At 43.2% G+C, this 72,089-nt stretch overlaps 2 pseudogenes; both read left to right on the top strand.

The window, feature by feature from the left end:
- The first annotated feature begins 32,655 nt into the window (after positions 1 to 32,655).
- LOC142776329 (CCR4-NOT transcription complex subunit 7 pseudogene) lies at positions 32,656 to 65,318 on the top strand (annotated as a pseudogene).
- On the top strand, positions 50,362 to 51,638 carry LOC119183422 (CCR4-NOT transcription complex subunit 7 pseudogene; annotated as a pseudogene).
- Positions 65,319 to 72,089: the final 6,771 nt, after the last annotated feature.

The raw sequence follows: 72,089 nt of genomic DNA, 5'->3' as shown, positions 1-72,089 counted from the left end.
TTGCTTCTTTAAATGAGATGGTTTTTTTCACCTTCAACGTCATGATATCTTTTCCTTTCTTCCAGGATAGACATGACCATGAGTATGAGGCATGATTTTCATCACAGTTGACGCAGTGTGCCGGTTCTGTGCAGGTAACAGAGGTGTGATCCGAAACTCAACATTGTGCACAAGTTTGTCGGCCACGACAACTTTACGAGCCGTGGCCATCTCTCTGACATTGGAAGCATCGTCGCGGGTTAGGTATGTATGGTCGAACACGAAGCTTTGTGTACCCAGTTGTGAGTGTTTCGGGAAGGATGCAGGAGCCAAAGGTAACGATTATATGTTTTGTTGGAGTCTCTTTGCCATTTTGCTTCATCTTGATTCTCTGTACTATAATTACATTCTCTTCTTTCCAGTCAAAAAGTTCGGCATCTGTCAAGTCAACTGGGTCATCCTCTGATACAACTCCTCGGACCGTGTTCATCGAACGATGTGCTGAAACAATGGGGACATCACCAAAGGTCTTCAAACTAGATAGTTTATCATATCGTTCCTTGTCTCGAACTTCAATGAGGAGGCCACCACTGGCCATTTTTGTAGCTTTGTACCCTGTTCCAAGTGTGTCTATTAGGCACCTTGAAACTAGGAACGGTGAAAGTTTTCTGACAGATTTTGCTGGTGTGTCACTGTGGATAACGTGGAAGCGTGAAAAGTTGTTTTTGTTTAGTTGAAATAGCTGAAAGCTTGCTTCGGTGTGCGCCCTCTTCAGGGAGCGATCAATAGAGGGTTGGAAGCTTTTGGCCATAAAATATGGAGTGTGTTCAGTGGCGGTGGCAGCCACCCACCACCGAGCCCAACGAGGGGACGCTGCAAGACATGAAGAAATTGCTTGCATACGCCAGTTGTACACCGCCACTATAACCTGATGTGAGGCATCCCAAGGTGGGGTGAACACACAAGGTTAACCCTTGCCACCAGGAATAAGCGGAAGAAAGCAGAAGAGAGAAGTCGACAGGACAGACTAAAAGTGACAGATAAAGACAAAGTCGTAGGGGAGAGAGATAGGAAAAGGCGACTGCTGATTTCCCCTGGGTGGGTCAGCCCAGGGGTGCCGTCTGCGTGAAGTCAGGGCCAAAGGGGTGTGTTGCCTCTGCCGGGGAGCCTTAAAGGTCCAATCACACGGCGTCGGTTCAACCCCCAGGATCCCCTTTTCCCCGGACACGGCAAAGCCACGCACGGCTAGGCGTGGGAGAGAGTCGAACCCCCCCCCCGTTAGCTCGGGTCCGTGGTGTCGCTACACACCAAACGCCTACTTACGTAGACGCCCCTGCGGGCCGTGGTCAGCGTGGTTGCATATAGTATACAAGGTGTTTTTCTGAAATAAATTTAGTTGCGAGTGTCGTGTTTTTCTTATCTTTGTTGTATATGTTAAAAAGTGCGCTACTGAACCTTTTGGTAAAATGAAGTGTACCAGGTTTCGTACTGCTGAGTCGCAAGAAAAAATGCTCCATGCTTTGTTTTGCCATTTCTTTTTACAATTTCGCACTCATGATTCCACCATGGCTTTGCATTGACTTTAGTAGCACAAGACTGAGGTATTCAGTTTTTAGCACAGGTGAGGATATATTCGGCGATATATCTAGCCATTCCTTCTACACCCACATGGTCCACCTCTTCCAGGCGTAAGGTACATACTAGTTCTCTAAATTTAATCCAGTTCACACAATGAAAGTTCCACTTTTTGGGGTAAGCTGGGCTGTCATACCATTGTCTTGCTTTTAAAAGATCATGAAAGTGGTCACTTCCATATAGATTATCAATAACGTTCCAATTAAGGTACAATAGAAGTGATGGCAAACCAATGGCTAAATCTATGCATGAATATGTAGTGTGTGTAGTACTGTAGTATGTTGGCTTTGCCTTGTTAAACAGACAGGCTCCACATGAGAGAAGAAAATTTTCTATTGCACATCCTCTTGCAATCACATCTGGTATCGCCCCATAATTCACTGTGTGCGTTAAAATCTTCAATTGTAACATAAGGTTCTCGAAGCTGATCAATAAACTGTTCAAACTCTATTTTGTCAAACCGTTCATCGGGGAATATATAGATAGAGCTAACAGTTAAGAAGTGATCTAACAAAGTGGCCTGAACAGCCATAACCTTGTCGGAGCTTTGTAGGTCAATAAGCTAGTATGCCACGGTCTTTTGCAAAACGTTTGTCATACCTCCTGTTTTGGAACTGCCAGTGTTTCACTCTTCACAAAAAAGCACGTACACCAGAATCACGTTAATTCAAGCTCTGATAATTCGTACTTCTGGTTAATTCAAACAAAATTCAAATTTTTTGTTGGCCTGCTATTTTTTCAATGTATTTAGAAGCCACTTGATTCAAACTCCATCATCATTCGGTTTATTCCTACTTTTTGTGTGTCCATAACCAAAAATCTCTGCTGCTTTCCCACAGCCATGTGAAGACTTGCATGATTATATAATCGTGATAGTTGAAAAATTTCTCACTACAACAGAAAACCATGAGAATTAACAAGCTGCTCATACTGGCATAGAGAGCTTTGTGTTGAAGGCACATACAGCAAAGATGCAATCGATCATTCACAGTTTCGTTGAAAGGTCTGGTCAGTAACAAATGGACAATAAAATTGTGGACCTGGACCTTACGTCTCTATTTTCTGTTTATTTTGAACCATTAAGGTAAAAAAAATGCAAAAATTTTAAAATGTGAATAAAATCAGTGCTTAATCATAACGTGTGGTGTCACCTTGTTTAGATTTGTAAATAAGCGAACTTCTGACAATTTAAACTTCTTGATGCTGCAAGCAAAATCCAAGGGTTCTTTCGAGTTTGCATTAACGAGAGTCGACTTATTGATTTAAGAAATTCCTGCGAGTTGACTTTAAATGTGTTTCTTAAAAGCAGAACAGTCTTGCCTGATAAACATTTATAAAGACTTTGACATCATCTAGTAGGTTGTGAAACAGGCCCCTGGCATTCCACTGTAATATTTGTGTGGACATAATGTATTGAGGTACGATGTATGTGTTCTGTGCTCGGGTGCTAGTGGTAACGATATATAAGTATGTGAAAAAGGGACGTAATATTTCAGGTTATCAATGCTTTTGCCAGAGTGGTAGTGAAATGTTTTTCTGATTGCACTCCAAAGAGCACTGATCTTAAGATGTCGATAATGCCAGTGTTCGCCCATCACTTCCATAGCCTACTCTGAGGCTCTGGAATATCGAGGACATGGCACCAAGACTTTTGTCTTTGGCCTTGGAATTCAGTTCAGCTTTGGGACCAGTGCACCAAAAGTCTGGCGACCTGTCTTTGAGACTGATGGCAAAGCAGCAGCAACTGCCACCTGAGGTGTGGGAGTGCGCATCAGCTCATTGTTTTGACACATTAGTATTCTTTCAATCTTTAGAGCATTTTTAGTCTGGAAACTGTCTTAGAGTTCTTCCTCACTAAGGACCAAGGAGTCATTTCCCGATATCACACTCCAACTCGTGTTCATTGTTCGATAAGCAGACACGGTGACTGCTACGTCACCAATGCATTTCGGGTCATTCATTTTCTCAAATAGGTCCTTCTCCATCTGTTCAAGAAGTAAGTCACCACTACTCATATTTGAGGCCTTGTAGACTAGTCCAATTGTGTTTCTGAAGCATTTCACTACCAAGAAAGGAGACAATTTAGAAGCACTTGTGCTGCCCTCATTATAAATTATGTCGTACTTCGAGAAGACTTCGTTGTTTTTCTGAAATAATTAAAAAGTTGCTTTGGTGCGCCCTTTTTTCTGAGGACGTTCAAAAAGAAAAGAAGCCTGTTCATTCATAAGAGGGATGTGTGTGTTTGGCGACAGCGCTAATCACACACCATGGAGCCCAGCAAGGGGACACAGAAAAACTTGAAACTAGTCTGTGCAATGCCACCAGTACGTTATCAGTATAGCTGGATATAGCCTACTAAATGAAGGATAGCAAACACCCCGCTGGAAATCAAGGAAGTAACTAGAAGAGAGGAGAAAACAGGAAATATTAAAAAAAATGAGAGTGAGAGATGCAGATGTAGGGAGAGAGAGAGATAGAAAAAGGCAACTGCCAATTTCCCCTGGATGGGTCAGCTCAGGTAGGTCTACGTGAAGCCGAGGCAAAAGAGATGTGTTACCTCCGCTGGGCGGCCTCAAAGGCCCAATCACCCAGCATCGGCTCAATCCTCAGAATTCCCTTTTTCCCGAACATGGCTCAGCCATGCACGGATAAGTGTGGGAGGGGGCCGAAATCCTCCATTAGCCAGAGTTCGTGCTGACACCACTCACCAAACGCCTGCTCACACAGACGCCCTTGCAAGGAGCATCATATGGTCTATCGATGGGTAAAAGCGCGAAGGTAGGGGCAACTAATTTGGCTGAAGCAGAGATCAAACGAAGTGACCCAACTTTGTCACTTGGAGGGCGCATGCGATAACATCACCGCAATCGGGAGACCTGCCATCAATGCAGAGAGGCAGCACCCTACCGTCTTGAATAAGCATGAAAAAATGCAAGAGTAGAAAAGGGGTAGGGGGCGGTGGTGTTGGTTGAGCAGCAACTGTAAACTTTACTTTTAAGTACAGGGTCGCGATAGCCAGCACACACACTAGGTCGGCAGCCATCAGTGGGTTGCTGGTACATGCTTCTACATGCTGCGCTCATTACGAAGAGACTGGGCCCAAAGTGTTCCTCTTCCTGAAGTGGCCGTAATCATTTACACAAGCCTTTTGTAGAGTGACGTTAGATCCAAAAGAGTTAGCTGACATCGTCACTTCGATAACATTACAATATCCTGCTATTGCATCATTGCTCTGCCCTTGCACGGAAACTATGTTCTGCAGCTATGAACAGTGGCCAATTGTTTTTAACCTGAAAGCACGAGTGTCAATCACCGACTCAATAAGTGTTGTACAGTGAAGAGCAGTTGTAAAATGAACTAGAATATGTGTGTGGCCTCCATATGCAGCCCCGTGCACCTGTTTTTGCTAGGTTGCTCCGGGAACCAGAGACACCAGCCTCCTTCTTTTGAGCACAGTTAATATCATTCTTCTTTTTTTTTTCTCAACACCACATGTAATTACAAAAAAAAAAGACACAGCACTGTGACAGTGATAATACAATGAATGTGATAGCAACAAATTGTAATGTTATACGACATAAGGCTGGCAGCTAACACTTTTGAATATGATATCACATAACTCTAAAAAACGTGCTATAAGAGAATGCAATTGCGCCAGGAAGAAATACCGTATTTAAGCGATTCTACCGCGCCCTTGATTGTAACGCGCACCCGATTTCCACGACGAAAAAAAAAGACAAAAAAGTAAGACATCGATTGCAACGCGCACCCATTTTTCTCGCTGGCCCACACGATCACACCACTCGAAAAAACTACTCCTTTCAGGAGCGTCTTCCAGTTAAATATGAGGTACGGGGGAAGCTTGTGCCCATCTGACGTGTAACAGAACATTGCCGTCACTGTAGTTTTACCGTGGACCGATGTCAGCACGCGAACTTGCTTTGCCCCCTTCTTCTCGACGGTTGTGGTGTCAGGCATGTCGAAGTAAAGAGGCGTCTGACCGGCATTCCCGATTTGCCTAAGCAGGTAGCCGTTGTTATGCCGCAAGTTTTTTTGGACGAACCTCTGAAAACTGTGAAGCTTTTCATTGCACTCCTCCGCATAACTTTTCGCATATGCCTGTTCGCCTTCGGAGGGAAAAGCCTTTCCTCTTCATAAAGTTAGTTAGCAAGCACCTGCTGCTCCCTTTAAACTGGCTCCGCATTAGACCTTTTTCTAAAGCTAATTGCATACCCCGCACTTGGAGCAGTTCTGTCGTCACGGGCCGCTGTGCCGCTCGCTGCTCAAGCACATACCGTAATTACTCGAATCTAACGCGCACCTTTTTTCCGGTTAAGCGAGTTCATAAATCGCATGCGCGTTAGAATCGAGTACGGACAAAAAAATTACGGTCAATCTATTGCCATCGGCAAATCCAAAATGGCCGCCCCCTACGTGCGTCGGCATGGCGCGTTGGCCATATTTGCCTATGTGTTTCCCATGTGCGGCACTTCGTACGTGTGCTGAGGAGTTCGTCATCTAGTAGTGCATTAGCATCGACGGCGTGGAAGGGATGACTCCAAAAACTTGAGTGCACCACGATGCCGCTTTTAAAAAAAAAGTCATCGCGTGTGCAGAAACGGACGGAAATCGGGCCGCATCGCGGTCGTTCGGAGTTCCCGAAACGTGCGTGCGGGACCGGCGGAAACAAAAGCAAAAGATTGTCGACAGCAAAGCTTCACGCAAAGGCTTCAGTGGACCACAGCAGGGTCGGTTTCCGCAAATTAAAGAGCTGCTCGGCGAGTATGTGCTTGAGCAGCGAGCGGCACAGCGGCTGGTGACGACAGAACTGCTCTAAGTGCGGGCTATGCAATTAATCTTAGAAAAAGGTCTAATGCGGAGCCAGTTTAAAGCGAGCAGGTGCTGGCTAACTAACTTTATGAAGAGGAAAGGCTTTTCCCTCCGAAGGGGAACATGCATATGCGAAAAGTTTTGCGGAGGAATACGAATGAAAAGCTTCACAGTTTTCAGAGGTTCGTCCTAAACTTGCGGCGCAACAACGGCTACCTGCTTGGGCAAATCGGGAATGCCGATCAGACACCTCTTTACTTCGACATGCCTGGCACTACAACCGTCGAGAAGAAGGGGGCGAAGCAAGTTCATGTACTGACATCCGTCCACGGTAAAACTACAGTGACGGCAATGCTCTGTTACACGTCAGATGAGCACAATCTTCGCCCGTACCTCATATTTAAATAGAAGACGCTCACGAAAGGAGTCATTTTTTCGAGTGGTGTGATCGTGCGGGCCAGCGAGAAAAATGGGTGCGCGTTGCAATCGATGTCTTACGTTTTTTTTTTTTTCGCGGTGGAAATAGGGTGCGCGTTACAATCGAGGGCGCGGTAGAATCGAGTAAATACGGTACTCGCCGAGCAGCTCTTCAATTTGCGGAAACCGACCCTGCTGTGGTCCACTGAAGCATTTGCGTGAAGCTTTGCTGTCGACAATCTTCTGCTTTTGTTTCCGCCAGTCCCGCGCACACGTTTCGGGAACTCCGAACGACCGCGATGCGGCCCGATTTCCGTCCGTTTCTGCACACGCGATGACTTTCCATTTAAAAGGGGCATCGTGGTGCACTCGAGTTTTTGGAGTCAACCCTTCCATGCCGTCGATGCTAATGCACTACAAGATGACGAACTCATCAGCACACGTACGAAGTGCCGCACATGGGAAACACATAGGCAGAAATGGCCGACGCGCCATGCCGACGCACGTAGAGGGCGGCCATTTTGGAAATGCCGATGGCGATGGAATGACTGTATTCATTTTTTTTTTTTTCGTACTCGATTCTAACGTGCATGCGATTTATGAACTCACTTAACCGGAAAAAAGGTGCGTGTTAGATTCGAGTAATTACGGTACTCTTTCTGCTCAGTCTGTTTGCATTGAGAGTGCAGTATGCATGTAGAAGGGTTCACTATGAGCCATTCGTGCTGATGCCTGCCAAAATAGACCACACATCAGTGATCGTGACCGCGCCCCAAGAATCACAGTTCACAGCTGCTAGTTGGGCCATCACAGACTTTATGAAACAAAAACTGCAACGGTTTCGATGAAACCGAGGACAAGATGCTTCAGCCACATTTTCGAACACAGGGCTTGATTCGGCTGTCGCACCTTGTGGCTGAATTCAGGTGCTGCAGCACAGTGTGACACTGATAAGAGAGTTTTGTGCAGCAGGGTTGGTTCGGTGCAGTATGGCAGAGATAAACAAGTTTGGCCCACAATTGTGAAATGGTGCAGCTATTCCACCTCTGTTACTAGAATGGCTGGTAGCATGAGAGTGTGACAGACGTATATGACACAGATAGATCAGGTTTCTTTTTTTCAAACACGGGAAGCCACCGGTAGCTCAGGTGCCATATTATCTTTATTTTTTTCCAAATAGTGGCCCATGACGTTCATTGCATAGCTCAGTGGTTCTCAAATCGGGGTCCGCAAAGCCATTTCTAAGATCCGTGAAACCCTCAACCGCTTTTTTTATATTTTAAACTTTTTACCTATGCAACTCTGTTTAATTGCGACTGTGCCACGTATTGATGAACTGTCCGAAATGAAGGAACGCATTTGCTTGATGCTTTTGGTAGCAACAAAAGCCACCTGTTTCACCCTCCAGTTTTATTAATTTACCTATGCATCCCCCCATCCCTCTGTTCCAAGGTGTCCGCCATCACTTCCACCAGTCCACAAGGGGTCCCCGACACATCTATGGCTGAGAACCACTGGCATAGCTTATAACTAGGGTTCTGTGTTTTCACACAAATGCGAAAAAATCTGCTGACTTCACCGGTAAAATTTTTAGCAATTTTAATTGATCCAATAAACTTCAATTTTAATGGCAGTACATGACTCTGTTTTGCCCTTCATCAAAAAGGAATCTTTTAAACCGGTGGTTCTCCAATGGGGGTCCGCGAAGCCATTTTTAAGGACCTGCGAAAGCCATCTCTACGCGACAGTGGCCCCATCCGATTTTTGGTATGCTTTACTGCATAACAGTTTTGCATTATGACAGAGCCAATTTATGCTCCCCTTTCTCTACGAGACAGCTGTAGAGCTTTTGTTGCAGTTTTATACAATAAATATATCCAAAAATTCTTAAGAAACAGGTTGAATGTGACTGCAGACTGCAAAACTTTTCAACAAGCTGTTGAGATTGAATTGGTGTGATCATTCTTTGCCAGGTACAAATAAAAGGCACTATTTTAAACTGCATGTTGTGTTAATTTAAGGCCCCCCTTCCCCTTTTTCTCTGACTGTAAGGGGTCCCTCATCCTTTGTACCAGTCCGAAAGAGGTCACTGTGGATGTTTATCCGTGGCTCGGAACCGCTGTTCTGAAGAGTCGTCGATATATCAGCCAGATTGACCAATATTACAAAACTTTGCCTCATGTCAACGACACCCTGTAGACTGCGCCCATTGCACATTTAACTAAAAGCTTGTCATGCATGCAGCAAGAGACATCATATGTAGGACACCCAAGAGTGCTACAAGCTACATAGAATATAGTGACTTCGTAAGGTATTTTGTTGCCTGTTACAAGCTTTAAGTTTATAGTATGCACAAACGTAGGCATTTCATTGTATTCAAGCATTTGTGCTTGTGTGTATGTGTGTTAGTGTCTTCAATCCTTCGAGACAACTAAAACATGCTTCCTGCTTTAATATATGTTTTTTTATTGAGACATCATTTCATCTCAGATATTGGAGTATTGAGAATAATTCAAAATTGCACTTCTAATTTCAAAGAATTGCAGTACTACGAGAGATAAACTCCTATAAATGCTCAATTCATAGAAAAAAAGACTGCAAAAAATACCCTGTGAATTTACAGATACTATAAATTCCGAAAGCACGAAGCTCTGCTTATAACCAGGCTACAGCCAGCCAATACCTTGAGTCACCCCTCTTTAGTTAGTGTTCTAACACTGCACAAGCTAGTTTTCAGTACAGACTGGCCAGGCTGATGTCAGTTTATTTCAACACACGCTTCTTGCTAGTGTAGTCGAGATGCTACTCCAGAAACTTAAAAAAGACATGCAGAATCAAATGACAGACCAAGCACAGAGAAGGGTAAGGCCTGAAGTGTTGCCTCATATGCACAATGTTTCCGACAGTTTCAAGAAAGTGGCGAATAGATGCATGGTGCCTTTATTCTTGATGACATGAAAGCTTTCTCAGCTGTAAAAGCACCCACTTGCACCTTATGACAAGAAGCGTGACAGCACCAAGAAGCATGCGAAGGCGTATCTAAGACCTGCAACTGGAATTGCATACAAGGTCCTTTTGTCTTGTGGCAAGATCTACAATGACCAGACCGGGCATCTATAAACGAGCGTGTACATGAACATGAGCTGCTTCTCAAAAATAAAGGGCTTCATTTCAATGACCATCAATGTCAACCAATCTTTGACAGGATAAGAATTTTTCCAAAATGTCAATATGCTCTGGCACGTGAGCTATTAGAGTAAGTAACATTCTGGGTCAGTGACACATCTTTTGCCTACTTTTTTACTGAAAACCATTTTGTTGATTGCATAATGGTGTCAGAGGACTGCACCGCTGAAGGATATGTGGGAAAATGGACAGCACTTTGTTATGCATAGGAGATGTAATGCATTCTTGAATGAAGTCCCCTTGTTCCTTGTGTACTTATTTTTTGTCTTGTGATAAGGAATCATGTTTTTATGGATGTTTGCCCAGAATAACTGCATTCCACCATAGGAGCTTAAGTACCTCTGTGTTTGCCTTATATCTCTTTATTGCCAGAGATGCTCATGTCAAACAATATATCATTCATGTGTTCCACAATTCATTGGTGCTTAAGCGTGGCCCACAGTCAATCTATAAGGCAGGTACACCAGATGTAAGACCACTCGTGAACTTCATTGCACACCATGGCATAAAAGCTACTGCGTTATGCAGAGATAATTTTGCTTAAACATTTATTGGAAGTACCTTTTCTGAAACGTGCAGCGGGAACGTTCCAGAAGAACTTCTTTCAGTTGCATAAGGAAGCACTGAGGGTGAGTGCTTGATTCACTGACCTGTGCCTGATGACTTCCTGTTTAAAAAAAAAAAAGAGGGGGCACTTTACATGAGTAGAACAAACTTCATTTTGATGTTTTTTCAGAAGTAAAAACAAGCATAAAATTTTTTCAGAACAATTTTTGTCAGAAAAAGCACATGGTTGCAAGCTGTACTTCATTAACTTATCGGTGACAATTTTTCTGCTGAAAATTGATTGCCTGTTTTCTTCTTTTTTTTTCTTTAAAGGCAGAACTTTGTCGAATGTGAAGTGATTTGACTGACTAAAGCCACTTCGGTGCAGCTCCTGAAAAAAAAAAGAACCTCGCTTTGCAATAGCAAATCAACATTTTGGAGCAGTTAGTACCAGTAGAACATTTTCGAATACAAATACATATGCATTTCTATTGCTAAGGAGGAGCACTAACTGTAAATTTAATAAAACCTATATATCATGTCCATTCATGTTTATACTATTCTCCAAAGTGATCAAATTACCTTATTGCATTTTTTCTCCTGTAGAAAGCTTTAAAGGGTCACTAAAGGCAAATGTTTAGCCGATGTTGAGTGCTGAAATAGTAGTCTAGAAACCTTGTAGTGCTACTTTCATGCCAAGAAAGTGCTTGTCTTGAAATAAAATTATGTTTTAGTGGTCCGCACGGCAATAACGCACTTCAAATTGCCCGCCTGAAAATGGACCTCCTGACGTAGCAGGAGCTACAACAGCAACAACGGCTATTGAAGAATTTTCTGCTTGCTTCGTTCAACTTAGCCCCACTAGATGACACCAGCTATCCAGCCTAACCAAGCGAAAACTGAACTTTTGAACCCCTCATGCCATTTCCCACAGTAATGCCAGGTGGTTCTTTTTCCGAATCAATAAGAAACAGACAAGCAGAATTTTATTACATCTTGTTATGCACGAAAGGTTTTTTCTTTATTGTAGCTGATGTGAATACCAGAGATTAATTTTAGTCAGTCGCTTTAACGTCACTGAGATAATTCCTAAAATGCTTCACTCATAGTGCATGTGGTTTCATACATTTACCTTAATTTCCTTATTAGTAGAGCACTGCTGTATATAAAATATTGCCGTTTTCGACATTCCCAAATAGCGATCTTTCACTCTGATGCAAATTGTTATTTGCCTTTAGTGTGCCTTTAACCTTCTTTAGTTCTGTAACCCGAGGCCAACAAACATTTCTTGAGAAATCTGCAATGCACATCATGCTTGTAATTCATCGACTTTCTTGGTTCAGCTAAAAGGTGAAGCTGCAAAATTTTCCACACATTGTTTACCATCACAAAGAACTATCCTTATGACAGTTGTGCTTTTACCACAAGGTAATCCAAAAGTCGATGTATGTGGTAGACTTTGTGCCCCCCCTCCCCTTTATGTGACTAGGGGGCACGTATATGACAGAGTATACAGAAACTCCAAGAAGAACTGTGGCAGCCACGGCACGATGAAAATACCAATGTCCGTAATATTCTAAATTATGTCGTTCATGTGAGTAACGTAATGTAAAGTGCTCCTATTTGAAGTAGGTTTAGAAGGTCCCCTAAATTTTAGGGGTGGTCTAAGGGAATATTAAGTGACCAGGGCGATGGCATAGGTCAACCGATTTCAGGGGTAGACCATTCAAATGATCAAATTGGGCAAAGTCAGTTTTTAACTTGGGTCAACGTAACATTTCTATTTGGTTCAGCAAATTCGGGGAATGGAACAGTTCTCTTACAAACATGGGACAACACAGCTTTCGAAGTGAACAGTCAATATTGTGGTTGGGCACCCAAACATTGATGGTGGGCTTTCTAAAGTTTGGCGATTGGCCAGGTCAGTTTTTAATGTGGGCCAAGATAATTTTGAGCAATGGGTAAAATGGTTGCACTGCCCAACGCTGGAGAAGAAATCGTAGTTATAGATATTGTGGTAAGCTAGATCCATCAAAAGATGACCACTGGTATTTACTTGTCACCCCTCAATAGTATAGTATTACATTAATATAATATACCATTTAATAAGCAGATATACTTTTTTAACTAATCAAGCATTTGTTTGTCTGCTTTTATGACCTCTCAAACATACAGTGATAACCTAATGTAAAGCACCTGCTTTTCATTTTTCCTCTGAAAGACAGCAAAAACAAAACATTGACATATGCTTGGCACAAATTATGTGATTGTTGCCAAACTCAAGCTGAATGTAGTAGCTAGTTCACATCTTGGCACAGTTGGGTGTAATTGGCAATTGCATCACTTAATTGCACATGCTGTTTTTACCCTAGAAGGAGAGGCATTGTGATATACATTGCAAATATCCTGTTCCAAAATGTGAACGAATGCATTTATCTGGGACACAAAGAACCTCAGTGCTACCATCGATGATTTTGAGAATTTAGCCATTTATTGGTACTCTCTAATTCTATCACCAAAGTACAAGATCGATTTTCAATTTATAAAGTCGGGATGGGAAAATATTGTGGCGCTTGAAATTTTCAAATGAGTAATACAATATTCTAACCTGACAAGACAAGAAATTGGATGATTTGAAATTTTTAAGCTACCGAGTAGTAGTAAACAACTTTATTATTTAAGCAACTGAAATTAATGAAAATATACGCATATTCGACAGCATATAACCTCCTGTGAAAGTGGTATGACTGCAACCTCCGTAAATAAAGGAAAAATCTGCAGTGCCACGAAGCAAAACGTCAAGGCTATATGTACAAGCTACCTGCACCTTGAATAATTATTTTTGAAGTTCAAAAGGTTATAAGGATGCACCATGTATAGTAATGTATTGTACTAGATATAACTTGCACTTAACTGCTATACAAATCTTGCTACTATTTAAAGCTGCTACCATTTCACTTTGAACCAAGAAAATTAACATTCACTCATGCCTAGTTCTAATTCTTAAAAGTATTGTGCCAGATAGTTGGGCCATGACAAAAAAATGCTAATTCTTTTAAATAATATTTGATATATACTATGTGAAGCGCATAATTCGAAATTGTCTGACCAAATTGCTATTCGCTTTAATCCTCAAAGTTACTACTCGTTCATCCCTATAATTATAAAGGAGCACAGTCACCTCTAATTAAGAGTGGCAAAAGCTCTTTGATTTTTAGCTGGTATAATATTTTATGTATATGTTGGATATGCACCTGTGCCAAGACAAACAAAAACCCTCATTACTAACAGTTTGAGTCAGTCTTACCTAGCCAAGGTGCCAGTGCTTTCTTTCCGCATCCCCTCAAAGACCAAATCAAGTCATCACTTCAGCTTTTCGAAAGCTACTGCCTCACAGCCTTTGTGGCAGGAGCTGCAAAAATAGCGAAGGAGTGAGTGAGTTCAAGAAGCACCACCGTGTATTTTCCTATGAATCGTTACAAATTCAGAAACATTCTGCTTTTCCATGAAATATACCAGTTGTTCCCGAACACCAAGACAAAGTGAAGTGAGAAATGCATAGTAAACACATTTAACAATAGTATTTACAAACAGCTGCTGAAGAACATGCAGTAGAAAAAACAGAGGCACATGACCTTTGTTGGTTACAACAGTATAAGCTACCTCATAACCATGCTGAAAAGAACAAACAAGAAATTTTTGGTCAGAATGAAGGAATGTCGACAGCAGATTGCACAACTGGCTGCCAGTGGCGGTTGAAACCACAGCCTCAACATTACCAAATTAGGATGTCGTCAACAGAAACTTAAACCATCCCAAGAAACACGAAACGTCGTCAAAACTTCTCGAAACGACTAGAAAGGTATGCAGACATCTAGGTATATTATGCAATGTTGAATAAACGTTTTTCACAAAAAGTTTTTTAGATGATGTTGAGAAAACGTTCTTTACAGGAAGTCTTCTTCAAAACTTTTACTTAACGTTATTTTCTACAACTTTTGATAGAATTCACGGATGAAATTTCGGTTGCACCATGCTGATGATGATATATGGTGTTTATTGGCGCAAGGGCCATTTGATGGCCAAAGAGCGCCAGTTCATGGGACAAAGAATGTGGACAATGATTGTGATTAGGGGCTGTATAAGGGCCATAAAATTCCTCGAGGTAAGGCGGGTAAGAACATACAAGTAATAAAATCATGACCATACCGTGAAAGGTGTGTGTGGTGTGAATAGATGACAAAAGTTGGTGATAATAAAAGACGATAGTGGATATTTATGGCATCAGCACAAGTGCCTCACTCGTTCATACCCTTGCGTCCAAGGGCCGTGAGACAAGTGCTTTCCTGTGTAGCCACCGCAGCAAAAACCTCCCTGGAGAGTTCGTGCTACGGGATGCCCGGGTATATGATATGAAAATTATTAATATCTTTTAAAAATGCTAACAATGATTTATGACTAAAAAGTGATTCCCTACCAACAAACATTGCAGGGTGTAAAGGTATATGTTGTCGGTAGGGTAATGGAAAATGTTGTTTTCTTAGAGTTTCTAAGTGTTTGCACTGGATTAGTATGTTAAGGACTGTTAATGCTTCACCACATTTGTCACACAATGGTGGATCGTCACCAGACAAAAGATAAGTGTGTGTCGCATATGTATGTCCTCTCCTGAGTCTCGTTAGTATTATATCTGTATGACGCAATTTCGATACGGGCAGCCAATGACCAAGGTGTGGCTTAATAACGTGTAGTTTGTTTTGTGTGTGTGTATCCCACTTGCTCTGCCAGTATACCCTGAGGTTTCGTTTTAGAGACGGCTTGAGATCAAGGGCTGGGATTGATATGGGTGTAGGGGCAGTGCTTTTGCGGACAGATGCAGCGAGCTGATCCGCCCTCACGTTGCCCTGGCACCCAGCACACTACAACATGTTGTTTGAGTGTGTAGAGTGTGCACAAAATGGAGTAAAGTGAGACAAGGACTGGGTTTTTGTGTTTTTTAAGAGTGTGCAGAGCCGTTACCACACTGAGGGAGTCCGTATAAATTACTGCGTTTTGTATTTGTAATTTCTTGATATGTTTAGCCGCCACAAGTATCGCATAAGCTTCCGCTGTGAAGATACTTGTGTCTGGATGTAGAGGGCCAGCATCCGAAAAGGATGGGCCGACAGCAGCGTAGGACACAGAGGAGTTAGACTTGGAGGCATCTGTAAAGAACTCAGGACGTGTGAATTTGTGTTGAAGTTCCAGGAAGTATGTTCGGATATGGGCAATAGGCGCATGTTTTGTAACTTCTAGAAAAGACACATCGCAGTCTATAGTCTGCCATTGCCACGGTGGCGGGTATGCTACAGGAGCCATTAAACTGTGTTCAAGTGAGACTCCAGTTTCCTCAGCTAGACTCTTCAGGCGAACTGAGAAGGGCTGCCTCATCGAAGGCCTGTTTTGAAACAGAATTGAGCTCGACAAATCATTAATAGTAGAGTATGAGGGGTGCATCTTGTCCGCTTTTACCTTAAGAAAATAAACGAAGGACATGTAAGTTCTCTGCAGATGAAGCGACCACTCATTTGACTCAACATAAAGGCTTTCCACGGGGCTGGTGCGAAAAGCACCCCTAGAAAGACGGATGCCCAAATGGTGCACGGGGTCCAGCATCTTCAAAGCACTTTGAGTCGCAGACTGATAAACAACGGCCCCATAATCTAAGCTGGTGCGTATGAGGCTTCTATATAGGTTCATGAGACATTGCCTGTCACTACCCCACCTAGTACGTGACAACACTTTTAAAATATTCATGGCTTTTAAACATTTTGTTTTTAGATACTTGATGTGCGGTACGAAGGTCAACTTGTTGTCCAAGATTAATCCTAAGAATTTATGCTCCGTATTAACAGAGAGACGTTGACCGTTCAGTTCAATGTCAGGTTCTGAGTGCATGCCTCTCCTTCGGGAGAACAAGACACACGTGCTTTTTTGTGGGCTCAGTCGGAATCCGTTTTCCTCTGCCCATTTGGAGACCTTGTTTAAACCTAACTGAACCTGCTGTTCACACATTGCCAGATTGCAAGATCTAAAGCCAAGCTGGACGTCATCGACATATGTACAATAAAACATATTGCGAGGAATGGACAAGCGCAAGGAATTCATTTTGATGAGAAAAAGTGTGCAGCTAAGTACACCACCTTGTGGCCCGCCTGTTTCCTGGACAAATAATTGGGAAAGAACCGTGCCCACTCGGACACGGAATGTCCGGTTTGACAGGTAATTTTCGATCATGTGAAACATTCTTCCGCGCACGCCAAGGTGGGACAGGTCTCTTAGAATTCCAAAACGCCATGTTGTATCATAAGCCTTTTCGATATCGAGGAATACAGAGAGAAAATATTGTTTATGGACGAAGGCGTCCCTGATCTGTGCCTCGATACGAACAAGGTGGTCTGTGGTGGATCTACTTTCACGAAACCCGCACTGAAATGGGTCGAGCAAATTGTTTGTTTCAAGGATATGTACAAGTCGGCAGTTCATTTTTTTGAAGACTTTGCACAAGCAGCTTGTAAGTGCAATAGGCCTATAACTTGAAGGTAAAGAAGGGACCTTGCCCTCTTTCAAAATGGGAATAATAATAGCCTTTTTCCAGGAGGTAGGGATAGTGCCAGAGAACCAGATAGCATTGTACAAAGAAAGTAAGGTTTTTCGTGTTTCGATTGGTAGGTTTTTTAACATTTGATACACCACACGGTCAGAACCTGGGGCAGAAGTACTGCAGGAGTTTAGAGACGTTCGCAGCTCAGCTAGACTGAAAGCTTGGTTATATGCCTCGTATCTAGTGGATTTGTGTTCGAGTTTCTGCTTTTCTATTCTTGTTCTGTATTTTTGGAAAGTGTCAGTATAGTGGGATGAGCTGGACACCTGTTCGAAGTGTGCACCGAGGAAGTTCGCCTGATCTTCCAAGGTATCACCCTGAGTGTTTACGAGTGGAAGTGTGTGTACTTTTCTTCCTGCTACCCTACGAACCATGTTCCAGACTTTGGCCTCTTGTGTGTATGAATTTATCTCTGACAAAAACTTGTGCCAACTTTCTCTTTTGGCCTGCCGACGCGTTCTCCTGCCTCGAGATTTTATTTTCTTAAAGCTCTCGAGGTTTTCCACTGTCAGCGAGTTCCGCAGCAACCTCCATGCCCTGTTCTGTTCCTTTCGCGCATTCTGACACTCAGTGTTCCACCACGGGACGTGTCGTTTGCCAGGCAGTCCAGACGTTTGTGGAATGCACTTGGCTGCTGCGTCAATAAGAAAGGCCGTGAAGTACTGCACAGCTTCATCTATGCCTAATCCGCATATGTCAGTTCAAGTGAGTAAGCTTTTGAAATTGTTCCCAGTCGGCTTTGTTTACCAGCCATTTGGGAACATGTGGAGGACATTTATGTATTATTGGTGTACTCAAAACTAAAGGAAAATGGTCACTTCCATATGGATTATTTATGACTTTCCACTGAAGTAATGGTACAAGTGAAGGAGATGCGATACTGAGGTCTATGGAAGAGTAAGTTTTGTTGGCAAGGTTATAGTATGTTGCCTCTTTCCTATTCAACAGACAAGCACCTGATGAAATGAGGAATTGTTCAACGAGACGACCTCGTGCATCACAGCGGGAGTCACCCCACAGACCATTATGGGCGTTCAGGTCCCCAAGGACCAGGTAAGGTTCAGGTAGTTCGTCTATTAAAGACTGGAATTGAAGTTTTTCAAGAGGATGGTGCGGAGGTATGTACAAAGAGCAGACAGTGACAAGTTTGTTTAGAATAACTGCTCGGACAGCCACCGCTTCGAGGGAAGTTTTAAGAGGTAATTGTGTGCACGCTATACCTTGACTGACTATAACCGCTACACCACCGAATGGTGGCATGGCATCATCTCTATCCTTTCGGAAGATTATGTAGTTACGTAAAAAGTTTGTGTTTGTTCGTTTTAAGTGTGTCTCTTGTACACACAGCACTCTTAGATTGTGTTCATGGAGGAGTTCTTGTAAGTCATCGAGGTTTCGGAGAAGGCCTCGGATGTTCCACTGTAATATTTCTGTCTGCATATTTAAACAAGAGAGATGCTGCTGTGTGTACAAAGAGTATCCTGTGTAGGAGTTAGCTCGTTAATTCAGGTGGCAGGACGGTCGTCCGGCCCCGTTATTCGTTTTTTATTTTTCTTGGCGCGCTCCAAGGAGCCGCGCCGCAGTTTTGGTACCAAGGGTATCGTTGTGTCCATTGCCTCCTCAGAGGCACTGGGTGCCCGCACATGCGAGCCAGTGGTTCGGATTTTGGGCCTCGCGTGGGGAGGGGAGGCCTTGAGACCAGAGGACCCTGGAGTCTCCGGCCTCAATTCGCTAGGAGGCGGAGTAAACTGAACTACTGCCGCCTTGAGGGTAGGCGCCACAGCCGACGGCTCGCTCTGCGCTGGCCGAAGGAGTGGCGAGGGCTGGTGCGGCGTTGCCCCCTGACGCGCCGCATCAGCATATGTAGCGCCATAAAATGGCGACACTCTACGTCTTGCTTCTTTGAATGTGATATTTTCTTTAATTTTCAATGTGATGATTTCTTTTTCTTTTTTCCAAAATGAGCAAGACCGTGAGTATGCGGCATGATTTCCACCACAGTTCACACAGTGTAATGGTTCTTCGCAATTGTCAAAATTGTGGCCTGACACTCCACATTGTGCACAAGTTTGGTGACCACGACAGCTTTGTGAGCCGTGTCCGTACTTCTGGCATTTAAAACAACGACGTGGGTTAGGTATGTATGGTCTGATCGACATCTTAGTGTACCCTGTTTGAATACTTTCTGGCAGATTACTGGAAGCGAACGTGAGTATTAGGTGTTTCGTTGGTGTTACCTTGTTGTCTCTTCTAATGATGATTCTTTGTACATTGGTCACATTCTGACTCTTCCACCCCTCCAGAAGTTCCTCTTCGGTCAAGCCGAGCAAATCAGCATCAGATACTACACCACGGGTTGTGTTCATAGATCTGTGTGGCGTTACAGTGATGGGAGTATCACCAAAAGTTGAAAGATTCTGTAGCTTTTCAAACTGTTCTTTTTCTCGAACTTCAAGGAGCAGGTCTCCGCTGGCCATTTTGGTAACTTTGTACCCGGCTCCAAGAGTTTTTGTGAGACATCTGGCTACTACAAAGGGGGATACAGTTCTGGCTTGCTTGCAACTTATCTCACTATGTATAACATGAATATAGGGAAAGTTTTCATTTCATCGATTGAAAAAGCCAAAGTCTTCGGTGCGTATGCGCTTTAAGGCGGTACGATCACTTAACAAGGGAAACGCTCTATGCATTCCAGTTTAATTTTCTTCAGAAGCGTTGGCAGCCACCCACCACGGAGCCCAACGAGGGGACGCTACAAGTTTGCGGATGCTAAAACCTGCAGACGCCAGCCGTACAACGCTACTATAACCCAATGCGCCTAGACCAAGGTAGGCTATTTGCACAGGGTTAACCCTAGCCGCCAGGAAATTTGGAAGTAGGCAGAAGAGAGTAGAAGACAGGACAGATAAATAGTGAGAGATAAAGACGAAGATGTAGGGAGAGAGAGATAGGAAAAGGCGACTGCCGATTTCCCCTGGGTGGGTCAGCCCAGGGGTGCCGTCTACGTGAAGCCGGGGCCAAAGGGGTGTGTTGCCTCTGCCGGGGGGCCTTAAAGGTCCAATCACCCAGCGTCGGCTCAACCCCCAGGATCCCCTTTTCCCCGGACACGGCAAAGCCACGCACGGCTAGGCGTGGGAGGGAGTCAAAACTCCCCCGTTAGCTCGGGTCCGTGGTGTCGCTACACACCAAACGCCTACTTGCGCAGGCGCCTCCGGTTGCACCATGCCATATATGAGGGTGTTTTTTAAGCAATAGATAATTTTTCTTAAAAAACTATAAGAGCTATAAGGTAGGCACCCTTCGTCTTTACTGCAAATTTATAGGCTTAGGCAGAAATATATTGCCACTACTTTTATCATTGAAGAATGATTAATTAACAAAAATATTTGAATTAACTTTTTTATTTTCAAATTTAGGGTAGTTATATGGAGAAGCTGTTCTATTTCACAAATTATGGCAAGTGTACTTTTTAAAAATTGAAAATATTACACGTGGTTTCTGACATCCATCGTCGAATTTGCAGAATATATATATACAGTCAATTCTGGTTAATTCAAAATCAAAGGGACCTCTGAATTTCGATTGAATTATCAAGAAGTTTGAAGTATCAGAATTTTTCACATAGATGATCCTGGGTGGGGTGACACCACACATAATGAATAGGCATTTGCGTTATCACATTTACAAATTTTTTAAGTATTTTTAAACCCTAATTGTACATAATGAACAGAAAGCAGAAGTGTAAGGTCCACAAGTTTATTGACCATTTACTGTTGATCAGACCTTTTACCTTTTAAAAAAATTGTGAATTGCCAACTGCTTACTTGCTAGGTATGTGCCTTCAGCACAAAGCTCTATACCAGTTGAGAAGCATCACCGTTTAACATGAGTGCACTTTGTCTCGAACATTTGTTTACTAGCAAAGCTTTTTTCCTTGAAGGCCTGAAGTGCTTTTTTTTATTTTTAGACTGTTAGTATTATATAAGCACGCAAATTTTTAAATAGTAGTGGGAAAGCAGATCTTTTCTGGTGTGGAACTGTAAAAAGTATGAATTAACCAAATGATGGAGTTTGAATCACCAGGCTTTTAAATACAGTGAAAGAATAGAGTGCTAAGCAAAAACTTTAATTTTGTTTGAATTAACCAAAAATATGAATTATCAGAATTTGAATTATCGCAAGTCTACTGTATATACTATACTATATAGATATTTGGTAACCGATAAGGCCTTTTATTTTTCAGCCCACCCTATGCGTGGGCACAAAGTCAGCGTAATTAAATGAAGAATGCTACTTCACTTATGATGATCCCTCGCCTAAAGTGTTAACCGTTGCTTAACTGATGAAATAAATTGAAATATAGACAATAATTGATGGGGGTTAATGCTCCCAAACTGCGCTATGATTGTGAGAGACGCCGTAGTGAAGGGCTCCAGAAATTTCAACCCCACGGGAGTTCTTAAACGTACACAGACGACAAGCATTTTTGCCTCCATAGGAAATGCAGCCGTCACGACTGGAATTCGATCCCGCAATCAGCGTAGGCCAGATGTCAAGCAACATGTTCACTAGACCACCGTGGCAGGCAGTCTTCACGTGCCACGCTCATAGTTGCGCTAGACCCACTAAAGCAGCTTGAATGTCAGGAACCGCAATGAAGCTGCATTATAGCAGCCGCGCACAAAGCCATGCCCTATTTCCTGCGCCATGCCAGACCATGCTTCATGCCTGTCCGTGTATGCTTCATGCCTGCCCGTGTATGTATCTTTTCACTTTTCATCGAGTTCTCCTGCTGACATGGGCTGAGCTGTGCTTCTAGCGAGGGTGACAAAAAAGGGCCCTTTCTTTCCTCAACTTTGCCTCCTCCTCCTGGCGCCAAAACACTGTCACAACCGGTGGTCACTGCTTCATTATTTTACGTCGTGTTGTGCGGTCTCATTGGCCGACCGTGACGCTGGTCTGACTCCTTCTCCACAGCGAAGCTGCCAAAGATTCTCCTAGCTAGCACACGGCATCCAGATTTCGCGCTCGCTGCGCAGTTTCATGTTAAATTTCTTTGTGTGTTTTGGGATTTCACTTGGGATCTGCTTTTTCCTGTGAGAACTGTGGTACCCAACAGATTAAGTGTCATCTTTTGCTCTCCACTTGAAAGAGTCTCTTATAAATAGAAAAAAGAAAACTATCGACTCTCTATCTTGTCGGCAAAAACATCACCGAGTCAATGCTGCGGTTGAGATGCTTTTTCAAAGCAAGACCGCGTTGGAAGGCAGCCTTACAGAACAAAACTGATCTGTTCAAAACATAGGTAATGTCGAGGGTAATCAAAATACGAAATTGTGGATTGCTTTGCCGACAGGTCTGAGCAAATTATAGGCACCAGCTCATGCATGTGTCCGAGTAACGTCACTGAAGGGCCTGTAGAAAGATGTGCCGTAGAAAAGTCGGCCGATATGGCATACACTTCTGCCTCTGAGTTTGAAACGGCGTCATTAAAGAACCACGACAGCAATCGTGATGCAGGCAATAGTGAAGGTGACACCGAGCTCTCTGAGCTAGTTGCTGAAAAAATGGATCAGCAGCTGAAAAAGGGGGTATATGAGGAAAATGTAACTCAAACAGCACTTTGATTGATTGATTGATTGATTGATTGATTGATTGATATGTGGGTTTAACATCCCGAAACTACCACTTTCATCAATACTAAAGATTTGAAAAACTCGCAAATGCTTCGCAGACTTGCCCTCATATATGCGCAAACGTTGCTTAAGACTCCGCGTGCGTTGTGTGTGAGAAGTTGTGCAGGCGGCATGATTAATTATTTGTGTGTCACACAAAGTGTAAAAGGCATGCTCAAAGAATATTCAAATTTACCGACATATCTGCAAGACATCGGGTTGTTCTTCTACATAAACGGCCTTCCGCTCACAAAATGTTCGGAAAGCCAATTCTGGCCAAGACCGATGATATTCCTGGCAATAATGTGTTTCTGGTAGGCTGCTACCATGGGAACCGAAAACCCACATCTCTGACCGACTTTTTGAAGCTCTTAGTCGATGAGCTTCTTGTACTATTGGAAGAAAAGATTAAGGTGGAGGACTTGACAATTGGTCTAGCTATTAAGAGGGTTTTTGTGCGATGCACCAGCAAATGCGTTCGCTTTAGGCACCACTCTGGATACCATGGAAAATGTAGAAGGAAAGGGGAGCACTTGGAAGGGATGTTTACTGACAGAAGTGCACCCCTGCGAAATGATGCTGATTTTTCCGCAAAAGCTCAGGAAGGACACCATGCATGTGGCAGACACTCCCCTTTCCACACTACCAATGAGCCTTGTTTCATGCTTCCCAGTGGACTAGATGCAGCTGGTTTCCCCTGGTGTTTCTAAATAATTAATTTTGCTATGGAAGTGTGATTCACTGGAGTATCAGTTGACCTCCACATCCATAAAACGAATCTCAGAGCCACTACTGCATCTGGCAAGCATTCACCGCAAGAATTCGCTCACAGGCCAAGGTCTCTGCGTAATATTGATACGCGTAAAGCAACTGAATTCGGTTATTTTCTCTTATATTTTGAACCAACTGTTCTCAGAGGCATTCTATTTTGCCTAAGTGTTTGTACAGTCATTTTATGCTTTTACAGTTAGCAGTTAGGAAACTTTTACTTTTAGCAGTTAGGATAATTTAGGACAACAGTATTTGCTATGAGTTTTGGAACTATGCAAAAGAACTTTTTGTTTCCTTCAAGTAGACTTTTGAATCTCTCTCTGACAAGCATAGTGTGTCGTACAATGTTCATTCATTGATGCTCTTGAGTAACGATGTCCTCAAGTATGGGCCACTTGACAATTTCAGTGCTTTTCCTGCTGAAAATTACATGCAGTACCACAAAAAGCTCGCCAGAGGCTCGAAGAACCCATTGGAACAATTGGTCAACCACATTGATGAATGCGCATGCATTCTCTGGGACATTATATGTTCTTAAAGAGTACTTCCAGCAACCGAAAGGCAACTCTAAGTCGCATGCCAACGACCCATAGATGGAAGGTTGTTGTGGTCCTCAGTTCCACGATGTATGCCTGCCTATGTTTACTTTGAGAACTTCAACGGGCAACAACACATGTGTAATGACCGTCTCGACCACTGTAATGGTCACAAATATTGCTCATGACATTTACAAAAAAAGGGTTTTAATATGCAGGCAACTTGAAATTGTCGCAGAATTATATGCCACATCGTGCTCATTGTCTGTGCTTGGTATTGATGTAGTAAGGACAGCTCGGAGTCCTCTAATAACCCGAAAGCTGGTAAAGCCAGACATGCCCTCTAATTTTTTTTTTCCTCAAGGGTCCCTAACAGAAGGAACATTACATGAAGGGTGGGCATACAAGACATGGGTAAAGTCAAAGTTGGATGTGCAACAAAACAAAAAACAGAAATTTTAGGACATAGCTGAAGCGGAAGAAATAAACAAAACAAAAAAGAGAAGAGGGGGGGGGCAACAGGTACATTTGTTTGTGGACTCTAAATAAAAACATTTTGCAGTGACAAAAGATACCACTTATAAGATACAAAACATTGCCAAGTACACAAAATATACATACACGCCATACTAGGAAGATGACGCTAGAAACCATTACACATGAATTAGCATGGCAAGTCACACGAAGAAAAAAATTTCTTATGGTTCAGTGATGGTCGACAGGGAATTTTTAAAGGCTTCTGCATCCTGAACCTGAATGCTAACAATGGTATTTAGTAGGGCGTTCCATTCCTTAGCTGTTCGAATGAAAAAAGATTCGGCAAATGTGGTAGTTTTGGGACGAGGGTAATGTACTTGCATAGTGTTGCAACAACGAGCAGAGAAATAGGGGCATTGGGTGACATAAATTCTGGATGAGGATGCGTGATAGAATTTGTTATATTTGTTATTTGAATTTGATAGAACTCACAGTTGGAACATGTGCTTGTTCCACTCACTCACCCACTGAATGCTCATAAGTAGAGATGGTATTTCAGGCAAACGCCCTTTTTGTTCCTTTCGCTCCTATCGATCTACGTTAAGCATGAATCATACAAGTTATAAAGGTATTTCCTAGTGTACGTGTAGAGGCTGTTGAATGAACATGTTTTGGTGGTTGTACTTAAATGCTTATGAGTGCCATAAATGCATACTTGAAAATGCAGTATAATGCACACTATACATTATGTTTAGTCGCACGTTTCGCTTTAGAGTGCAGTTTGCGACCACTATATTCATGTAACAGGGTAAAGTTGATTGTTCAAGACTTACAGAAGTTCAATGTAGCCCTCTAGTTTAGCCAACTTCCGTAAAACAACCGTTAGAAACAATAAAATGGAATGTGCCAGCCAGAATTCACCGTCATGCTGACATGGTGCGAGCGGTTGACGAATGTGAAACCGCAAAGAGACCAAAAGAAAAAAAATCCATGTAAGGTGTGCATGCGACGTTTTTGTAATTTACTTTAGAAGATATACATTCTCTAATAGGAGAGAAATCTTTGTACATGTGACTTGTACCCAGCCAATACCAGGCATATCCCCTCTCTGGTCATTTTGCAGACTGGCACATCTGCATTGTGCTTAAATTCCCAGCCATTCCGAGATGAAAGAGAACCGTTTTCATGGCTCCCTATTATATATTGAAATCGTAACATGCAGCTAAACTGTAATAGAAGAATTATCATTTTTAGACTTGATAATGGAGTCTCCTGCTCAAAATCTGTAAAATATATATTGTTGATTTATTAATGCAAATGCTTGTTGTATATGCATTAGAATTTTAATTCATCTCCAGGTTTTCCTCTCATTGTCCTAGTTATCTGAAAGTTTTTAGTATTATAAGATGTTACATAATACCAAAAAATTGTAATTGTTATAAGTAATTGCTGGTGACATTTGAATAATAGTAAAGTGGCAATTATTAGGCATTGCAGCCATTATTATTAAACTTAGTGAGACATGATAGTTTTTAATATAGTACCTTTGGCCAATGGATGCTGATAAAGCATCTAGTTCATCTGCCAAGATGAGAAACTTGTGCATGTTGCAGCTATCAAGTTAACACCTTCAGCTACGCCACAATGCTAATATGAGCAATGTACACCAGTGTAAGATGTGCAAAAAAAAACCTATTATATACTGGTCATAAACACAGCTGCATATAATTTATAATGCAGTGGGCTTGGTTGTGTTTTTTATTTCCTTGTTTGCATCACCTATCCTAAAACTTAGGGGTGCTTGTGAATAAAATGGCTAAACATATTGTTTCCTGTAGATTTATTAGGGATATCGACTGACCTGGCTCAAATCATTTTGGCAAGTTGGTGCATGTGAGATGATAACGTTTTTTTACTTCACTGTGTTTTTTGTGCAAGTATTTTGGGATGGAACTAGAATTCAAGGTGTTGCCAAAATCGCAATTTGATTGTTAAACACAATTAAACACGATTTGATTGTCGAAAATCATGGGTGAAGTTTTGACTACTCATGGTTCTAACAAACCCAAATTTAAGCACATTCAATGAGAAAAAAATCAATAGTTCGACTTCTGATTTTTGGCTCTTACAAAGTTTCTACATTCATATATTTTCTATTGTTCCAATAATGTGTTTGCTAAGCTAGCCTGTTAATTTTCATTGCACTGATAGATGCCTACTTGAAGAGAACAGCCTGTACTTAATTGGGCCTTTTGTATGTGCACACATTTCTGGACAAGCTATCTGGCCAACATTTCAGCGATTGCTTTGTATTATGAAAGTTTCAATAAAGCATGCAAGCTTCGGGCCGAAGTATGTCGTCATTTTCTCTTTTCTATGTGCCAAGTGTTCAGCATATCATCAGAACTATTGCTATGTATAATTAAGATTACAAGTATACAACCAAATATTTGTTGAAATTTTGCATTTACTTTGAATATGCAGTATGATACATTCCAGACAACACAAGAAATGAAAATGAGTTGACGTTTAAAACCCTGTCTTGTCTCCAAGCAAAAGAGATTATTGTAATGATAGAAGCAGCCACTAAGTCATTCTTTCAACAAATAGGGCACTAGTTTTGCTGGTTAGAAAAGTTTGAGCAATCAATTTGATACCATTATATTATGTTGTTGTATTCTTGTCATTCTCGATAGTGAACAGCTGAATATACTGATTGAAAAACACTTATATGATGCAACAAATTGACTGAGAAACATGCTCAGCAAGCTGGTTTGCATGAAAAAATAAATGTCTAAAAAAAGGTGTTACAAAGATCTGTCAAGAAGTTTTTTAGAATTCTGGCAAGAAGTTTACTAGGCCTCTAATAATAAAATTAAAATAAACATTTTCAAAATTTCTATCAAAGATATAGCAAAAAGTTTTTTAGTATTCTTGCTACCAATTTTCTAGACGTCTAAAAGCTCCTGTAGCACAGCTACAGGAGGTTTTCAAGCTGCTTAGGTCTAAATAACCTCTAAACAAATTCAAAAAATATCTTTGGACAATCCTTTTCGAATATATGAGAAGTTTTTTAGCTTTTCTTGTGTTTCGTGGAATCCTAGTTTAGGGAGATGCAGTGCAAAAAACAAATTGTTTATAAAATTAAATATTCTTTGTTTTTATTTGTAGAGTGAAAGTAGGGGAACAAGTATAGCTCTTCTACTTTCATGACAAAAAACCGAAGATTGCAATTAGACTTGAAGTAAGTAAAATCGCTTTTTAAGAGCACAAAGTGGCTATTAACAACTGAAAGGAGCTCGTTGTCTAGAGTCCCCTGGACATTATCACCTGGCTGCTTGCCATTTTGTTTCCCATGAGAAGTTCACTAAAGCCACATGCTCAAGATAACAATGATTACCAAGCTCTCATGATGGAGGAAATCATCTTAAAACACTTATGTATTCCACACAGATGAGCTCTCACTTATACCTCTAAAGTGTGTTCGTCGCAAGATCCATTTTGATTTTGGTACTTCCGATAGCTCGATCGGGAGTAAATTTCGCCCCCACATTCCTTAATATGTGAAAGGCGGAAGTATCACCTTCAAAACTTGATACCGCCTGTATAATTACTGTGAACCTAAAGTGAACAATTAGTATGGGCTGAGGATTCTATGTATTCTCACGTTACAATTTTTCTTGTCATTAAAAGTGTCTTATACACACTTTCTTGATAGTTATTTGCACTCTATAGTTAATTTAGAGCAACATTAGCCATTAATGGCTGAGAACCATAAACGTTTACTGGCACAAAAAGTATGTCGGAAACCAACTTTACGTTACACATTTGCATGGCCTAAAACTAGAACTGTGAAACTTACCATAAAACAATACATATTTGAAATCAGGATAAAAGCATATATATAGAGCAGAAATTCTTATTACCCTAGACTATAGATTAATGCAGCTTTTTTTTTTATATCACATCTCCCTAAAATCGTACCATTGATGCCTTGAAATTAACACGTAATTTACCCTGTGCATTTCTTTTCTTCATATTGTGATCAAACAGTACATGGTATCCTTAAAAAAAACAGGCTTTTTCTATATCACCTTAAAGCTCCTGTGTAAGTATAGGTACAAGCACTAACACTTTTATGCTGGAGTCTGGGTTCTTAAAAGCACAGTTATGTACATCTATTTTGATGTGGATGCACAATAGTTTGTCTTGATTAAACAGCAAATGTTGGAAAAGCAATTATTTTCTTTGCAGGTAAATTTTAGAACCACTGTGTACGTCAGTGTCTTATTTCATGTCTTTTTTTTCTTGTGGATTTTTTTTGCCTAGAAACTCAAAGGCACCCCACGGCAGAATAGAGGTAAACTTCAGTTGTTAACATGCACCGAACTTTCAACACACAGTTGTTTAAACTTGTTGCCCACATTGAATATATGGTCACTTTGGCTATGCGTTTGCTAAAGTGCATTTAGTAATAAAAATGTGAAAGCTTCTGTGCTCACCTGTGTAGTAATGTGGCTGGGATCATCCTTGCAGTGGATCACTGAATAATATGTCACAGGCAGAAGAGCGTCTTCTAATAAAAAAAAAAAGCATATTCTAATATGCCCGTAAACACATCCCTTGGAGTTGCACTAAACATTTGGTCTAAACACATCCACAATATGAAATAATGGGGTTTACACATTAGATGAGAAAGCAAGATCCACGTCTGGTCCTGGGAGTGCTAGCCAATGCCTTTCAAGGCCATGGGGGTGGGTGTGCACATTTCTTGAACTGCAGTCCCCAAGCTATTCACCATTCTATAGAACTTGTATGCTTGATGATCAGCCCTGTGAATGTGCCAAATCAGCTAGACGTGGCAATATCTTGAATTTGCAGTGACTTGGAGACCCAGTTCACATATGTTATTCAGCCCAGATATTTTTATTATTGATCTTTGATATGATTATTTGCCTAGCATAATATTTTACTGACTCTACTGCTATTCAGTAAAATCTACACAATGAAATGCTGCTTTCTGCCATCATGCATTGCTTCAACATGAACGAAGCATTCCAATTCTCCGTATCACAGAGCTTTGCTTATTTTAGCAATGCACTCTTGATCCCTTTGATTGATTGATATGTGGGGTTTAACATCCCAAAACCACCATATGATTATGAGAGACGCCGTAGTGGAGGACTCCGGAAATTTCGACCACCTGGGGTTCTTTAACGTGCACCCAAATCTGAGCACACGGGCCTACAACATTTCCACCTCCATCGGAAATGCAGCCGCCGCAGCCGGGATTCGAACCCGCGACCTGCGGGTCAGCAGCCTTAGCCACTAGACCTTAGCCACTAGACCACCGCGGCGGGGCACCCTTAATCCCTTGGTCGCTCTTTTTGGTTCAAAAGGGTGGCCAAGTTTTATAACAACGTGTATGCTCAATCAATCAAACAGAAATATGAGAGGATATAGTCAGGCTAGTTGGTCAGAACTTTGGCAGTTGTTGGGCATGTGTGCCGTGCGTGTAATTGAAGACTTGAATTTGAGGAATTATCCTGAAAGAAGAGCTTTAATAAAAAATAAGATTCTAGTCGACAAACATCTTATTCAGTTCAGCAGGGACCCATGGCATTCAAGAGCAATTCAAATAAACGACCACATGAAGCCTGCAGTTGTGACAAAGATTTTTCTTTTCTGACCAAAAGTAGTGCTTTCGAGTAAAATGAGAAAACTCAGAGTGAACTTTTAGTTTACCAAAAATCAGACTGAAATGCTTCTGCTGAATAATCCTCACAACGATTCCCTTCAACCAGACTATTGAAGCTGTTTGACTCACTCTCCTCGATTTTCCTTCTTGTTTTTGGCAGATGCTTGAAAATGTGCTTTTGTATCTTGTTGTGCTCCATCCTGCTTTGAATGCACAGGATTATAGAACATCCCTGCATCGACACCAAGAGCCTTGAGGTCTTTATCTTTGACATTGTTGTTGTCTGGTTTCATCATAAACAGCATAAGAGGGCATTCTAAAAGGGGAGAAATTGCAGCACATGAAAGCAAAGTACAAGTATGGCAACGGGGGAACGCATAGACATCTGTTCGCAAGTGAACTTTCACGACAATCATGACCCCTTTTGTTCCCATACCGAATCACTGAAGGAATTATTTCAGCTAAATACACTATTAATCATGTAAATACATTTACGCATTGTTCAAATACCAGTAAATGCCACAAGGTATAAAAAAGAAACTTGCACGCCAAGTAAGCAGAGACATGGGGCAAGCACGTTTGGTGTGATATTTAATTCCTTCTGTTGCATATCCAAAGATATGCATACCTGAAAGTGCCACTTGATCTAAACACCTGCCAAGAAAAGGTGTCAGAATTTATAGCTTTTTTTTCATCAATTTTGCCTTCCTTCCCCGTTTAAGCTGATATTTTATCCAAATGACTGGAGTGTATGAGATACATCAGTGGTGGGTCACAACAAGATTATCACATATATTACACATAATAAAACTCATGATCATGCCATCTATGCTAAACAATATGTACGAAAATTTCCGTGGCCTAGGTGATGTGAGTGTATAATAAAAATTAGTGGAGGGTCATGAATAGAATGTCTTGAAATGCATGTCATGTAAAGCACGATCAAGCCACCTACGTCTCCGGGTTCTCGTGCTCGTCCGATGACTATATATATGTACAAATTTCCATAAAATGACGTGAGTAGATTAGGAACAAACAGTAAAATGTTTTAAAAACACCATGGCAAGCATGCCATGCACTTCTTGGCACAAATGGTGAGATACTACTGCAGTTGTTTATTTACCACACTGCATGATATACATTAATGACAGCTCATGACATGACATGCATGTCGTCTAGTCTGTCATGACAAGAATGATACAAATGAGATATTCAGGTGTATATGTGATAATAATGTGGAAACAATAATCAGAAATATGAAAGGAGTGAAATCACAAGCATCTCATGTATTGAATGAAAAAATGTGATTTCAGTCATCTATTCAGGTAGAATATCTCAATATGCATCACATAAAACAATTTACCTGACATGACACACATCATGACATATACCATATTTGCTTGCATAAAACTAACACTCGTTGGCCAGATCTCGCCGAGATGTATAAGTATTCCACAATGAGCACGCATTATATGAAAAAACTGCTGCTATAAATGAAATATCAAGACATGAATGGTATGATGTTGCATGAATAACATTCAACACACATGCTGCGTGCGTGCGTGCGTGCGTGTGTGTGTGTGTGTGTGTGTGTGTGTGTGTGTGTGTGTGTGTGTGTGTGTGTGTGTGTGTGTGTGTGTGTGTGTGTGTGTGTGTGTGTGCGCGCGCGCTTAGCACCCCCTCCCCCCCCCCCGCGCAACGCATGCAAGTACTTGATTTGCAGACAGGCGTGGTTCGTCGTCTCAGCCGTAAGTCGTAGACAATCTGAACAACCGATTGAGCAGCGAACCTAGCAGTAGTTTATATATAACACACAGAGTTCAACTCAAAGAAATAACACTTACCACGGGTCTTCGGGTTGAGGAAGCTATGCTGACGACAGCGCGTAACATGAGCCGCCGCGAGTCCTCACGGTGGCCACAAATGATGGAATGGACGTAACAACGTGCGCTTCATGATACGTCAGATACGTCCGACACGTCTGCGCAGCATCCGCTGAGGCACTTCTCTCACAGCTCTGCTGTCCTCCGCCGTGCACGGGTGCGTGCACGGGCGGGAGACCCACGCCGAGGGAGGCGCTGCAGAGCCTGGCGCTGTCACTGGTTACTCGAATGTTGACCCTTCCGCAGTCCCCTTCAACCTGCCTTGAAAACGCGTTGTTTTGCTCGCACGCTGCACACGTTTTGCACGTGTTTTTGAGAGTTTCGCGTCGCGCGCGCCTCCGCGTTGCAATGAAGGATTTTTTTCGTGGCAGCAATTCGGTAAAAAGGCAGCGTCTGCTCAACCATGTAGCCCATGCGAAGGAAGTTGTAGCAGACGCGACGCCGTCCTCGTCAGAGCGAAGTGCGTTTCGCAAGTGAAAGACGACGCTGTTTACGACGTGGAGTTGGAGGTGAATACAACTTTTTGTACGTTCATTATTATATACCTATTTTATTTCGGTTGCTGTGTGTACTGTGCACTATGTTTGTTACTGAATGCATGGATCAGGCCGCTTTTCGTGCTTTAGGTTAAGTGGCTCTTGCGCTGTGACTGCTATTAGTTGGGATACCTTAATTTACTAGCACCCACCCAAGTTATCGTGGGGTATATACACAGCACTTCAAAAATAAATCGTCTATTTGGGGCTTCTTCCTGACCCACAACAAAAATTGACATCTATCTCGCGTGTCCTTCTTTGCATTATCACCGTTCCCATCGCGGGTACTTCGAGTTCACGAACAGCGTGCGTACCATCATGATGAGAGCCCAGCTTTCAGAGAAACTTTTTGTGTGTGTCTAATCTGCAAGGGAAGAGCATATTGTTATAAAGGCATTTTATCTTGGTCACTAAATGCACCGTGTTGTTCTGGCTGCCCCTGCACGCTCAGTGACAACTAGTTCACTGTGTCTGCCAATGGGCGTGTAACAACGGCGAATGCATTTTTTTTTTCTTTTTTTTTCGTAGTTGTTGTGGTCGTGTCCACTCAAACGGGAGCTTCGCATCTCCAGCGGCAAATGTAATTGCATCGCTGGCGTCTCTAGATATTCTAAGTCACTTGAAAGCGTGTCATAGACATCGAGGAAAACAGAGTTCTTTTCATCTTGAATTGCTGGGTCGTCTTGAGCAATACCTTGCGGCACAGCCTGCTCCACGGAATTTTGTGCTGATCTGGCTGCCCTCACAGAATGACGCTTCCACCTAAGCAAAATAAGGTTGTGGCAGAAATGAGATCGTGCCGTTCACAACAACGTTCATACGTTGTTGTTTTTTTTTTATTCAGATACTGTACGGTGATCAACACTGAGCATATCTGTAGTGCGCTAGATAATAATTTTTTTATAATCTTCTAATATAAAATGTACAAGAAGTCTGAAAACGAGGGTTTTCCGTGATCCTGTTAGTAACACCTTACATTCACAAAATAAAACAAGTACTGCATATGAAACCAAACTCTATGAAAACATGTACGATGGCAAAACGCCCCATTAAAAAAACTAGCAATTGTGTCCATCTGTGTGCACAGAAACATTTTATACGAGAACTTCACGGAGATAGCTACGAGTGAAAACTTATTGATTAAACATTTTGCGTTGTATGTTGCTTGAATCATTTTTACTTTGTATGAAAACTATCAAAAAAGCAATGTGCTTGTTGCTAACCGCGTTCCAATGATACCCCTAAAATGTGGTGGTGTGAAAGTGTCATGTTTGTTTAAAACCCTTTTATTTTAGCTTTACTTGATAATTGCACATACGCGAAACGAATTCTCGCTGAGCTTGAAATAAGAAATCAACATTCCTCAGAAAATGCTTTAAAATTCGCAAATAGTTGTGTGGTTCACTGCCTATCATACCTCTGCGCCGTTTCTGTGCGAGGTGCCCGTTTATTCTAAGCCACTGGAAACACTGTCGGCACATAAGACGGGTGCAGATGTGAGTCATTTTTGCAGTTTCCCACAAAATGTCTGCTACAAATCATTGTCCAAGCTTTTGGCAACCACACACTTCCATTGGCGCTGCGTAGATATAAAAAATATATAACCACACATCACCAATACCACATGTGAACACAGCTTCAACTACTACGTCCCCTACAATATTCAATAATAGTAGCAGCATAAACACATTTCATCGCAATTTTTTAACATTGCTCTAAAGAAGGAAGTGGAAAGTATTATGGTAATTTATACTTTTAAAATGGGGACGCGCATCTCCCAGTAACTCAATAGATAAGAGGAACGGTGACGCAGGAATTATCATCCGTTATAATAAATGCATTGTGTGCCTGCTAATTTTAATTTTTAAAATGTTTTCTTACTTTTTTTTGGCGCACTGCTTTAATCCATTCCTGTCGTCTGCTTGTTTCGTACCATCGGTTTGGGAATCGGTAGAATTTCACTGGTGGAGTCGACCCCTTCGTGTTTGCATGGTTATTGTGACAGTTGACAACGCAGCCCCTTTCTGTTAGGGTGACATCGCGGAACGAGGGACGTTTCACGTGCAGAGCGCGCTTCGCAAATGCGTGGAACACAAAGGGAGCGGAAGGGTCGCAACACGCTACTGGCAGGGGAAAGGCAAGCGCTGGCGTCGGCGGGCAAACTTGAGCGGGTCTCACTACTGCACGACCAGCGCAACCAGAGTTGAATATAGCGCAACCGCGCAACTGCTTTGCCGTGCGTTGGCAGTGACTACAGGAATGCGATTTTTGAAGTTGGTGCATACCACTTGCATATGCCAAGTAATATCATTCTACTCAACGTGTGCATGTATATATATATATATATATATATATATATATATATATATATATATATATATATATATAGGGAACAAAACAATAAAATATTTATTTAATCCTAACAGTTTCGGTTGGTGGACCAGCTTTCTTCGGTGGATATAAGCGAAATGATACAAGTTCCCGTAGCAGAGGGCCACCCTCACAGTTTTAAGGGCATCCAAAACGAAAAAAAAAAAGAAGGAAAAAAAGAAAAAAAAAACGAGACAAACGGGCGAACGAGGTAGCAACAGACAACAAGAAGCCGAAGAAGGAGAGGAACTAGAAAGGAGCGACGGAAAGCCACCGGAAGCGGGCGGGTAATCCTTGCGGTGTTTGGGGATAGATAAGATGCGCCGCCAGCGGAGGCGACCAAGGAAAAGGGAAAAACGTGAAACACATTGCTGCTTACTCTTATCCCACACATGGATCGAGTTGAAGTTCACGAGGTTCACACACACACACACACACACACACACACACACACACACACACACACACACACACACACACACCAGGGGCGGCGCCAGGATGTTTTTACTGGGGGGGGGGGGCAACCACGAAAAGTGAGTTCCTCCGGGGGGGCAAGCTAGCTATGCTCCTACTAGAGCCCCGTGTACATGGACGCGATGGGGGCGGGCTGAGTTGAGTGGCGGGTTCAGCTTACCTCGACGCGCCCGAGTTTATGAACTCGCACGGGCGAGTTGAGGTGAGCGGTGATCGCAGCGACGCTTTGCGTCGAGGCGAGCCGAAAGCCCGTCTTCCGGTGCCGGTTTCCTCTCCTCCAAGCCTGCGCTCTCGCCGCTGTGGGCTGCGGTTGTTTACGCAATTGTCACTCCGCCACCGCGATGGCTGTCTTGGTATTTTTTCTCAGTTTGTACAAGCTGTACTTAATGGTTGTGTTGGTGTCTTGGCTAACACTGCACAACGCGATGGCAGCAGTGGTTCTGTTGCGGCACAGCGCTCGCCGCAGGCGTATCCGCAGCCTGACGCACCGTCCCCTGTTCACCCCTGGCTGGTCTCTCCAGGAATTCGCCGTGATTCATAGTTTGTAACGCCTTTCATTTGTGTACCTGATGCTGTGGAAAATCCTTTGAAGCCCTACACGCGAGTCATTTTTTGCAATAGTTGTGGCTTGTCGCTAATACGAATTAAGCGGCGCCCTGAACCTCGTTGAAAATTTTAAATTGAAAACAATAAGCAGTTTTTAATGAAAATGACTAAAGACCCTCATCAATTGTTGGAACAAAGTGTACAGTTCCACCACAATTAAGTGCACCGTGTTCCTCTTGCCTCATACGCTCACCCTGTTTGGCTAATCTGATTTCTGTGGCTTTTAGACTGGACAGTGAGATCCTTACACGATGAATTTTTAATCTGAGAGCTTGTAATTTCAATTGGAATGCAATATACATTTTTGAGTAAAATTTCTATCGGCTTACGTAAAAATTAATACGGCCGCATACCATTTTGCCGTAATTTTACACCTCTATTTCTATTGTTCCTCGTTTATGCTTAAAAATGAAAGCAATTTGCTATTTTTTATATTTCCTTGAAGGATTGGAGCAAATCACTCGGTTTTTTCTCGTTGACTAAAGCTAGCAACGTCGTTATTTCATCATCTGTCCACATGGTGCGTGGAGCCCGCGAGGATGTCATCGTGCCTAGCGCGCGCGTACCGGCCGACAGAGAAAGAGCAACGTCGGAGTGATGGCGAAGTGGAGACCGTGAGGGGCGGGAGAGGTCACGAGCCGTCAACTCAGCGCGACCGGTTATACATGCCCTTTCTGAGCGCGGCGAGTTCGGTGAACCTACCCCCTGTCTCCGGGTCGACGGGACTCGCCGCGACGACTCTCCGCCCCGACGCGTCCGCTTATACATGGGGAGGGCGAGTCCAGAAAACCTGTTTATTTCGACTCAACGCGCCCTCGTCGGGTCAATCTAAACGGGCCTTAGGTTTTCAATATATGCTTCCGGGCACTTGGGTGGGCATAGGGGGGGCAGGCGAGAATTTTGGGGGGGCTCCAGCCCACCCTTGCCCCCCCCTGGCGCCGCCCCTGACACACACACACACACACACGCACAACAAGCATACGACCCACTCCAGCTTTAGGAAAATATTGGCCACGATGGAAAGCTAATGTGCGCTCTCCCCCTCCCCCATCTGCCCTCTCTTGCAGAAAAGTGTACAGCCAGTCATACTGAAAATGAATGAATGGGTATTCTTTAAAGGGTGAACAAACAAAGACGGAAACAAAAAAATAATAAAAAGTACTTAGAAATGAAAATAAGTCGGTTGGTGCCGTAGCATCGAATTCGTTTATCATCACGCGCTATATTGATCATCCTATGTGTGCGACTTCACGTATGTATAAATAAATTAACTGAGTAATTCACTTTCTGTGTTTCACGAAACTTCGCGGAGGCACGTCAGTCGCCCAGGGCTCTCGCTGATTCCGTGGGTAAGTGATCTGAATTTCTTTATGAAGTATGACTCCCGCTGTTCGCGCTCCCTCCTGTGTGTTCTGGAAGCCGGATTGTAGGAATATGGCACTTACGCGTTCGAAAGAGTGACCAGGAAGGTTGATATGTTTGGAGAACGGCAAATTGGGGAGGCCCTTTACGTGTGCCCTGCGGTTGTTGAAACGCAAACGGAACGCGGGTTCCGTGTGTCCAATATATTCCTGTTTGCACACCTCACAGCGAATTTTGTATATCACATTGGCTGAGTCACTGCTAAGGTCGTCTTTAATTTTGTACGCATAGTCTGAACTGGAGGCTTCGGCCGTATCTGTGGTCACCATGTGTGTGCACACCCTCAGCGAGGTTTCCCGCACGGTCTACAGCCCTGATGGTGGTCGGATTTGTGTGTTTTCGCCCTGACCAGTAAGTCTCTCAGGTTTTTATTTCTTCGGTAAACCACCTTGGGCGGAGTCTGAAAAACGGCAGAGGCGACTAAGCTGTTTAAGTATGTTGAAGTGGCGGGTTAGTATGGAATTCACCCAAGCAAGGGGCGGCGGCGCAGTATGTGAGGATTAAATTTGCCCCTGAAGTTATATCTTTATTTCCGCCTTTTTCTCCCATTGTTGATTCTCGGTCCAAAGAGCGAGCGCACTCAACTGCATTGTCAATAATTTTTTCGGGGTACTTTTGACGCTAGAAAACTGCTCTCAATTCCTTTGCGTGGGTGTCAAATTGCGTGATTTCTGAGCAAATTCGTCTCTATCTGTGGGCTTGAGAGTAAGGAACACCTGTTTTTCAGTGATGGGGGAGACTGCTGTGGAAATGCAGATACTGTTGACGGTCTGTTGGTTTTTTATACAGCGAAGTAGATATGGTGGTGCCACTGAGTGACATCCAGGAAGTGAACACTCTTCTGCGAATACGTGTGCGTGAATGTTATCGAAGGATGCAGGGAATCGCAGCCATAATCGCCGCCTATGGAAAAAGTAAATCGACGAGTGAGTTCGACGAAAGCACTTTAGAGGTGCTCATAAGTCTTCTACTTAAACATAATAACCTTGAATTCGACCAAAAACATTACCTACAAGTAAACGAAACTGCCATGGGAACCAAAATGGCCCCAAATTACGCAAATATTTTCATGGCCTCTTTGGAAATTCCTTTCCTCGAAAATTCTCCATTCAAACCGATATTCTACCGATGCTTCCTCGATGATATATTCTTCGTGTGGGCTGATGGTGAACATAATCTTTCCAAATTCATTTCCGATTTCAACTCCCTGCATGAGGGAGTTGAAATTGTTCTAATAAACGTAATATAGCGTCATAGAGGAGTAAAATTATAGGCGTGTGCACGGAGGGGGGAGCTCAGTGGGGGCGTAAAGTCGGCCTCATACATTATGTGGCGGGTCCAGAGGAGTGATGGTAGGGAAATCCCCCCCCCCCAAATCTTTGTGAGCACCCCCTTTATCTCTCTTTTCAGTGCTTGTCATTTACCTCTTATCATCATTTATAACTGAGTGGGACCACTGTGAGCCCACGTTAACAGTTTTTTTTATTATTGATATGCTATATAAGGAGATCTTGGCGCACCATTATGGCGCCGGCTACTCCTTAGCCGTTGAGTGAAACTTGAACACGTATCTTGAAGCAAAACATACAAAGCAGTGCATGGAAAATAAAAACTCGGGCACAGATATGCAAAGACACACTTATACGCACATATCACAACATAATGGTAAGGAAATGTTCGAAAGTCAATGAATGAAGTCTGTGATAATGTCCCTTGTTAATATTCGGTCCACCAGCACAAAACAGCAGAGCCCACGTCTGGTCCTTATAAAGATGCATTCGCTCGTGTGTACATAATAGTCGACACGTCATTCATTTCACAACACACACATGATGGGTGTCACATGATACTATACATAATAAGTACATGTGTTACAAATGAAAGTTCGTTATTTCTTAATACTTGTCAGGAATCCCGCTGTCTTGTAAAAAACGTGTTAATGCTTTTAAAGCGTGCGACTGTAAAACTCCAGTAGGCCACGGGCCCAGAAGTTTCTTCATGTTAAACGGTCTGCGGTCTAATACCAACAGTTTGGACTTAAGACGGCGTCTCGGCGTGTCATGATGTGGGCAGTCTATGAGAAGGTCTTCATCTATAAATCCACATTCGCATTCGGGAGTTTCAGCTCTTCCGATTCTGCGCAAAAAAATGTTTTGTGTATGCGGTGCCTAGCCTCAATCGGTGAATTGGAGTTTTCATACTTCTATCTAATGTCAGCGTAATTTTGAATTCAATAAATGGATCGATGTGATATAAATCGCAGCTCTTTGTACTTTGGTCAAACCAAGCAGTTTTGCTCATTCTGAAAGTTGTATTCTTTATAATACTACGCAATTCATTTTTCGAAATTGGTAAAGAAACAGTAACGTCTTTACGATATGCTTGTCGTGCTGCTTCATCGGCAGCTGTGTTTCCAGAAATGTTGCAATGACCAGGTATCCACTGGAATTTGATCTCAAGTTGCGCCTTCTTTGCTTTGATGAGCTCTTGCAGCGTTTCATATGTCATACTATCACTTATTACTGTCCTCTTTGTACTGGAGAGTGATCTTAATGCGGCCTGTCAGTCACTAAAAAGTACTCATTTTCTAGCGTCTGCTACCGAGTTTACAAACTTTAGAGCACACAGAATAGCGAAGATCTCAGATGTAGTAGATGACGTCATGCGAAATAATTTAAATGATTCCTGAATATTGAGCTGTGCTATGATAAATGCTGATGTTGAAGACGTTATAGTACTTGAGCCATCTGTGTAAATGTGTATGTACCCTGGATACCGCATGTGTATCTGATAAAGTGCTAGTTGTTGAGCAGCTTGGATGAACATGTCTTTCTTTCTGATAATGCCGTCCACTGAGAATCCAATGCTTGGTATTGCAAGCAGCCATGGAGGATAGTCCATTTCAGAGCTCAAAAATTCATTTCCGGGTAATATATGTACATTACTCTGTAGATCGTTATGAGCATTGCTTTTATCTTTTAGTAAAATCTCCAGTGCTAATGGGTGGTCCTTGTGTTGCGTCTGTAAGCGAAAAAAAAAATGGCGGCATGTTTCAATTGTTCTCATGACTGGAAAGGGTGGTTGTCGAGTCTCTGCTAGGACAAGGCTGCTGGAAGTCTCTCGTGGAACACCTATGCAGACGCGCAGTCCCCTAGCTAATAGTCTTTGAAGTCGCTCCTCTGAAGTGCGGGAAAGGCCGTGTAAGACTGCTGCAGAATATGCAACTTTTTGTCGTATTAAAGCATTGTGAACAGCGAGTATGGATGATACAGATCCGCCCCATGATTTTCCAGCAGTTCTACGGAGTATATTCACTATAGCGTATTGACCTCGTTTTTGAGTTTCTTTATGTGAGGTGCCCATGATAGCTGCCTATCAAGTATTACTCCGAGAAACCGATGCTGTGTTACAATCATTAGTGGTTCTCCTTCTAAATTGAGATTGAAGTTCGTTAACTTCACATTGTGATGCGGCGGGCCTACTGATAAGTTGACGAAATTCATCTGCTACCACAGCTTCCGGTTTGTCCAAGGCTACAGCAAGAGCACGAAATGGGAAGCTCTGAGATACAGGGCCACTAAATGTTAGAATTACAAGCCAAATTCTTGGAACAGATGTGTGGGGAGAGAGCGTGCCACAAAAATCACGCCAGCGTCGTTTACCTAAAATTGCTAGTCGTTTGCGCATTACACTGTGGATTTTCTGGGCATTTTTGTATGCTTCTAAACTTCCGCATCGTCGATATACCCTTTCTGAACGTCGTCTGATGGCTCTTAGACGTTCATAGACTCCATCAACTGCAGCATAGTCTTTTGGAATCGGGACTTTCTTTGTACATTTATTCGCATTATCTTGCAGAAGTACGGTAAAGCTTTCAACGGTCGTGAGTTCACTATTTTGGTTTGTTAGGCGGTACTGAAAAGCTTTCCAGTTCGTCAGTTTGCTGTAGTGTCTGATGTCGTCATTTCGCAAGTAGCGGTGATTTATTAGAATGGGAAAATGGTCACTCCCACGTGTTTCTACATCCGTTCTCCATACCACATCATTCACTAGATCTTGGGAACACATGGTTACATCGATGCAACTCGAGTAATTATGCCCGCAGAGAAAAGTTGGGGAGCCGTCATTTAAAATTGTCGAATTGCATTTGTCTGCGGCACACTCACACATAGTGTTTATGCTATGACGGGATTTTGGAGCTACCAAAAACAAGAAAGTGAGGACCTCGCCCCCCTCCCCCCAAATGAGTCGTCGGGTCCGCCCCTGCCATATTTAATTCATAAATAATAGGTATCCGGGGAGGGGTAGCTGCTATTAACCTTCGCCCCCCCTCCCTAGGGTAACCATGCACACGCCCATAAGTGGAATGACAGCCAGGTGTCACACAATGCGAATTATGCAACAAATAGATCGTCGAATATTATACTTTCAACCCATTTCAGAGGGCTCAGCCATAATTCTTCGTCGTCATCAGCCACCGCACCAAGTGCACATAATGGCTTACGGATGTGTAGCGGCCACTACGCCTTTCCGCGGAATGACGAAAAAATGCATATTGGGCGACTTCCCTACTTCACAAAAATTACAATTTGCATGTGTGCATGTGCATTAGTTACCTCAAGAGAGTCTGCAACGGTTTCTCGAAAGGCGGCTCTTGCAGCTTTCGACTGTGACAGGTGCTACGCGTTCCGCCTGGTGGTCTTTTCTTTTTTAATATATTTTTATATATCACTTTCTCTGTGTTTCTTGCTATCGTTTTCTTTCATCCTAATTCTCCTTTCTCTGTCGTTCTTTCTTTCTATGCCTTGCGTTCACTCTTTCTATATTTATTAGAATAATGACAATGGCTGGGGCATTACGTTCCAAAATTACGACATGGTTATGAGAGACGTTGGGTTGAAGGGCTCACGAAATTTCGAATCATCCATTCTTCTTTAACGCGCCCTGATGGCTGTCAGCGCACGGGCTTCTACCATTCCTTCTCTCTGAAGTCGTTCTTTTACCTTCTATTTTTTCCTCTCGTGCTACCCTTCTTTCCCTCTCGCTCATCCTCAAGTATGTCCTCCTCCATTCCCGCTCCTTACTATGCTTTGATAGCGTGCTCGGATCGTGGGTACAAGAATTCGGAAGTCGCCTCGTCAAGAAATCCCCCCTCTCCCTCAAAAAATTCTCCCTCAGTTTTTTTTTTCTTTTATCTTTCTCTCTCCCTCTCTCTAGCCGTTCTCTCCCCCGTCATTGATGTTGCATCCCTGCCTGGAAAATTGGCTTACGTGTTCTGGGAGCGAAGCCTATGAATATCATGATAATTTCTGTTGACGATGATGATTTCTGGTAACTTTCGTTATCGCACGTGGTTACGTATGATAATTTCTGTCCGCTCTGCAGCGCTTCACCATCGCAAGAACTAGCGCTGCCTAAGGAGAGAGAGAGATCGTATACACAGCACATTTATATACGAGCATGAGAGTTGGCAGAATTGTGTCTTGGGGTTACAAGCTGGTGTAACATAGCAGCCGGGTGGGATGAAAAGCGCTGTTGTAGCTTCGGTTGGGCCTAATGCTGGTGTGTCTTGACAGGGGCAGGTGCCCCTTTTGCATTCCCTGCCGACGCCCATGCATACGAGCACGAGCACGCTGCATTATATAGAGCTATAAGCTTCTTTTTCTTTTCGTATTGCTTTTTTTAGTAGTTGCGGCATTAAAAAACTAGCCTCTGGCATAAGTGGCGCAATCGGGCGGGGCGAAGACCTTTGAACTGTACTGCTAAATGGCAGTCGCCATTCGGCCAGTTGGTGATGTAGACAAAACCTGTCATCATCATGCAGGCGTTCGCTCGCTCTGTCACCTGCTTCTTTCCTCTAACACGTGCCCGACGCACTGTCTCCCGCAGCACCGATTTGTCCGGCGTGGAATGCAATAACTCGGATGAGCGAGAGAACGAGTGCAGAGAGAGAACACTAAAAAAAGAGACACAAAAAAGGTAAAAGGTCAAGACATAAAGAGAAACAAAAGGAGAAAGAGAAAGAAAGGGATAGAAAAATTGGAAGAGAGAAATACAGAGCGAGGACGAAGTAGAGAGAGACACCCAATCAATTAAGAATTCATTTTTTAAACTACCCGGTTCCTTGGCCATCCACCAGTGTGGGTGTGTGCCACTGTTCAACGTTCTGCTCTCCTCTACTCTGCTCAATACCAATACGTGGCCAATGCTCGTGATTCACAATTTGATCACGTGAACACTTCTCGCATCGGGGTGTGGACGCACGCGTGCCTATAATCTAGCCAGGTAGTACCAGTCCAATGCCGACCAGCTCTGCTGTGCTTTAGTTTTGTTGTTGTCGTTGTCCTCTGGGCCTGACATATCGAATGCAGTGGATTGGCCGAGTAGGGGGTCAACTTTTTCCATACTTTTGGTAGTGTTTATTTCTTAGAGGCTATAGCTACAGGTAATCATTCTTGATTTTGCAGTGCCAATAATTTGTTATAACGAGGTGGTGCTATAATTAGTGTTCAAGTCTACCAGGATCATATTATCTCCTATAACCTGCCGCACGAAAGTGCTTACGTCCGAGCCGTACCGGTCAACTAGCAATTTCGGAAAGTCTGCTTGCGCACATCTCTGCTTCTTTCACCTTTCACGTAGCCCTATAGTATATTATATCTGCTTTTCACCAGTTGATAAATGCGAAGCATTTCTTAGCGAACTATGAGCGTATCTATTTATCTAGATATCTATCTATCTATCTATCTATCTATCTACATAGTCGCTTACGTTTGGGGGCCCTCGTGGTCACCTCCTTAACTTCGCGTGAACCAAAATCAGCATGGGAGGGCATGATGGTTTGACGAATAGGACGCTCTGGTCAAGACATGAATAATGTCATAATCCCGTCGCGTACGTCGTCAAACACTTCCCGCCGCACAGTGGCACGCATACCCACGGGCGGGTATGTGCCGCTGGTGTGCGGGTATGGGCCACATGTGATTGACACTTAGTATCTACCCAGGAATGACGAGAACACACATAGGCAATTTTAACGCGCGAGTGTTAAGAAATACCGAAATCGCTTGCGCCGACAAATGTCAGGGTCCCAGCTGGAATCGAACCCAAGCATTCTGCGTGGCAGTGAAGTATTTTACCACAGAGCTACGCCAGGTCTCGGAACTACTTTTCAAATAGACGCCAATCTTCGTGAAACATCAATAATGGTTGCAGTGCTGCCTATTAAATTTTATAAACATTTCAAATTTACTCCTTCGATACAACCGTCACGTCGGGAAAACATCAATTGTGGTTAGGTGCCATGCGCTGGAGTTTATTTATGTAGCAGTGTGCAGGGCCAGCATCTTCGCGAGCATCAGCGCTTCTTATCAGCTCCTAATGTTGCTAATACGCATGTTCAAGTTGGCATCATTAAGCAAGTGCAAACAACTAGTTATACAAACATCTTCAACTATTCAATATATGTCTGTACATATATTTAGTGACAATTCGTGACGTGTTGCCCAATAAAAAAAAATGCAACACGGTCTTCTTCTCTCCGCATGCTTCGCATAATGTCGATTCCCAGGTACGTGGGATGTGCCTTTTTTTTTCATATAATAGAGCATCTGACGCAGGTATACTTTCCTGACGGAAAACCGTTACATTAGATGACTTCGGCTGTCAGGAAACCTACGGAGGCAGTAAAATGATACTGCCCTTTGTAAATCGTCCCGAAATACAGCGCAGGGTTCCGTGTTCTCCGATATATAGCGTGACATCGTGAACTTACAGCGCAACACCAGAAAAAATACAGGACAGGAGTAGTCCCTGTCCTGTATTTTTTGTGGTGTTGCGCTGTAAGTAAGTTCATGATGAATCCTAACCAACTGGCCCAACTTACCGTCTTACTACAATATAGTGTGACGTTAGAAACCGTATATCAGAACCATGAATGGCATGAGGCGTATTGGTATTACCGAAACACTTTCTGGCAAAATATATCCCAAGTCAGCACTCTAAGGCAAGCGTGTCTCGTTGCTTGAAGAGTGCCTCGATGCGCGCGCCCCCGCTTAGAGCGGCGCCATTCTTTTATAGGCTTGACGCCGCTACAGTATACTATTACACTCTGACGCCGCTTTGCCTCGCGTGTCCGCCATGTTTTAGCCGACGCCCCGCTTTATGTAAACGTGTAGGCGGCGCCTGTCGCCTCCAGGCCCGTCTGATTCGTGGTGAGTTCCGCAAGATGACTGGATGTTGTGTGCCACAGTGCACGTACCATTCTAGATAGATATATGTGGGGTTTAACGTCCCAAAACCACGATATATGATTATGAGGGGCACCGTTGGGGGTCCCAGAAATTTCGACCCCTCGGGGTTCTTTAACATGCACCCAAATCTGAGCACACGAGCCTACAGCATTTTCGCCTCCTTCGAAAATGCAGCCGCCGCAGCCGAGATTCAATCCCGTGAACTGGGGGTCAGCAGCCGAGTGCCTTAGCCACTACCGCGGCGGGGCGCACGAACTATTCTAGGACTATAGATGATGTTTTTCCCCCCAAGGGATACTAAAAAAAGTCTCATATGGACACTGCGAATAAAGCGTGTGAGGTGACATACGCAGGTTAAAGAGCCCCGTGTGGTTTAAATTTCCGGAGCCCTTCACTACAACGTCTCTCATATAATGGTGGTTCAGGGACGCTAAAACCCCACATATCAATAAAATCGAATATGGCATATGAATGCCTCTCGTGTATGCAGCGGGAGTATAGCAAGCTTTGTTGTTTCCTATCACCTTTTCTTTGCCACGTTGGGTATTCTTTTGGCATGGTTCTTAAAATGGCGTGTATATAACTAGCAATGCAAAAATGGATCAGACTATTACAAGTTATGTGGGTGGTTCTGATTTGATTGATATGTGGGGTTTAACGCCCCAAAACCACCATGTGATTATGAGAGACGCCGTAGTGGAGGGCTCCGGAAATTTCGACCACCTGGGTTTTTTTAACGTGCACCCAAATCTGAGCACACGAGCCTGCAACATTTCCGCCTCCATCTGAAATGCAGCCGCCGCAGCCGGGATTCAATCCCGCAACCTGCGGGTCAGCAGCCGAGTACCTTAGCCACTAGACCATCGCGGCGGGGCATGTGGGTGGTTCTGACTGCGTGTTCTGCCTCTATAGCGCGCACTAGTGGAATATTAACCTGATTGCTCATTTGTAAGTCCAAATAGTTTTATCGCGTTTCAACCATTATCATAACTTGATTGTGGTTTAAGGGTGTGCTTGGAAATCATACTTTCCCTGTTGCAGGCATTTCTTTTTTTTCTTTTGATGGATGAAGGTGTGAAGATTATTATAGTTGCGTCTGTAATGAACTGCAATTATGAACTCTGACTAGTGTTTTCTTGCGGGAAAAGAAGGGCAACTAGAAACTTTTGTTATTTTTATAGAGTGAAATAATTTCTCAGAATTACTCTTTTCTCAGAATTACTATTATTACTATTCTGAATTTCTCAGAATTACTTATTACGACCGAATGCTTTTTTTTGTGTGTGTATCATGCAGGCTATCAATTTCAGTGCGGAATTCGCAACGCTGCAAAAATTGGCAGCTGATCCACAAAAAGAATGCTGATGATAGAAGTGTGGCAGCTTGGGCTAGTTGGTATGGCATGACGATAGTGATAGCGCGAGTACAAAACGACGACACAGAGACAAGAGTCTTTCGTGTCCTTCTTGTCTCTGTGTCGTCGTTTTGTACTCGCGCTATAACTATCGTCATGCTGATGATAGAGCTGTATATTCCGCGCCAGTACATACAAGAAGAATCCAGTGAAGATAAGGCGACGATGACGCACCAAAAACGAGATGGTTTCACCTGTTCTAGTTCGCGTCTGCCGAAATGGCGTACGACAAAAATATACAGGCTTGAAGCATCACAGCAACGACGTTTGTCTGCCTGTTCCCACGAATTGTATAGTTTGTCAGAAACCCAGACGAGTGCCAGAAGACGTGCGACCATCTCGCGCTTGTTGCGTCGGCGTCGTCGGTAGTGCCCTAATGCCGTGTGCGTTGACGCTGAAAGTCAAGCTGCTCATCAACGTCCGTGAAGCTATGGTTTCCGTCGACCGTTTCAAATTAAAACTGAGTACTTGGGTATACCGACGCTTCGACAACGTCTCATAATAAATTCACTTCCGACTTCCATACTCGCCGCGTGCATTTCGCGTCTCAGTAGTGTGCTTCTGGCCACATTAACATGTCACAAATTCCTCGCTCGAAGGGGGGCCCTGCAGCGCGCCAGTACGTGCCAGAAGAATCCAGCGCTAAGAAGACGACGACGCACCAAGCATGCACGAAATGGTTGCGCCTGTTCTGGATCGCGTATGCCAAAATAGATTCCGACAAAATATATATAACGTGTGGCATAACATCGACAACGTCTGTCTGCCTGTTCCCACAGAGCGAAACTGGGTCCTAAATGGCACCGTTGAACTCGCCGAGATGATAAGGTGGACGTGCGTATAGATGCATGGACGGACACCCGGATGGATGGACGGACGGGAAGATACACAGTTGAGTACAAGGGTCGACGGACAGACAGACAGATATGCTCGGACGGACAGAGTATGACCTTGTTTTCAAAGCATATAAAGCATACGCGTGCTATGAATGCTGCAAATGCGGTATATGCCACAAATGTTTTCGGTCCGACTGTGAGCTAGCTACGACGACGGCGGCGACAGTGGACATCGCGGGAGCTTATGGAGATTCGCTTTCAAAAATTGAAGCATCACATGTGTATTAGTCGTGTCCGCTGCGGTTGCTCAACGACATTTTCATGCTTGCCGTATTTTCGACAGTACTTTCTCGAAATGTGAAATGCCGCCATATTTTAAATGGACATTCAATAAGAGCACAAGAAGATCAATATGTCAGTCACATAAAACAGGAGCCTCGGAACCTGCGTGCGAATCACAACGGGTTTAAGGTTTAGCTATAAACAGCGAACCACAGAGTTCTCACGTCAGCAAACACATCACTGCTGATGGTGGGAAATTTGTTTGTATGCTGTGTCAAAAAATAATAAATAAACACATAGGTATAACACTGGCTAGAAATGAAACTGAATGGTGGGGTTTTTAGCACTCGGCGATTTAAAACGGCTGTGAACCTCTCAACCACAGCCAGCAGTCCAGCGGCTGCTCAGGCAGTGAGGGCTATTCTCTCTCTAACACCTTTAGGCGAGACACATTTGGTTACTTGTGTTAATATGGGCTTACAAACCTATAACTAGCAACATCTGCGAATGATACAGCGTTTGCGAAGGCAAGTCCAGTACAAAGTGTCTTTACTCATGATTAAGAGGCTGCAAATCTGCGCGCTGGCAGTGCGCGCATTGAAGATTAGAATCAGTAAGGGCGACCGCTGTAGCAGATGATGCGCTTGTCTCCAACCTGAATGAAGCAAGCACATCGAGCACTGTAGCTTGCCTTATCCCACTCTGCTGCGAAGGCGCGCTCGGCATATCTCCACACTTGCGCGAACGAAGAGGACGTTTTTTTTTTTCCATGTGCATTCGTTTATTCTAAAACGAGACTCAGGCGCCCGCAGCAGGATGCCAAAGCATTTGGATGTTTATGAACCATCACGACGACGATGACGCCAACACAACATTTTCGCTGCCAGTGTTCTCGTTCTTTACTGCACTTATTCAAATGTAACGCGAGTTTCTGTCGAACGTATTGCTACCTAATGTCGACCCTCACGCGCTACAATTGAATACCAAAATTCATTTTTTCCTCTCGCGCGTAATTAAAAATTCCTCGCATTGCAACAAAGTATATACTGTATATTGTCGTACCAACAAAGACTTGAACAAAAGCCCGAAATTTATGGCCAAATAGCAGGACTTAGCCGCAAAAGAGAAGAGGACAACGGATGGTGTAGACAGAAATCTTTTTCGAGGTGCGGCAAGCGATGCGTGGACCTGGTGCGCAACCCCTGAGGTACACCACTGGGATTGGGTACAGCTCATGCGGCCCTACTTCCCTGCAGATGAAGTCTTACAGCCTGTAGAGTTCTAGCCAGCAGAGTAGAGTGTACACACGCAAAATTAGCCTAGTAGCTATGATTTCTTTCGTGGGGGTGGGGGGGGGGGTAATTGTTAAAGGCTTTGAAAACACCCAATTTTTATAATTGCCCTTAATTAAACCCCCCCTATCCAAATATGGGGGGTGGGAACATCACCGTCCAGGCGACAGGCGTGCACAGGATACTTTAATCAACTAGAGACAACCGCGAAACTATACAAAATACACTAAATTTAAAATACAATTACAGTTTCGCGCCATAAAACATAGAAGCAGATCATTGATTCTATGTAAGTTTTGTTTGTAATTCTTTATATAGTGCAGCCCGTTCGTGCTCCCTTGTCCAATTTTCTTTTCTTAAAGCTACAAAAAAACATTGAATTCTGCGCTCAGAACTAAAAGTGCAAAATAAACACCTTCGCCGACTGCTTTCATTTAGTCTTACAATACGGTTATTGTTTGAAAGAGCTGCGAAAACGAAACCGCCCGTCCATTAGCGCCACTAATACTTACCAAACGTTTTCATAATAAAGTGATGACAAACTACTCTTTTTTTTTCTTTACAACAGTCAGCAAGGACAACTTGTGAAAATCGGGAAAATTTGGCAAATAAAGTAAAAAAACGAAATATTATTTTGTTTTCGCGCCAGTTAACCAGCTTGAAGTTTGTAAGAAGTCTCCTTCTGGAAGGCTAACTGAAGAGGTAGAAATGCCATTCGCATCTTCCACGTTGGCGATTAGGATTCAATGCCTTCGTGCGTGTCCACCGTGTGTAGTCTCAGCGAAGCGTTGAGTGAGCTGAGTGAGTTTGAGGCCTATAGATGCTCCAGCAGCTCCAATAACAGGCAAAGCACTCTGTCCATAGATGACGATCCCTACGAAATCCGCGATGTTTGGGCCTGCGATCGAGGAAGAGTTCTGCACCATGAGTGAGTTTGAGGCCCTTAGAAGCTCCAGCAGCTCCAATAACAGGCAAAGCACTCTGTCCATAGATGACGATCCCTACGAAATCCGCGATGTTTGGGCCTGCAATCGAGGAAGAGTGCTGCGCCATCAGGCGCCTGGTCCAAAGGTACAACTACATCGCAATGGATACTGAGTTCCCTGGCGTCATAGCGCAGATCGTACGAAAGTTCAAGAGCCTCATCGACTATCAATATCAAGCGCTGCGTTGCAACGTGGACTCTCTCAAGATTATCCAGGCGGGTCTGAGTTTTTTTTACAAGAACGGCAACCAGCAGGAAGGCCTTTCCACCTGGCAATTCAACTTCAAGTTCTGCTTGTCGAAAGACGTTTTCGCGCAAGCCTCGACCAACTTCCTGGTGAGGGCTGATGTAATGTTTCGCAGGCATGATGAGGAAGGCATTGAGGAGTTTGAGTTTGCCCAGTTACTTATGACTTCAGGACTTGTTCTCTCTGACGAAGTTAAGTGGCTCACTTTTCACAGTGCCCACGATTTCGGTTACATGATGAAGACACTGACCGGAGGGAGCCTGCCCATAGCTGAGGCAGACTTCTTTGAGACGCCAAAGTTGTATTTTCCATCTATTTACGATGTCAAGTACCTAATGAAGGGTTGCAGAAACCTCAGGGGAGGCTTGCAGGAAGTGGCTGGGCCGCTCCAGATACGGCAGTCAAACGTTCCAAGTTCACGCAAATCGAGGTCTTCCCGTCTCCAGGAACATCGTGAACTATCTTATAGAGGCCTGCTCTTACTAGACTATCGCTCGTGGCGCATACCCACAAACGGGACTTACCTTTGCAAACCTTTTCGTTCTCGTAACGAATAGATATAATTTGTTTTGCTACATGTTCCATCAGCTGATGTTTTCATATGTACTTTTGTCCCCTTGTTATTAAAACTTTTCCCTGCTGTGTACTTCGTATGTCATCCAACTGTCGTTACACATGCCGTGTTTTTGATTGCTCCTTAGTTTTCTATTCTGTCTATAGATAATAAGGCCAAGCTTGAACACTGCAAGCGTTTAAACATTGGCAGTGTGAATGATCTTACGTGAATGAATTTCATTTCGGCTTCAAGCAGCATTCGACGGGCGTTATCTGCCATCATAAATTTTGTTAAAAAAGTATATCTTCCTGCTTCGGCGCAGCTCTCTCTCGGACTCTCTTCGATTTTGTCTTATGCAGAGAGAGGGAGACAAGCACAGAAATTTCTTGGCGGGGGCGGGAGGGGGGAGGCTTTGCGAGCGCGCCTCGAGATGGCGCAGCATGTACAGCAAAATTAAAGTAACATATCTTATTCCTAATAATATAGTTGTTCAGCTAGTTTGTAACTCGTCATATTGTAAGTAATCTACCGAAATTTGGCATCATTAGAAATGCTTATACATTCACACATGCTACCACTCACAAATTTGTGTTGCGACGTGCTTTTATTGAGTGGTAGCGTGCGTGCATGAGTGAGTGTTTCTATAGGCACACCAAGTTGTTTATGTATATGCTCCCTTTAGGGAACACCCCGGGATGGTGGTATAGTGGCTAAAGTACGCGGCTGCTGACCCGCAGGTCGCGGGGTTGAAACACGGCTGCGGCGGCTGCATTTCCGATGGAGGTGGAAATGTTGTAGGCCCGTGTGCTCAGATTTGGGTGCACGTTAAAGAACCCCAGGTTGTTGAAATTTCCGGGGCCCTCCACTGCAGCGTCTTTGGTAATCATATGGTTGCTTTGGGACGGTAAACCCCACATATCAATCAAATTCTTTTAGGGAACCTGAGTTGCCCAGTTTCCCCGTGCCGCTCTTTCGCGATTCTTTACAGCTGCGAAGAAGCCAACTTGTCGACCGCTCGTTTCTGGGCCCCGCCGGTCCGCAGGTGCGCTCGCGTTTCGAGCTCATTTCGATTGAAAAAGAAGCGTATTACGAATAAATATTCAAGAGCCCTTCCCTTATCGGGAGAATAGAGGTTTTTAGCAAGCTATACGGAAAAGGGTACGGAAAGACGACACGGTACCGTTCCGTATGCTCGTACGATGCTCGCGATGCGCATTTGTCAGTTGGTTCCGTATTTCCGCCTTTCCGTAACGTGTTTCCGTACCTTGCTAAAAACCTCTGTTGAGTACAAGTTCTCGGCGGAAGTGAGACGGCTGATTGATTACGTGCGTGGTGAGAGGGCGCGCTTACGCACTGTTGGCATCCGGCCTAACGACTCACGGTCTGCTCCGAAACTGGAGGTCCTGCATTTATGTGTAGGCAAGAATGTGGCAACGACTCGCTGTGGTTAAACTTAGCTTGCTGCTTGGCGGCGACGCCAGCGGGTCATGCGTGGCACGGTGGACATGACTAAAAGTTCTCACACATTTTAATGCCATTAGCGTATAACTTTAGTCTTTATTTATTACGCAGCTTTATAATACCGTTTGCAAGCGTAGCGGGGCGAGGTGGGCGTGATAAGAGCTTTAGAATAGCGTTTGCCCTGCTGCCAACCGAAATGCACGATCGCATATTGTTACGGGGAATAAAGTATACACTGATGAACAAATGTGTACTGGCGAATATACTGGCGAGCTAATGCGTACGACGCTGTTGCAGTCCGAGCACGTTCCCGTTCAGCACTTCGTCGTCGTCATCCTCAGGCATTTACTTAGCCCGTGACAATATTGACGGCTGGTTCATGCGAGCCGTAGCGTTGAATTACTCCCGCCTAGGCGTGATCATGTTTGTGCAGACATACTTCCGAAGAAGATTTAGGGTCTGACGCACTGTACTGACAACACCACTGTCACACGGTTTTTTTTTGTTTTCTATGTCATACCCTTTTATATCACTTCAGGTGACGGCTGCACCGTATTTGATCCGATTAGTTTGGGCAGTTAGCGGTGACTAATACCGGTATCACTCGAATACATTTGATCGAGATCGACAGGTCCGTCGCTGCTGCGCCAGATCGATTTGGCGCAGACGCCCTTGCTGATTGCAATCAAAAGTGCCCGTGTGACACCGGGTTGATTGCACGTGCGAATGCTCAAACCTTTTCTGTGCGCTCTTGTGGTCTCTAGCTTCTTGGCTGCTGGTTGCGTGAGTGGACGAGCATGCACGAAAAACAGTTTACTACATATACAAAGCTACTCTATCAAAATTATGCAGAAAAGATGCATCATACTGGGTAGCTAGGTCTGTAATAATGAGACGTCCGCAAATAAGCACATGTACACACAATGACTGAAAGCTGGGCCAGTTGGTTACTTGAACGTAATTTAACACAGCGCACAACTATGCGGGCACAAGAGCGATTTGTCCTTTCTCTAGTGTCCGTGTGGTCCTCCTGCCCTGTGTTACAATACGTTCAAGCACATGTATGTGTTTGGTCTTGCTAAATTAAGTATCACATGGAAAATTGAAAAACTTTTCATTCTTTGCGAAGTACAATGTCATTTTCGGTCTTATTACTAGTTTTCCTGCGTGTTATTTTTTAAGCAAAAGGATGTGATGTTTACTTCACTATCAGATTAGCACATTTGTCCCCGCTTAGTAGTCAGTGCACGGTACAAGCTTTTGGTCTTTGTTGGTGCGTGTGCGCTGTAATAAATAGCATCAAGTTATATTTCTCAACTGTTCTATATTATAAATAACTTCATTTCTTGAGATAGGCACAACGATAAAGTAATATGATTCTTGTATTGAACGAAATTTCTCAAAATTTTCTTGAGCCTTGTATAAGACAAGTCCACTTGTGAAAATGTCGTCTTCAGCACCCACCCCCCCGTTAACAAAGTTTTCATTGCTCCTGAATATGCAGTTTTTACTAATAAATACTAATAAAACTCTACCTAGCAAAACCATCTTGTGAATTTCTAATCTAACAAAGAATTTCCATTCACCTGCAAAGATCTGTAAATTGTAATGTTGTCTTAAAACCAATTTAAAGTTTTTTTAAAGTGACTAGATTAAAAAGCAGTGATTTTTTTTTATAATTTTGTCGCAACAAATTTGAGCATGCACTCTGACACTACCACATTGAAATATTTATGTGCCCTCGCTTTACTTCTATGGAGCTGCACGCCGTAACCCTGTGCAGAAGAACAATGGATACAGCTTTTGGTAGTGCTCTTACATTCCAGATGGTGGCAGAGGTGTTGGTGGTTGCTTTCGTTATTTAATGACTTATGCAACAAAAGGCACTGATCACTCCTAGCCTTATTTTAGCTTGGAATGCTCGCACAAACACTGCATTCATTCTCCTTCTCATTGCATATCGGTCACTTGTCAAAGCCTCATGTCTCCCTGGTCTGCATCACCCACACACGGTGTCCTTCTACTATGTCAAATTTGCCCCTACGAATTTTCAAGACACAAAGGTCAGCCTAGAAGTACTCTTTGCTATTCTAATTGGTCCATGTTCTTGTAGGAGCCACAAAGATAAGGCTGTTTTTAATCACAAAGAAAAGTGAGAAAAGGTGTCTAGGGGAGCTCAAAGTTTTACAGTTGATTCACCATATCCTGCATTAAAATTATAGGCACACGAGTGGAGTAAGCTGGGATCACATTGAGAGTATACTAACTAATCACAATCTGGTAAATTGTTCTCTACCTACCAGAAAGACAAAGTATCACTGATACCTAATGAACCTCGTAATTTTATACAGAATGCATCCATGCATTCTCGAGTAGTAGTGTCCCTGGTTCTGCCAACAGTCCGAACCATATCCAGGTATGGCTCACAGTTATGAGAATTGCAATGTGTCAGCAAATGTGCCCCATCATTATCTTTTAATGAAAGCTCATGTTTGTGTGCATGCTCATTCACGCATTATCTTGTCCGGCCAATATTCATCTTTTGCCGTAGGGTAGTCGCAATTCATAAACGACCAGGTTGACACATTTTGTGCATGACTTGGCGTGCCTCTTGCCGTACCAACCTTTGTTGCTTCCATTAGGTAGTATACTAGTATACATGAGAAAGCTGAGATGATTTTTGTGGCACAGAAAAAAGAATCGCATGCCATCTCTGTTTGCAACTATTTTTAGGTCGTGTGCAGCTCGGTGCATACACGGTACAACCTCAGGTCTCACTGTTCTGCTCTCTTGGTCTACCCCAGTACCGTAGTGTTCTCTCATGATAGTCTGGTGGAGCAACTCAGCTACAGCGTTAAGGAACATGCAAAGAAACCAACCACAGACGACCAATTCAATTGGTTTTGAAAAGTTTTCTGCATAACGTGTGAGCACGACACTGCACATGCATAGCCTGGGCATTGTAGAGCTGTGGCCCTTTTCACAGTTTTGGAATGCATCAACTTTCATGGAAGCGATTCTTTTGCACACCTAAACAAAAAAGCCAACAGCCGTGACGGCTCTGCAAGGTAATGCGCTAAGCCGAAAACTGCAAAGAGCCACAAGCCTTCAACTCATGTGTAAACACCAATCCTTTTTCAGTCTGCGAAAGCCTGCTAGAACATTGTTAACAATGGGCTAATGTGTGACGGTTGATAGTTGTTTCCAAATAATAAAAAATTTATCATCACACGCAAGAACTTTCAAAACCTCCCACTAAACAAAATGTTTGTGTAATGTAACAAAACAAGTTACGGTCAAACATAAAAATTTGCACAACACAAGAGCAACATATGAGCCTACGAAAATGCCTCGTCTTTGAATATAAAATCGCTAATGAAGTTGACTTTAACACAAAACTTGAAAAGGGCCATAAAAGCTTATAATGCCATGCCCGCAGCATTCCTGAAGGAAACCGCACCACTCTCGTCTATGCAACTTCCTATGTAGAAAAACATTTCACTGTGCAGGACAGAGTAAAATAGGTCCTCAACTTCAACCAAGAACAAGTATTCATCGATGGATTCTTTGAAGAAAGTGGATGATGCAAGAGAAATTCTCAGTTTAAAATGAGTCTCTCCTGACGACCGAGTCTAGCCGCTTCATTAAAAACTGACTAATACATTCTGCCAGATAACTCAATCACTCACAATTGTACTGAATGAAACACTCGGCTTATGCATCTTGGCCATAAAAAACACAGAAAGGGTGTTCTTTTTGCTAGCTGCAGTATGCGATAGACTCTGCTAGTTGTGTAAGTTTCAAGTTTTTACTCAGAGCCACTGCCTTGCTTTTCGAAATTCTCGTTTTGATGACTTTTAACTTGATGAAGTTCATGTAGACTGCTTGTCCTGCCACGAAGTTGCACAAATCTACATACATTGCAACGGAGCCACTACTTTTATCCACTTAAAATGGACACAAAGTTTTGCACTTGAAGAATAACAACACTTACCAATGTATGCTCCTGACGAAGAGGGTTTTTTCCCTGCTCTTGCTAGAGCTTAGATACTGTCTTGTGAGCAATAGCCCTAACTGCGGCATCGATGTTAGCCGACTTGTTGATGCAATACCAGTAATTAGTGAGCCAGCAACAGAGGTTTGTGGCTAAGTTTTGGGCCTTTGTTGAGTACATAGCGTAATGTTTCTGCAATATCAACGTTTCCCAACCCAGTGAGGCCTTGCCAGGTCGTGCTGACCGGCTTCTTCAGTATGAAGCAAAAAGCATGCCTCACCTTCAGGTTCCACTTTGCCTGGGTGATGTAGGCTGCCGAACGCTTGGCATCGCCAAACTTCTTCAGTGCCAGCCACTCCGGGTCCAAACTGAAGCAAAGTGCACAAAGCAGGCAAAGAAAGCACACCTGCTACGACAAATTATGATTTTGTATACTTTCGTAACATGACCAAATGTAGGTGTGACTTCCCCAAAAAACGAGCATGGCCTTTCAGGGAAGTCATGCCTTCATTTGGTTGTGTTAGTAAGTATGTAAAATTTTCAAATTCGAATTGTGAAGGCAGGTGGGCTTATTTTTTTACCTCCTTCATGCAATGTGCTTTAGTTTAGAACTGGAGTGGCTGGTGTTAAAGAAGTTTTGCAGTGCCAACCGTATCATAATTGACCAGGCACAATAACAACTGCCTAGTCAGGCATGCGTTATCAGTTGAAACGCGTCATCATTCAGAATTCACATGCTGAAAGCGCCCTGAGGAACCATGCATCTTTGGTTAAACAGGCACACCTTTCAACATGGTCACTCTTGTGCAAAGCAGCCCAGCATGTCTATTAGGTCACGCGGGTTCTTCGGCACACCACGTCGGAGCCCACAACTTCTACAAGGTACCACAGATCAAGCATGGCTGCAGATGCACTATACAGAGTCAGAGTCATGGCTGTATATGGTTCTGCTAAATGTTCCAGATACGTTTCAACGTTGCTAGAAACCTGTTGAAAAGCAGTTGGTAGTAACTCTACAATACGTAAGCAGTAGCACTGCAATGCGAGTTGAATAACTTGTTGGTATTGAAACCAATCTGTGATGTGCAACAGCTCGATAACACATGCTCTTCTTGTATATCAGCCTTTTTTTATGTCCAATGCTGTACGAAGGCTTCCCCCATTTACCTACAATTTTCCCAACCCTGTGCAAGCTTATTCGATCTTATGCGTGCAAATTTTTACTTCATCATCCTATCAAGTCTTCTGCTTTTTTCAGCAATATTTCCTATCTTTTCGTAGCCACACAATCTCTCTGATTGGTCTTTCCCTCACATTGCTCGAGCCGCCTAGATCCAATCTTTTTTTTTTCTTATGTCCGCTAGAATGTCATCTACTAGCCCTGTTTGTTCTCCATTCAGCTCTGCTTTTTTAATATCCCTATGTTATGCTAACCATTCTCTGTTTCTATTTTGCATAGCTCTTGATCTGTTCTAGACTTTTTTTTCTTCTCTTTTTTTTTACTATCATTCAAATTTTTGCACCATATGTTAGTACTCGCAGCATATAATAGTTGACCACTTTCTGCTTTAGGGATAGTTGTAAATTGCCTCTTGTCATTTGGGAATGTCTGCCATCAAAGCTTGAGCCCATCCATATTGTTCGGTGAATTTCCTTTTGATGAATTGCGTGTCCAGTGAATTTCTGACTTAAATACAAATAGATTGTAGGGATTTTAGTGTGCCGTTGCAAACTCTTGCCCTCTTGTTTTGTCTCTTAACATTAGATCCTTGTCTTTTACTTATTTATCTGTAACCCTACTTAAACACTTTCTCAGTTTAGACCCTCAGCTCATTCTAGTTCATGGGCACCACTGCTGAAAAGCAAGACATCATTTGTAAAGTGTAAGTACCGAGATATTCCTTGTCAATGTTTATTCATGTTTCTTATCAACATGGTGGCTCAAATACTTCTGTTGAGCAAGCTGCAAATATTGCTCAGATATTGCCTCCTTGCCAGATCCACTTCAGAAATAAAATTTTTCTGCTCTGCGACAGCTCCTCCCCTATAAAGGGGCTTTTCTAGTCGCCCCTCGAGACCTTAATAAAGTTCACTGTATGTATGTCTGCTGTGGACTCTTTGTTGATGTTGGCTAGGGTATTCATGCATGCATTATGCACTAGCTACTCTAAAACTGCTGGTATCTGTACCGAGTCGAATGCCTTTTATTAGTCTTTGCAAGCTAAGTAAATGGATGTGTTTCGTTGGGCAATTTTTTCAGTTTGACAGCGCATGGCTATGATCCACAGTGGGACATCTGTTGATCTGTGTATAATTCTTTAAATCTTTCATATTTCTTTTGTTCTGTATTTGTTTAGTATTCACATTTTTACAGTTAGATTGTACATTTGATTCGCCAGTACGTGAGGCATTGTGCAGAAAGTGTCACAACCTTGTTAAACAGGAGATCTCCTTCATCTTTGATCGGGTCAATAATTTCGCTGCATGATTTTTCTTTGGTGATGTTTTGTAGGGCTCTATTCCATTCTCTCAGGGTAGGGTATCCAACGAGATTTGTTCCTGCTAGGCTTCTGATTTTATGTTCCTTTCATTCTAACTCTGTTTATACTTACTCATAGAATTTAAGTGTTTTGTTAAACTTTGGCTTCTTTCTCTGTTAGGTGGCTTATTCATGAGCTATAGTAAAAGTCTTCTGCCACCTTACTATAGATGTTGAGACTTCTTATTATGTTACTCTATCTGTTGGAGTGTGCATTCGTAATTAGTTTCCTGTTGTCATGCTCCATCCTTTCTTTCAATTTTCCATCCATTTCTTTGGTGCTATAAATCCCCATGTCGGATATTTTCGTTTTTGTTAATCAGCCATTTTAGCTCAGTTAATTCAACTTCAGATCTTGAGTGGGTAGCTTTTGTAGATTTTTTTCGTTTTTTGTGATTTGGGAGAGTTTGCTTACTTCTTGCCCTGGTGCTTTAACCAACTGCAGTTTTATTTATAGAATCAGTGTAGTTATGGTTTTGTTTATTTCCTCTATGTCATGATTTTTCTCTTGTTCTAAGACCTCGCATACGCGTGTTCTAAGGCAGTGCTGAAAATGGGCGTGACTGTGGCTCTGCTCCATATTCAAAGGAGCCTTGCAATTTCTCTGCAAGTTATAATGTTAAAAATAATAAAAATGGTATTTTTGGGTGCCTTAAAGTTCCGCATTCAATTTTGGTGAGCTTACTGATGATGATGACTATAGAGTTCAAGCATGTGAAGAGATCGTTTTGGTAAAACATATAAAATGAATAATTAAAGACGAAAACGTAATAATTGTATAGTTTGTATAGAAACGAATTATATAGTTTGTAAAAAACCCAGACGCGTGCCAGATGATGATGATGATCCTTGATACTCTGGCGCACACCCACAAAGGGCGATCGGCCAAGAACCGGACGGCAGGATCTTAACTAAAAGGCTAATGGTTTTTCAAACACAACGTAATTTTGGGCTGAAAAAAAATATATAAAGAAAGCCGAAAATCGAGAAAGGAGTATATCTGAGCAGGGAGCGATGCAGTCCATCAGATGTGCTTTGAGACAGAGGTAATGGTGGGTCTAAAATGATATAGATATAGTGAGATTAACATGGCAATCGCTTTGCTTCAATTATGTATTCAAATACCGCAGAGCAGACGTCCCTGTGGCTATAACCGAATTTAATGCGGCCAAATGACAAAATTACTGCCACATTTATTTCTAATCCCAATTTTCTAAGTGGAGCTACCAGGTATCTTATCCGCTGATGAGAATATCGGCGACAGAACAAAAAGAAGTGATCTATCGTTTCCATTTCTTCGCAAGTCTGACATAAAGGTGACGCCTTTAGACCAACTTTATGCAAAAAATATTTCAGTTGCGGAATTCTGAAACGCAATCTTGTAAAAGTAACTTCCAAGTGCCGTGTTGCACACCACTGTCTATTCCAGTGGCATCTTAGATGTGTGAAATCTCGATATTTATCCAATGAGTAGCAGTCGTATTCATGCAAACAGAGGTTACTATACCTTATTGCTGTCGCGTAAGCCGTATCAGGGAAAATCGGGATAAGGGGACCGCTAAGAGATACTGTGGCTTGTGCATCCGCCATCTCATTGAGATATATGCCACGATGGCCTGGTACATGTAAGAGCAGCAGTTTTTTCAAGTTTGTCGGTATGAGTTGTCGGAACATGCGCATAAATGTTAAAAGACGTGCAATCATCTCGCGCTTGCTGCGTCGTCGTCGTCGGTAGTGCCCGAATGCCGTGTGCGTTGACGCTGAAAGTCAAGCTGCTCATCAACGTCCGTGAAGATATGGTTTCCGTCGACCGTTTCAAATTAAAACTGAGTACTTGGGTATACCGACGCTTCGACAACGTCTCATAATAAATTCACTTCCGACTTCCATACTCGCCGCGTGCATTTCGCGTCTCAGTAGTGTGCTTCTGGCCACATTAACACGTCACAAATTCCTCGCTCGAAGGGGGGCCCTGCAGCGCGCCAGTACGTGCCAGAAGAATCCAGCGCTAAGAAGACGACGACGCACCAAGCATGCACGAAATGGTTGCGCCTGTTCTGGATCGCGTATTCCAAAATAGGTTCCGACAAAATATATATAATGTGTGAAATACATCGACAACGTCTGTCTGCCTCTTCCCACAGAGCGAAACTAGGTCCTAAATGGCACCGTTGAACTCGCCGAGATGATAAGGTGGACGTACGTATAGATGCATGGACGGACACCCGGATGGATGGACGGACGGGAAGATACACAGTTGAGTACAAGGGTCGACGGACAGACAGACAGATATGGTCGGACGGACAGAGTACGGCCTTGTTTTCAAAGCATATAAAGCATACGCGTGCTATGAATGCTGCAAATGCGGTATATGCCACAAATGTTTTCGGTCCGACGGTGAGCTAGCTACGACGACGGCGGTGACAGTGGACATCGTGAGAGCTTATGGAGATTCGCTTTCAAAAATTGAAGCATCACATGTGTATTAGTCGTTTCCGCTACGGTTGCTGAACGACATTTTGATGCTTGCCGTATTTTCGACAGTACTTTCTCGAAATGTGAAATGCCGCCATAGTTTAAATAGACATTCAATAAGAGCACACGAAGATCAATATGTCAGTCACATAAAACAGAAGCCTCGGAACCTGCGTGCGAATCACAACGGGTTTAAGATTTAGCTATAAACAGTGAACCACAGAGTTCTCACTTCGGCAAACACATCACTGCTGATGGTGGGGAATTTTGTTTGTATGCTGCGTCAAAAAATAATAAATAAACACATAGGTATAACACTGGCTAGAAATGAAACTGAATGGTGGTGTTTTTAGCACTCGGTGACTTAAAGCGGCTGTGAACCACTCAACCGCAGCCAGCAGTCCAGTGGCTGCTCAGGCAGTGAGGGCTATTCTCTCTGTAACACCTTTAGGCGAGACACATATGGTTACTTGTGTTAATATGGGCTTACAAACCTATAACTAGCAACATCTGCGAATGATACAGCGTTTGCGAAGGCAAGTCCAGTACAAAGTGTCTTTACTCATGATTAAGAGGCTGCAAATCTGCGCGCTGGCAGTGCGCGCATTGAAGATTAGAATCAGTAAGGGCGACCGCTGTAGCAGATGATGCGCTTGTCTCCAACCTGAACGAAGCAAGCACATCGAGCACTGTAGCTTGGCTTATCCCACTCTGCTGCGAAGGCGCGCTCGGCATATCTCCACACTTGCGCGAACGAAGAGGACGTTTTTTTTTTTTCCATGTGCATTCGTTTATTCTAAAACGAGACTCAGGCGCCCGCAGCAGGATGCCAAAGCATTTGGATGTTTATGAACCATCACGACGACGATGACGCCAACACAACATTTTCGCTGCCAGTGTTCTCGTTCTTTACTGCACTTATTCAAATGTAACGCGAGTTTCTGTTGAACGTATTGCTACCTAATGTCGACCCTCACGCGCTACAATTGAATACCGAAATTAATTTTTCCTCTCGCGCGTAATTAAAAATTCCTCGCATTGCAACAAAGTATATATTGTATATTGTCGTTCCAACAAAGACTTGAACAAAAGCCCGAAATTTATGGCCAAATAGCAGGACTTAGCCGCAAAATAGAAGAGGACAACGGATGGTGTAAACAGAAATCTTTTTCGAGGTGCGGCAAGCGATGCGTGGACCTGGTGCGCAACCCCTGAGGTACACCACTGGGATTGGGTACAGCTCATGCGGCCCTAGTTCCCTGCAGATGAAGTCTTACTGCCTGTAGAGTTCTAGCCAGCAGAGTAGAGTTTACACACGCAAAAAAGCCTAGTAGCTATGATTTTTATTGTGGGGGGGTACTTGTTGAAGCCTTTGAAAACACCCATTTTTAATAATTGCCCTAAAGAAACACCCCGTCCCCCCCCCCCCATCCAAATATGGGGGGTGGAAACATCACCGTCCTGGCTACAGGCGTGCACAGGATACTTTAATCAACTAGAGACAACCGCGAAACTATACAAAATACACTAAATTTAAAATACAATTACAGTTTCGCGCGACAAAACATACAAGCAGATCATTGATTCTATGTAAGATTTGTTTGTAATTTTTTATATAGTGCAGCCCGTTCGCGCTCCCTTGTCCAATTTTCTTTTTTTAAAGCTACAAAAAAAACATTAAGTTCTGCGCTCAGAATTAAAAGTGAAAAATAAACACCTTCGCCGACTGCTTTCATTTAGTCTTACAATATGGTTATTGTTTGAAAGAGCTGCGAAAACGAAACCGCCCGTCCATTAGCGCCACTAATACTTACCAGACGTTTTCATAATAAAGTGATGACAAACTACTCTTTTTTTTTTCTTTACAACAGTCAGCAAGGACAACTAGTGAAAATCAGGAAAATTTGGCAAATAAAGTAAAAAAATGAAATATTTTGTTTTCGCGCCAGGTAACCAGCTCGAAGTTTGTAAGAAGTCTCCCTCTGGAAGGCTAACTGAAGAGGAAGAAACGCCATTCGCATCTTCCACGTTGGCGATTAGGATTCAATGCCTTCGTGCGTGTGCACCGTGTGTAGTCTCAGCGAAGCGTTCAGTGAGCCGAGATTGAGGCCTATAGAAGCTCCAGCAGCTCCAATATCAGGCAAAGCACTCTGTTCATAGATGACGATCCCTACAAAATCCGCGATGTTTGGGCCTGCAATCGAGGAAGAGTTCTGCACCATGAGTGAGTTTGAGGCCTATAGAAGCTCCAGCAGCTCCAATAATAGGCCAAGCACTCTGTCCATAGATGACGATCCCTACGAAATCCGCGATGTTTGGGCCTGCAATCCAGGAAGAGTTCTGCACCATGAGTGAGTTTGAGGCCTATAGAAGCTCCAGCAGCTCCAATAACAGGCCAAGCACTCCGTCCATAGATGACGATAACTACGAAATCCGCGATGTTTGGGCCTGCAATCGAGGAAGAGTTCTGCACCATCAGGCGCCTGGTCCAAAGGTACAACTACATCGCAATGGATACTGAGTTCCCTGGCGTCATAGCGCAGCACCTACGAAAGTTCAAGAGCCTCATCGACTATCAATATCAAGCGCTGCGTTGCAACGTGGACTCTCTCAAGATTATCCAGGCGGGTCTGAGTTTTTTTGACAAGAACGGCAACCAGCCGGAAGGCCTTTCCACCTGGCAATTCAACTGCAAGTTCTGCTTGTCGAAAGACGTTTTCGCGCAAGACTCGACCAACTTCCTGGTGAGGGCTGGTGTAATGTTTCGCAGGCATGATGAGGAAGGCATTGAGGAGTTTGAGTTTGCCCAGTTACTTATGACTTCAGGACTTGTTCTCTCTGACGAAGTTAAGTGGCTCACTTTTCACTCTGCCCACGACTTCGGTTACAGGATGAAGACACTGACCGGAGGGAGCCTGCCCATAGCTGAGGCAGATTTCTTTGAGACGCCAAAGTTGTATTTTCCATCTATTTACGATGTCAAGTACCTAATAAAGGGTTGCAGAAACCTCAGGGGAGGCTTGCAGGAAGTGGCTGTGCAGCTCCAGATACGGCAGTCAAACGTTCCAGGTTCACGCAAATCGAGGTCTTCCCGTCTCCAGGAACATCGTGAACTATCTTATAGAGGCCTGCTCTTACTAGACTATCGCTCGTGGTGCATACCCACAAACGGTACTTACCTTTGCAAACCTTTTCGTTCTCGTTACGAATAGATATATTTTGTTTTGCTACATGTTCCATCAGCTGATGTTTTCATATGTACTTTTGTCACCTTGTTATTAAAACTTTTCCCTGCTGTGTACTTCGTATGTCATCCCACTGTCGTTACACATGCCATGTTTTTGATTGCTCCTTAGTTTTCTATTCTGTCTATAGATAATAAGGCCAAGCTTGAACACTGCAAGCATTTAAACATTGGCAGTGTGAATGATCTTACGTGAATGAATTTCATTTCGGCTTCAAGCAGCATTCGTCGGGCTTTATCTGCCATCATAAACTTTGTTAAAAAAGTATACCTTCCTGCTTCGGCGCAGCTCTCTCTCGGACTCTCTTCGATTTTGTCATATGCAGAGAGAGGGAGACAAGCACAGAAATTTTTTGGCGGAAGAGGGAGGGGGGCGGCTTTGCGAGCGCGCCGCGAGATGGCGCAGCATGTACAGCAAAATTAAAGTAACGTATCTTAATCTTAAAAATATCGTTGTTCAGCTAGTTTGTAACTCGGTCATATTGTAAGTAATTCACCGAAACTTGGCATCATTAAAAATGCTTATACATTCACACATGCTACCACTCACAAATTTGTGTTGCGGCGTGCTTTTATTGAGTGGTAGCGTGCGTGCATGAGTGAGTGTTTCTATAGGCACACCAAGTTGTTTATGTATATGTTCCCTTTAGGGAACACCCCGAGGCGGTGGTATAGTGGCTAAAGTACGCGGCTGCTGACCCGCAGGTCGCGGGGTTGAAACCCGGCTGCGGTGGCTGCATTTCCGATGGAGGTGGAAATGTTGTAGGCCCGCGTGCTCAGATTTGGGTGCACGTTAAAGAACCCCAGGTGGTTGAAATTTCCGTGGCCCTCCACTACAGCGTCTTTGGTACTCATATGGTTGCTTTGGGACGGTAAACACCACATATCAATCAAATCCCTTTGGCGAACCTGAGTTGCCCAGTTTCCCCATGCCGCTCTTTCGCGATTCTTTACAGCTGCGAAAAAGCCAACTTGTCGATCGCTCGTTTCTGGGCACCGCCGGTCCGCAGGTGCGCTCGCATTTCGAGCTCATTTCGATTAAAAAAGAAGCGTATTACGAATAAATTTTCAGGAGCCCTTACCTTATCGGGAGAATAGAGGTTTTTAGCAATTGCTATACGAAAAAAGGTACGGAAATACGACACGGTACCGTTCCGTATGCGCGTACGATGCTCGCGCATGCGCATTTGTCAGTTGGTTCCGTATTGCCGCCATTCCGTAACATGTTTCCGTACTTTGCTAAAAACCTCTATTGAGTACAAGTTCTCGGCGGAAGTGAGACGGCTGATTGATTACGTGCGTGGTTAGAGGGCGCGCTTACGCGCTGTTGGTATCCGGCCTAACGACTCGCGGTCTGCTCCGAAACTGGAGGTCCTGTATTTATGTGTAGGCAAGAATGTGGCAACGACTCGCTGTGATTAAACTTAGCTTGCTGCTTGGCGGCGACGCCAGCGGGTCATGCGTGGCACGGTGGACATGACTCTAAAAGTTCTCGGACATTTTAATGCCATTAGCGTATAACTTTAGTCTTTATTTATTACGCAGCTTTAGAATACCGTTTGCAAGCGCTGCGGGCTTTGCGGGGTGAGGCGGGCGTAATAAGAGTTTTAGAATAGTGTTTGCCCTGCTGCAAACCGCAACGCACGATCGCATATTGACGGCTGGTTCATGTGAGCTGTAGTGTTGAATAACTCCCGCCTAGGCGTGATCACATTTGTGCAGACATACTTCCGAATGAGATTTAGGGTCTTACGCACTGTAGTGACAACACCACTGTGACACGGGTTCTTTTTGTTTGCTATGTCGTACCCTTTTATATTGCATTTAGGTGACGGCTGCATCGTATTTGATCCGATTAGTTTGGGCAGTTAGCAGTGACTAATACTGGTGTCACTCAAATACATTTGATCGAGATCGACAGGTAAGTCGCTGCTGCACCAGATCGAGTTCGGCGCAGACGCCCTGGCTGATTGCAATCAAAAATGCCCGTGTGACACCGGGTTGATCGCACGTGCGAATGCTCAAACCCTTTCTGTGCGCTCTTGTGGTCTCTAGCTTCTTGGCTGCTGGTTGCGTGAGTGGACGAGCATGCACGAAAAACAGTTTACTACATATACAAAGCTTCTTTATCAAAATTATGCAGAAAAGGTGCATCATACTGGGTAGCTAGGTCTGTAATAATGAGACGTACACAAATAAGCACATGTACACACAACGACTGAAAGCTGGGCCAGTTGGTTACTTGAACGTAATTTAACACAGCGCACAACTATGCGGGCACAAGAGCAATTTGTCCTTTCTCTAGTGTTCGTGTGGTCCTCCTGCCCTGTGTTACAATACGTTCAAGCACATGTATGTGTTTGCTCTTGCTAAATTAAGTATCACATGGAAAATTGAAGAACTTTTCATTCTTTGCGAAGTACAATGTCATTTTGGGTCTTATTACTTGTTTCCCTACGTGTTATTTTTTAAGCAAAAGGATGTGATGTTTACTTCATTATCAGATTAGCACATTTGTCGCCGCTTAGTAGTCAGTGCACGGTACAAGCTTTTGGTCTTCGTTGGTGCGTGTGCGCAGTAATAAATAGCATCAAGTTATATTTCTCAACAGTTCTATATTATAAAAAAATTCATTTCTTGAGATAGGCACAATGATAAAGTAATATGATTTTTGTATTGAACGAAATTTCTCAAAATTTTGTTGAGCCTTGTAAAAGACAAGTCCACTTGTGAAAATGTCGTCTTCAGCACCCACCCCCCGTTACCAAGTTTTCATTGCTCCTGAATGTGCAGTTTTTACTAATAAATACTAATAAAACTCTACCTAGCAAAACCATCTTGCGAATTTCTAATCTAACAAAGAATTTCCATTCACCTGCAAAAATCTGTAAATTGCAATGTTGTCTAAAAATCAATTTAAAGTTTTTTTAATGCGACTAGATAAAAAAGCAGTGATTTTTTTTTATAATTTTGTAGCAATAAATTTGAGCATGCACTTTGACACTACCACATTGAAATATTTATGTGCCCTCACTTTACTTCTATGGAGCTGCACGCCGTAACCCTGTGCAGAAGAACAATGGATACAGCTTTTGGTAGTGCTCTTACATTCCAGATGGTGGCAGAGGTGTTGGTGGTTGCTTTCGTTATTTAATGACTTATGCAACAAAAGGCACTGATCACTCCTAGCCTTTTTTTAGCGTGGAATGCTCGCACAAACACTGCATTCATTCTCCTTCTCATTGCATATCGGTCACTTGTCAAAGCCTCATGTCTCCCTGGTCTGCATCACCCACACACGGTGTCCTTCTACTATGTCAAATTTGCCCCTACGAATTTTCAAGACACAAAGGTCAGGCTAGAAGTACTCTTTGCTATTCTAATTGGTCCATGTTTTTGTAGGAGCCGCAAAGATATGGCTGTTTTTAATCACAAAGAAAAGTGAGAAAAGGGGTCTAGGGGAGCTCAAAGTTTTGACAATTGATTCACCATATCCTATATTAAAATTATAGGCACACGAGTGGAGTAAGCTAGGGTCACATTGAGAGTATACTAACTAATCACAATCTGGTAAATTGTTCTCTACCTACCAGAAAGACAAAGTATCACTGGTACCTAATGAACCTCGTGATTTTATACAGAATGCATCCATGCATTCTCGAGTAGTAGTGTCCCTGGTTCTGCCAACAGTCCGAACCATATCCAGGTATGGCTCACACTTATGAGAATCGCAATGAGTCAGCAAATGTGCCCCATCTTTATCTTTTAACGAAAGCTCATGTTTGTGTGCATGCTCATTCACGCATATTCTTGCCCGGCCAACATTCATCTTTTGCCGTAGGGTAGTCGCAATTCATAAACGACCAGGTTGACACATTTTGTGCATGACTTGGCGTTCCTCTTGCCGTACCAACCTTTGTTGCTTCCATTAGGTAGTATACATGAGAAAGCTGAGATGATTTTTGTGGCACAGAAAAAAGAATCGCATGCCATCTCTGTTTGCAACTATTTTTAGGTCGTGTGCAGCTCGGTGCATACACGGTACAACCTCAGGTCTCACTGTTCTGCTCTCTTGGTCTACCCCAGTACCGTAGTGTTCTCTCATGATAGTCTGGTGGAGCAACTCAGCTACAGCGTTAAGGAACATGCAAAGAAACCAACCACAGACGACCAATTCAATATGTTTTGAAAAGTTTTCTGCATAACGTGTGAGCACGACACTGCACATGCATAGCCTGGGCATTGTAGAGCTGTGGCCCTTTTCACAGTTTTGGAATGCATCAACTTGTATGGAAGCGATTCTTTTGCACACCTAAACAAAAAAGCCAACAGCCGTGACGGCTCTGCAAGGTAATGCGCTAAGCCGAAAACTGCAAAGAGCCACAAGCCTTCAACTCATGTGTAAACACCAATCCTTTTTCAGTCTGCAAAAGCCTGCTAGAACATTGTTAACAATGGGCTAATGTGTGACGGTTGATAGTTGTTTCGAAATAATAAAAAATTTATCATCACACGCAAGAACTTTCAAAACCTCCCACTAAACAAAATGTTTGTGTAATGTAACAAAACAAGTTACGGTCAAACATAAAAATTTGCACAACACAAGAGCAACATATGAGCCTACGAAAATGCCTCGTCTTTGAATATAAAATCGCTAATGAAGTTGACCTTAACTCAAAACTTGAGAAGGGCCATAAAAGCTTATAATGTTATGCCCGCAGCATTCCTGAAGGAAACCGCACCACTCTCGTCTATGAAACTTCCTATGTAGAAAAACAATTCACTGTGCAGGACAGAGTAAAATAGGTCCTCAACTTCAACCAAGAACAAGTACTCATCGATGGATTCTTTGAAGAAAGTGGATGATGCAAGGGAAATTCTCAGTTTAAAATGAGTCTCTCCTGACGACCGAGTCTAGCCGCTTCATTAAAAACTGACTAATACATTCTGCCAGATAACTCAATCACTCACAATTGTACTGAATGAAACACTCGGCTTATGCATCTTGGCCATAAAAAACACAGAAAGGGTGTTCTTTTTGCTAGCTGCAGTATGCGATAGACTCTGCTAGTTGTGTAAGTTTCAAGTTTTTACTCAGAGCCACTGCCTTGCTTTTCAAAATTCTGGTTTTGATGACTTTTAACTTGATGAAGTTCATGTAGACTGCTTGTCCTGCCACGAAGTTGCACAAATCTACATACATTGCAACGGAGCCACTACTTTTATCCACTTAAAATGGACACAAAGTTTTGCACTTGAAGAATAACAACACCCACCAATGTATGCTCCTGACGAAGAGGGTTTTTTCCCTGCTCTTGCTAGAGCTTAGATACTGTCTTGTGAGCAATAGCCCTAACTGCGGCATCGATGTTAGCCGACTTGTTGATGCAATACCAGTAATTAGTGAGCCAGCAACAGAGGTTCGTGGCTAAGTTTTGGGCCTTTGTTGAGTACATAGCGTAATGTTTCTGCAATGTCAACGTTTCCCAACCCAGTGAGGCCTTGCCAGGTCGTGCTAACCGGCTTCTTCAGTATGAAGCAAAAAGCATGCCTCACCTTCAGGTTCCACTTTGCCTGGGTGATGTAGGCTGCCGAACGCTTGGCATCGCCAAACTTCTTCAGTGCCAGCCACTCCAGGTCCAAACTGAAGCAAAGTGCAAAGAGCAGGTAAAGAAAGCACACCTGCTGCCACAAATCATGATTTTGTATACTTTCGTAACATGACCAAATGTAGGTGTGACTTCCCCAAAAAAAGAGCATGGCCTTTCAGGGAAGTCATGCCTTCATTTGGTTGTGTTAGTAAGTATGTAAAATTTTCAAATTCGAATTGTGAAGGCAGGTGGGCTTATTTTTTTACCTCCTTCATGCAATGTGCTTTAGTTTAGAACTGGAGTGGCTGGTGTTAAAGAAGTTTTGCAGTGCCAACCGTATCATAATTGACCAGGCACAATAACAACTGCCTAGTCAGGCATGCGTTATCAGTTGAAACGCGTCATCTTTCAGAATTCACATGCTGAAAGCGCCCTGAGGAACCATGCATCTTTGGTTAAACAGGCACACCTTTCAACATGGTCACTCTTGTGCAAAGCAGCCCAGCATGTCTATTAGGTCACGCGGGTTCTTCGGCACACCACGTCAGAGCCCACAACTTCCACAAGGTACCACAGATCAAGCATGGCTGCAGATGCACTATACAGAGTCAGAGTCATGGCTGTATATGGTTCTGCTAAATGTTCCAGATATGTTTCAACGTTGCTAGAAACCTGTTGAAAAGCAGTTGGTAGTAACTCTACAATACGTAAGCAGTAGCACTGCAATGCGAGTTGAATAACTTGTTGGTATTGAAACCAATCTGTGATGTGCAACAGCTCGATAACACATGCTCTTCTTGTATATCAGCCTTTTTTTATGTCCAATGCTATACGAAGGCTTCCCCCATTTACCTACAATTTTCCCAACCCTGTGCAAGCTTATTCGATCTTATGCGTGCAAATTTTTAATTCATCATCCTATCAAGTCCTCTGCTTTTTTCAGCAATATTTTCTATCTTTTCGTAGCCACACAATCTCTCTGATTGGTCTTTCCCTCACATTGCTCGACCCGCCTAGATCCAATCTTTTTTTTTCTTATGTCTGCTAGAATGTCATCTACTAGCCCTGTTTGTTCTTCATTCAGCTCTGCTTTTTTAATATCCCTATGTTATGCTAACCATTCTCTGTTTCTATTTTGCATAGCTCTTGATCTGTTCTAGACTTTTTTTTCTTCTCTTTTTTTTTTACTATCATTCAAATTTTTGCACCATATGTTAGTACTCGCAGCATATAATAG

This window comes from Rhipicephalus microplus, chromosome X (assembly GCF_043290135.1).
Source record: "Rhipicephalus microplus isolate Deutch F79 chromosome X, USDA_Rmic, whole genome shotgun sequence".
NCBI classification, from domain to species: domain Eukaryota; kingdom Metazoa; phylum Arthropoda; class Arachnida; order Ixodida; family Ixodidae; genus Rhipicephalus; species Rhipicephalus microplus.
This window is presented reverse-complemented; position numbering and strand designations above follow the sequence as displayed.